General features: G+C 38.9%; 1 long non-coding RNA gene across 1 annotated transcript; it reads left to right on the plus strand.

The window, feature by feature from the left end:
- The first annotated feature begins 40,894 nt into the window (after window positions 1-40,894).
- Window positions 40,895-56,685, plus strand: LOC142166493 (uncharacterized). Its single transcript, XR_012696901.1, has 2 exons — window positions 40,895-41,012; window positions 56,280-56,685. It is a non-coding gene; the product is annotated as an uncharacterized LOC142166493 (long non-coding RNA).
- Window positions 56,686-72,089: the final 15,404 nt, after the last annotated feature.

The following is a 72,089-nucleotide window of genomic DNA, read 5'->3' on the forward strand; positions in this document are numbered from 1 at the left end:
GATCTGGATGGCCGTGCGGACTACCGCCCGCCTACTCTGATCCTGGTGTAAAAAAAGGCACTAGGGTGATCGGCGCAAACATCAACAACCATCCGTTCAGCAATCAATTTAATCTTTTGCTGAACCTTAGCAGATTGTAAAGTATCGAATATATTCAGCTCAATATTTCTAATTGTAATGAATCAACATGGCTTTGTTTCATATTAATCAAGGCGTTTATATCTCTAGTTACGAGATCTGTAACAAAAGAATAACTTATCTCTTTATCTTGATAAGTAGCAGAAAAACCTTGTGCATCTATGTTATTAAAAAGGTAAATAGCATTAATAAAAGGGGTTCCAAGTATAATCGGAGGGTATAACTGGTTTTTTACCAAAGAGAAGAAATGAGGAATACAAACTCTATTTTGGCAAATACGAGTATTCGGTAATTTATACTCTATATCTAAAGCATGACCAGAAGCGGATTTTACCAAATGAGTAGTTTTTTGGAAATATTTGGTAGGAACCAGACCTTTTTGAATACACCTTACATCTGGTCCACTATCAATCATTACTACATCAGTTAGAGAGAAACTATTATCAATCAAAATAGTACACTTAATGTACCATTTAAAAGTTCTATTACATTGTCAGATGTAATAGTTTTTATATTCAAATCTTGAAATTGTGATTGCAATTTATAAAACTCATCATCATCGCAAGTGCAAATATCACATTTACAAGCGGTGCAAGTATTATCCAAATCTTTACTACTTTCAGATAAATCTATCAGATCAATCTCAGCTTCGGACTCAGTCTCAGAACAAGTATAATCAGAATCTGATCCAGAAGTGTATAACAAGTTATAAACTTTGTCACGTAACCCATCGTCTAGTTTTAAGGCCTTTAGCTTTTGAAGCTTGCAATTTGGAGCGATATGCCCAAATTTTCCACACTTATAACACTTAATATCATCGAGATCTCTCTTTGATCTATTCTTTGTAAATCGAGTAGATTTGCGATGCACTTTTCTAGTATCACGCTCTTCCTTAGATCTATATCTAGACCTCTTTTTCTTATACGGGTTATCAGGGTTAGGATACCTATGATATCTGTTTTTCTTCTTCTCCCTACTTTGAGTAGAGGTTCCGGGTAAACCGAACTGGGTACATAAGTCACCTAATTGGAATTTCTCTTTAAGCTTATCAATCTTAAGCTATCTAGAAAGATTCAGCTCATTACACAAGTTTAAACCTTCTTGTGTACACACTCCTATAAGTTTACCATAGGTATAATTTCCATACGGAATTTCACCGTAACTACCTCTTAATGCTTTTCTTACTCTTTCAGCGAATAAGGAGGGAAGGTCGTCTATAAACTTAGCTTTCCAATGTTCATACTTATTTTTGGGTAGCTCCATAACCCTACTCATAAAAGTATCTTTGTACCATCTAAATTCACTAAGGGTCCTACATCTAAGCCCATTTAGTAAAGTACAGACGGTCTCATGCTGATTGGTAAATCTACCGTTAAAATGTTCTAGAATTGTAAGGATAAGGGTATAAACAACATCTTCTCTACCTTTAACTAGAGCCATGCCTATATTATCAACCCCTTCGTCAACGGCGGTAGCATTAATAACCGTTGCCTTTACTTCAACGGATAAATAGTTATCCCACCAGCCACGAAGTTGGCCAGTAAATCCTGCAATAATCATTTTGCAAATAGTTCTATCTATGTTCTTAACACTTTTACAGATAGTTGAGTACATAAGCATTCTATGTACAAGAATAGTTAACTGTCTATCAGTTAAGCCATCAAGACTCCATTCATAAATTTCGGAACCGATGTAAGACGTATTAGTCTGATTCCAATCGCGTTCCTCTATTAACACATCTTGAGGAGTAGGACGAGAATAATAGTAAGTTTGCATCCGGGGTTTGTCGGCTTGAGTTTAATTAAACCCTTGAGCTTATTAAGCTCTGACCACGTTGCAGTTTTATAATCGGAAACAATCTCAATTTTATCAGCAAATTTTTTTGATAAATCAATTGGTCTAATATTTAAACCAGAAAGTTTCTTATCAAGAAGGTCTGCTAAGTCATCAAGAGATTTGAATATAAAATCTTGAACCTCAGGAGGCCTTTGAACATGAGTAAGAACTGCTTGATCAACCGGTTTGATTCCCGAAGTGGAGGCAATATCGGTTGGTCCTTTGTTAGTACTCATCTTCTTTATTAAAGCAGTCAACTCATCCAATTTTTTATCAAGAGAACCGATATGTTCTCCTAAATTTTTTACATATAAGCCCAAATAATTGTTTTGAGAAATCAATTTATTAATTTCTGTGATACTAACAACTGCAACATTATCGTCAACAAATTTTTGAAAAGCAGTGAAGGTAATACCAGTATTATTAGGTAAAATAAAGGGGGCTTGAGGAGGGTAAATGGCTTTAGTAATATTACCACTCCCATCTTTATAAGATCTTTCTAACACCTTTATATAAAGAGGCAAATAAGTTGTTATAAACCAATGAACAAAATATATAATTTGATTATGCAAAGCACAATTTCGTAAAATTCTTGAGAAATACTGTTTAAATCTTCTTTGCTATAAGCATAAAAAAACCAAGTTTTAAACTGACTCCATTTATCACTAAAAAATTCTTTTTGAATATATTTTCTTACCCGTGAACCTGGGCTAAAATCAATTTGGTGTGGAATCATTAAGTATCATTGGGGTCGAAATCCATTTCAGATACAGAAGGAATATCCTTATCAGAAACATTATCATTATCCTGAACAATATTTGTTTGAGGGTTAATTTTTACCCTTTCAACAGGCTTATCACTAACTATAGTGTGTAATGAGGCTGCGCGTTTGCTAGCTGGACCATAGACTGGTTCAATAGGAAAAATATGTTGAATAGTAGGTAAAAGTCTATGACTAGAAAATGAGCGTCTATTATAAATAGTAGACTTATCATCAAATTGAATACAAATCCTACCGTCTGGATTTTGAGTAACATACGAACAATCAGTATTTGACAAGTCATTAGTAATCTGACTTGGGGATATAACCGAATTTAAAGTCCAAGTAGTTGGGAAATTAATTTCTTCCCACCTAATAGGTCTCCTAGTGGTGACCTTGGACCTTGCAAAATTGGTTTCTACTAATATGGTCTGATCCGATGTATCATATAACTTGGACCCGATGACTTCCCCGGCATAACCCGAGGACTCTTTCCCTTTTTCCGGCATAACCCAATGACTTCGCCGGCATAACCCGAGGACTCTTTCCCCTTTCCGGCATAACCCGATGACTTCCCCGGCATAACCCGAGGACTCTCTTCCGGCATAACCCGATGAATCTTCTGGCATAACCCGATGAATCTTCCGGCATAACCCGATGAATCTTTCCGACATAACCCGATGAATCTTTCGGCATAACCCGATAAATCTTCCCGGCATGATCCGATGAATTTTCCGGTATGATCCGATGAATCTTCCGGCATAACCCGATGAATCTTTCTAGCATAACCCGATGAATCCTTCGGCATAACCCGACGAATCTTTCGGCATAACCCGATGAATCTCCCGGCATAACCCGATGAATCTTTCTGGCATAACCCGATGAATCTTTCTGGCATAACATGATAAATCTTCCCGACATAACCCGATGAATCTTTCGGCATAACCCGATAAATCTTCCCGGTATGATCCGATGAATTTTCCGGTATGATCCGATGAATCTTCCGGCATAACCCGATGAATCTTTCCAGCATAACCCGATGAATCCTTCGGCATAACCCGACGAATCTTTCGGCATAACCCGATGAATCTTCCGGCATAACCCGATCAATCTTTCTGGCATAACCCGATGAATCTTTCTGGCATAACCTGATAAATCTTCTCGGCATGATCCGATGAATTTTCTGGCATGATCCGATGAATCTTTCGGCATAACCCGATGAATCTTTCCGGCATAACCCGATGAATCCTTCGGCATAACCCGATAAATCTTCCCGACATGATCCGATGAATTTTCCGGCATGATCCGATGAATCTTCCGACATAACCCGATGAATCTTCCGCATAACCCGATGAATCTTTCCGGCATAACCCGATGAATCTTTCCGGCATAACCCGATGAATCTTTCGGCATAACCCGATAAATCTTCCCGGCATGATCCGATGAATTTTCTGGCATGATCCGATGAATCTTCTGACATAACCCGATGAATCTTCTGGCATAACTCGTTGAATCTTCCTAAACATTTTTCATTTAGCCAGTATTAGGGCTCCAACGCTGAACTGAGCATTGTTCTGTTAGCCAGCATTAGGGCTCCAACCCTGAACTGAGCATCTGTCTATTAGCCAGCATTAGGGCTCCAACTCTGAACTGAGCTTTTTTTTCCATTTAGCCAGCATTAGGGATCCAACCCTGAACTGAGCATCTGTCTATTAGCCAACATTAGGGCTCCAACCCTGAAATGAGCATCTGTCTGTTAGCCAGCATTAGGGCTTCAACCCTGAACTGAGCTTTTTTCCATTTAGCCAGCATTAGGGCTCCAACCCTGAACTGAGCATCTGTCTGTTAGCCAGCATTAGGGCTCCAACCCTGAACTGAGCATTTTCATTTAGCCAGCATTAGGGCTCCAACCCTGAACTGAGCATTGTTCTTTTAGCCAGCATTAGGGCCCCAACCCTGAACTGAGCATTTTCCATTTAGCCAGCATTAGGGCTCCAACCCTGAACTGAGCATTTTTCTGTTAGCCAGCATTAGGGCTCCAACCCTGAACTGAGCACTTTCCTGTTAGCCAGCATTAGGGCTCCAACCCTGAACTGAGCATTGTTCTGTTAGTCAGCATTAGGGCTCCAACCCTGAACTGAGCTTTTTCCATTTAGTCAGCATTAGGGCTCCAACCCTGAACTGAGCATCTGTTTGTTAGCCAGCATTAGGGCTCCAACCCTGAACTGAGTTTTTCCATTTAGCCAGCATTAGGGCTCCAACCCTGAACTGAGCATTGTTCTGTTAGCCAGCATTAGGGCCCCAACCCTGAACTGAGCATTTGTCTGTTAGCCAGCATTAGGGCTCCAACCCTGAACTGAGCTTTTTCCATTTAGCCAGCATTAGGGCTCCAACCCTGAACTGAGCATTGTCTGTTAGCCAGCATTAGGGCTCCAACCCTGAACTGAGCTTTTTCCATTTAGCTAGCATTAGGGCTCCAACCCTGAACTGAGCATTTGTCTGTTAGCCAGCATTAGGGCTCCAACCCTGAACTGAGCTTTTTTCCATTTAGCCAGCATTAGGGCTCCAACCCTGAACTGAGCATCTATCTGTTAGCCAGTATTAGGACTCCAACCCTGAACTGAGCATTTTCCATTTAGCCAGCATTAGGGCTCCAACCCTGAACTGAGCCTTTTCCATTTAGCCAGCATTAGGGCTCCAACCCTGAACTGAGCATTTTCATTTTAGCCAGCATTAGGGCCCCAACCCTGAACTGAGCATTTTTACCTTTGGCGACATTAGGGCCCCAACCCTGAACTGAGCATTTTTACCTTTGGCGACATTAGGGCTCCAGCCTCTGAGTTGCGTTTTGCAGACTAGTTTTTCCAATCCCCTCATCAGTGTTGTAAATTTTTATGACAATTAACTCACGAAATTTTCCTAGTGAAACTGGGGCAGAAAATTTCGTTCGTTTGTTTTGTTGTTTCAGCAGGTCTGACCCTGAGGTACATGGATCGAGACGACCTACAGGATGAGTCTCAATCCAGAATAAAGAAAAGAACAAAAGAAAAAAAAGATGTTCCCACATATTGGAACAAACAAAGGGCAGGTCGTTCAAAAATTGGATCAAATTCCCTAGCTCCGCCAATCCTGTTTCATTCAATACTGCAGAAATAAACAAGCGCCTACAACTTGCAAGCATCAAGATTCAGATCGAAGTCTACAAGCAGAATCAGCTAAGACCCAAGATCAAGTTGCAAAAGAATTATAGATAGGAATCTTGTAACTAGCGGTTGACAGGCATAAGTAGTTAGATCAGTTTCAATTTGCTTTGGTTGTAATAAGGAGGTCAGTAAAGCGGTAGTAGCAACAACAACAACAGTAACAACAAGCATTGCAATTCCATGGTAGTCCCAGCTACCAAAATTTCCCGAACTACATTAACCTGATTCCCCCTTAGCCAGGGATATGTAGGAAACCTTTGAAGCAAAGGTTCGGTTAAATCTTTTTCAAAAAAAATGCTTCACACGGAGTACTCGGATGGGCAAAAATCGCTCACTTTATCTTTGCACGAAAACCCTTCGTGTCTTCGGGCAAAGAGGGGCAACTGTAAGCACGTGATTTTTGCCCTATATGAGAATTACTCCCAAAAAATTCAAAATAAAATGATTTTCCTTGGTGTGCAATTTTGTGAGATTTTTGGATAATTATTTGTATTTGTCTGTGCTTGTTTATTTGTTAAATTAATAAAAAATACAAAATATGTCGCATTTTGCATGTAGGATTTAATTCTACAATTGTTAGTAATTAAATTTGTTTTACAAAAATTAAAAATTACAAAAATAGGCATCTTTTGCATTTTTAGCATTTAATGTCCAGATATACAATTTTATGCTTAATTATAATTGTGCGTTAATTGTTATTGGGAGTTAATTTGTGCTTTTATAACTTAATTTAGTTCTTAATAATAATTTAAGTACTTTTATAATTTAGTTTTAATAAAAGAAGAAAAGAGAACAAAAATACAAAGAAAAATCGGATTGGGCCACTTCTTCAATTTTCAAACCACAGGCCCAAATAATTGCCCAACCTTCCCTGTGACCCGGTCCACTTCAAATCCGGTCGACCCGATCCGCCCCATTAACCCAAATACCCAACACCCTTCTTCATTTTTTTTCAAAACACAAAACAAAAAAAAACAAAAAAAAAGAACACAAAAACCCTAAAAACTAAAAACATCCGCCCCCTTCCCTTTGCTTCTTCTTCTCCAAACCAACCAAACACCAACGTTCATGGCTGCCCTCCGCGTCTTCTTCGTCACCCTCCACCTCCAAGTGACCCCTCCAATCGCCGGAAAACAAGCCTCCTCCTCACATCTGCCATTGACGAGCAACCATCGTTGTTGCGTCAACCCCCACCACTGCGTTCGTCGGCCATGGCTAATGCTTCCAGCGCTGCCAGTGCTGCGTCTTCGTCGAGCTCCAACTAAATGTGGTTGCTTCATCTGCGTCTGCTGATGTTCAAGTCTCGCTACTGTTCCGATGCTGCCCCGACGCTGCTGTTCCAGCTTCATCAAGGCTCATCGCCATGGCTGCCTTCATCCGAGCTGCTGCTTCACTTCATCTTCTTCGAGCTTGAGCTCACCATGGCCAAGTTGTTCCGTCACTGCTTCTTCTGCTTTCAGCTTCAAGCAAACCAAACGCACCCCCCAGCTGCTTCTGTTTCATCACTACTGCTTCGGCGTCGACTTCTTAAATTCGTGTTCGTCGTCGTTTGTTCGAACTTTGGTCGAGGCTCGTCAAAACAGTCCGTACATATTTCGTTTCGATCCGGTTAGTAGATTTTGAGTTTTATGTTTGTCCGTATTTCGTTCTGATATTTCTCGAATCTAAAATCGGTAGATATTTGATTTTTTGTTTTGTTCATGTTCATATGTTTTGTTGAATTAATTTTCAGATTTCAAATGGAAATTTAATTAGTTGTTTTTCATGTTTATTTCATGTTTGTTTTATTGTTTAGGTAAAAATTTGTTAGTTTAATATTTGTTAGAATCAAATTGAAATTTAATTAATTATTTCTTCAATTTGTTTCATGTGTTTTATGTATTTTCAGAAATTGTTAATGTTGTTTGAATCATTTAATCCGTCATGTTTGTTGTTTAAAAATATATTTAGTTCATGTTCATCTTTATTTGAAGTTCATTTTTAATCCGGTAATTTAATGTGAGTTTAAGTTTCTGAGTTGTTGATTTAGTTTGAATCATGTATTTTGTTGTTTGTATTGTTGTCTCTTTGTTCATTCATTTTTGGTCTAAGTTAACCAGGATTGGTTCCCAATATGGTTAACTTATTTCCATTAATTTGAATTTGTTGTTCATCTGTGTTCATATGATTTGTTGTTGAAGATTGTTGAGAAATTGGTCATCTTGGCTATATTTTGGTTAAGTTATGATTAATTGATTGTTTAGAGCAGATGGGGGTAGTTTGGTAAATTGCAGTATCGTTCAAGGGTAAAATGGTAATTGCAATAAGGTCGGAGGGGTAGTTTGGTAATTGAACATTATTTTAATTCTTTATGTTAAGCATGGGGGACAAAATATAATGGGGTGGGGTTTGATATCATTGTTTAACATAATGGGGGACAAGACATGAAATAGTGGGGTGAGAATATTGTATTTGTTTATGTTAGGTATGGGGGACAAATTATAATGGGTTGGGGATGATGTATTTATTTAATGTTAGGCATGATGGACAAGATATAATGGGTTGAGGTTGATGTATTTATTTAATGTAGTGGGGGACAAAGCATGCCATGAGGGAATATTTGGGGTTGGAGATTCAAGACTTGTCTTGCTATATATAGAGTTATTCTTGACATTAAAAGAGGACATTGGAGAGAGAGTTTTAAGACTTGAACATTAAAAGAAAAGTAAGACTTGAGAGAAAGAAAAAAACTTAGACTAAAACTTGAAAGATTTTTGAGGATTATTTTGAGAGAGGAACACATTCTGAAAATCTGAAGAGAGTGTGATAGAGTTTAAAAAGAGAAAACAAAAACAAAGTGAGAAACGAGTTTAGTTTCGGGTTTTAATAAACGCGTGGTTTGTTGCTGTTTAGTTGGATTACAAACTTTGGGTTTGTTCTATTTGAGTTGTTCGATTTTTCTTCAAAGTTTTCTGGGCCTTGAATCTGATTCGAATTGCTGCTGTTGGGTTGCTGTTGTTGTTGTGTATTTACACTACTACTGCTTCTACTGATCTTCATCTTCTTTCCTTGCTTTCCAAATACCAGGTACACAAACTGATACACTGGTTCATCTTATAAGCCACTCGAAGCATGAATGCAAAAATGAGAAAGATTTGAAGTTGTAATTTAATGTAGCCTTTTCTTTCTTTTCTGTCTGTATGTAGAATATTCTATGCATTGCCATGCAAACTCCTTAAACAACTCACTTTTGGAACTTAACCATAATAACTCGAAAGTATGTAAATAAAGTAGGACCTTATCTTCATTTATTTTAGAAAACAAAAAATAGAAAATGTAGTCATGCTAAGATTATCCTTTAAAAAAAATAATGAGACGAGCCTCGCCAAATAAAAATGCAAATTGCGGGGCCCTCAATAATTGATCATAATAAATACTTAGAATTTGGGATGGACTGTTTAGTGAATTTCACTGCCTTCCCCAAAGATAATAACGCGTTAGACTCTTTAGGCGTGACTTAATTAAATTACATTCTTAAATTCGGGTGCGCATTTATGTGACCCAAATTCAAATCTCAACGGAGTCGAAATGTGTTAACAAGTACGGGTGCATTGATTGTGACGTGGTTCGAGATGCATTTTCACGACGTTGCAATTCTATAAAAATAAATGATAATAATAAAAGCGGTTTAAACTTAATAAAAGCACATAAGTCACAACATGTATTTAAATCAGATATTTAGCCATTATAACAATTTAAGCGACCGTGCTAGAACCACGGGATTCGAGGGTGCCTAACACCTTCCCTCGGGTCAACAGAATTCCTTACTTAGAATTTCTGGTTCGCAGACTTCATTTGGAAAAGTCGAATATTTTCCTCGATTCGGGATTCAAGATAAACCGGTGACTTGGGACACCAAAAGCCAAACCTTTCCCAAGTGGAGACTCTAAATTAAATAAATAATCCCATTTCGAATATTGTCACTTAAATTGGAAAAACTCCCTCGCGCATTTAACCCTTCGGGGCGGGCGCGCAAAAAGGAGGTGTGACAATACATAAATTTATATTAATTAAAAACACATATGAATACATTAATGGAATACAGTGAGACAGTGAATACAATGAAATACATGGAATTCATCGAGATACATTGAAATACAATGAAAAAAAAGAAAGTGAATACAATGAAATACATGGAATACATCGAGATACATTGAAATACAATGAAAAAAAGGTAACAGACTCTTCAAGTTCATCATCCCCAAACTCCGTCCCCATTCCACCAATATCTAGGCCGCCGCCATGTGGGGCGTCGCCGCAGATTAAATGAAGACAGTTGTTGAAGAAGCACCAATTTAAAGGATCAAACGGAAACTAGAGACATAACTTCTTCAGATCTCACAAGGAAAACATGAACAATCAATGCAAAATCTAAGAAAAATTTAGAATGTGTAATACAACTGAGTGAAAGATATCGCCGATCGGAGGAGGGGGTTAGGGGTGACACAACAAAGAAGGGGGAAAGTGGTCGTCGGCCTGATCTGTCGTTGGCAGAACACAGCTGTAACGACCCGACCGGTCATTTTGAGCTCTGGCGTGTCATTTAGCAGTTTGAGGCCATGAGTAGCTTCACTTCAGGCATTATGACTTGCACGTATGGTCGGAATTGAATTTTGGGAAGTTCAGAGGTTATTTGGAAAGAAAATTCTCATTTCGGAAGATTTAAGTTGAAAGAATTGACTAAGGTTTGATTCTGAGTAAATGACCTCGGAATCGGGATTTGAAGGTTCCAACAGGTTCGTATGATGATTTTGGACTTGGACGCATGTCCAGATCGAGTTTTGGATGACCCGTGAGCATTTCGGCGTCTATTGTGAAAGTTGACATTTTGGAAGAATTTCATAAATTTGGGTTGTAGTGCATTTCAATGTTATCGATGTCCGTTTGGAATTTCGAGTCTAAGAATAGCTTCGTATGATGATTCGGGTATTGAGAGCGCGTCCGGAAGTGGATTCGGAGGTCCGTAGGTCATTTTGGGGTCATTTGGAGAAAGTTAGAAATTTGAAGTTTTTTGAGAAGTTTGACCGGAAGTAGACCTTTTGATATCCGGGTCGGATTATAATTCCGAAAGTTGGAGTAGGTCTGTAATGTCGAATGTGACTTGTGTGCAAAATTTGAAGTTAATTGGATGTGATTTGATAGGTTTCGACATCGAATGTAGAAGTTTGAAGTTCTAAAGTTAATTAAGCTTGAATTGGGGTGCGGTTCATGATTTCAATGTTGTTTGATGTGATTTGAGGCTTCGAGCAGGTTCGTGTTATGTTATGGGACTAGTTTGTGTGATTGGACGGGGCCCCAGGGGCCTCGGGCGTGTTTCGGGGTAGTTTCAGATTATTTTAGGATGTTTTTGCAATAGCTGATGCTGGTGTCTGGTGTTGTTCTTTGCGTTCGAGAGGATCCTCTCACGTTCGTGAAGAAGGATTTGGCTTCTGGGACTTTGTTCTTCGCGTTCGGAAAGAAATCCTCGCGTTCGCGAAGAAGGAAATCTTTGTTGCACAGGTCTGACTTTGGAGGCTCATATCTCGCAATCTATAGGGAATTTGGAGATGATCTAAAAATTAAAGTTGTAGCCCTTTGTGTCTAGTTTTCGGAAAAGTAAACCATTTAGCATTTGGATTTGCGTATAAAAGGTTATGGCTGGAACACTACAGGCTGTCCGAGAAAATAAAGAAGAAATTTGTGTTGCACAGGGCTGAATTTGGAAGATTATATTTCGAAATATATATGGAACTTCGGAGTGAGGTAAGTCTCTTTTCTAACCTTGTAAGAGGGAATTGTTCCCATAGGTGAAATAATTAAATATGTGCTCCTGGGGGCTACGTATGCACGAGATTACGAGAGTCCGTGCGTTGCTACTATTATGCTTAAGTCCGGGTAGTCTAGGATCCAAAAGAATACTTTACTTGTAATATTTGAAATCTTGTTGTTAATTTAAAATGCTTAAAACATACCGAATGTGTAAATAAATTTCTAAAAGACTAGACATCGTTTTCTGGACTTTTAAAAGAGAAATTGCCTTTTCTTGGATAATTGCTCCTTGATAAATTCTTGATTGACTATTTGAATGTATTTTATCTATTGTGGAACGGGCCGAACGCCTCAGTAGATTTAAACAGATGCATCTATGGTTTGCGCCATTCGACCCTCTGGCAGTGCACAGTTTAAATATTTGTTGGATCGGGTCGTACGACCTCGGCATGGTTTGCGCACGCTTGTATTGATTGACTTGCAAATTTATAAATGATGATAGTGCTTCCCTAGCCTGAGATAAATGTATAAATGATGAAAATAAATTTGGAGATACCTTATTAATAAAAGAATTATTTACTTGCTTCATGCTATTGAGTTACAACCGTTTACATAAAAATCCTCGATTTACTATATTATCGGTATATTATTATTGGACCATTAGTAAGTATCGAACTCGACCCCTCATCTCTACTTCTTCGAGATTAGACGAGATACTTACTGGGTACACATTATTTCGTACTCATACTACACTTGTTGTGCATTTTTGTTGCACAGTCATACGCATATCTAGTGGCCTAGTTTGGCGCAGCAGCATGGTTGGTACTTAGACTTAGGTGAGTTGCACCTCTCAAGATGACCCGCAGTCAGCAGAGTCTCCTTCAGCGTATTGTACCTTCTTTCTGTCCAAATTGTATTCTGGACAGTCATTGTAGGTTATTGTTAAATCCTAATAGATGCTCATGTACTTGTGACACTGGGTTCTGGGATAAGTATGGGGTATGCAGTATTTAAATTGAAAATACATCATTACTTATTCTATAAATTTCATCTTGTATTTATTAAATTGAAGGAAATCTATGTTTTTAAAAATATCAAAATGAGAATTTAATTAAGGATTTATTGTTGGCTTGCCTGACAGTGGTGTCCGGCGCCATCACAATCTTTAATAGATTTTGGGTCATGGCAACGTGGTATTAGAGCACTAGGTTCCCTTAGGTCTCATGAGTCATGGGCGAGTCTAGTAGAATCTTGCGGATCAATACTGAGACATCTGTACTTATCTTCGAGAGGCTACAAGGTTGTTTGGAGCACTTCCCTTCTTGATTCCTTATCGTGCGGTTTGATTCCTTTGAGGCTTATGCCTTCATTTCCTTTCCATTCAATCTTATATGACGTGAAGCGCTTGTTATAAATCGGGAATTGAGGAATTGTAATGGTACTACAGATGTGGTGTGGGATGTTTCTCCCAGCATAGTTGATTGGGCCCTTATCTTCTCCTTGTGGAAGGATATTCTGTCATTTTAGCTCAGTAACTATACTTCTGGGAGCTTTGAAGCTATGCACAGATTGTCATGATTCTCATAATGGTTATCGCTCAGTATTGATGTGACGGTAGGATGCCTGCCCAGGTGTCGGGGCAGTGAATGACTTGAAAGGAGGTCTACTTAGAGCATGATTCAGAGATTCGATATTTTATTTCCGGTGGAGGAAAGGCAATCGAACTATAAATGTTCAGGTTTGGGTTGATAGGGTAACGAGACTTGGTGTTTTCAAATGTGGTAGAATTTTTATCTGCTACGTGGTGTCGTCATCCTCGATTGAATGTGTTAAGTTCGCCGGTGTTATGATCTTTTACAATTCGCCTTTGGGGCAAGATATTGTGAGATAATATTGGATAAGCGGTTGTCAGAGATCGCGAGGTACGGTGGTTCAGGATTGAATAGGTATTTCTAATGCTGACGGCTCGAGAAGGAGGATCTTTGGAAAGGGTTGACGTTAGTAGTGATCTATCGATTCAAGTGCTAAAAAGATAGATATTGATCTAAGGCAACAACTGGGCAGCAAAGGATGAGGAAGGACATAGTGGGAAGTGTCAAGCGGTGGTTAAATTTCTATAAGGCCAAGTGTAAGAAGCGAAAGTCGAGTAGTTGCTTAAATAAGTGAGTTTGACCAAAATGGGAGAGTGGCAGAGTAGCATATGGGTTCAGAGGCAGGATAACTACACACCTTGAGAAAAAGTTTAGAGTGGTTTCGGAATTTTAGTGGACAGTGATTGGGTTCACGGACTTAATTTGAAATATTGGCTATTATGCAACGAGAGATTGGATGCAATAGAAAGGGAGTTTCTTGATACGAAGAAGGATGCAATATAACTTTGAATTGGAAGATATTGTCGCACATTTAGTTGATGTCCATAAGAAGTGAAAGGACTAGTACAGTTGGTGAATAAGCACAAGCTCAGGATAGGTTATTGATGTCGTAGTGATTGTACCCCGTGCAACGATGTTGGAGGATGTTGGCGTATAATTTCCCCATAGGTGGGTTATCTCCTGTGAGCTGGTCAGCGGTCGTGTGGTTGGCAAAGCTTCTGCTAAGGATTTTACTGACTATCCAGTAAGAAGTCAAATATGTGAATATTTCTAGAGATTCAGAGTGTTCATGAAATGCTAACAGAAAGATTTCGAGGAATTTGGCGGGTTGGTTGTGTAAGATCATGTCAATAATGAAGAAAGAATCTTGGTGGGTTCCAAAGTTGTGTAATAGTAGCTTCAAGCTAAGTGGGAGGGTCCCACCGCCTATGATTGGGTTGCATGGTTATCTACTTGTGAGGTTTCGGGTTATCGGCATATTGGTGAGTTATTACAGCTAAGGAAAAAGAACATAGGTGGTAATTTGAGCAAGGGATTTGATAAAGGTGTGCTATAGTTGGCCGTATTGACTCATGTTTAGGATTTGGGAAGGTTTAGGATATATGCTTCGTACTGAGGTGATTTACAAGGGAAGTGATTCAGTCGAGTGCTTCATTGAGAGGCGTGTTCATGTGCCAACGAAGTGTTGGAGTTGATTATATTCGGGACCAAGCTAGAGTGGGTGACTCTCAATAGAGGTCTTCGTGAATTCGAAGGTTAAAAGTGCGGTGTCTAAGGATTTCAAGCCCGCGGTATGGTTAAGAATCGAGCTTTTCCAGTGGATTTTGATAAGAGGCTCGGAATGTTCTATGATATTTTTGGCTTGCAGTGTAGCATTTGGAGGAAAAAGAGAAAATAACTTCGGATTCGTAAAGGAATTATCAGAATGGGCGTATTAGTTGAAGATGCGAATGTGCGTGCAAGGAGGGTATGAAACGATTCATGGGTTTGGAGACAATGTGGTCTCGTGGAATGGGATCACTCAAGATGAGTGCGGATCTAGGTTGGTGATGTGAGGAATTGAGCTATTATTATCTCTAAGGCAAATTAAGGATGAATTAGAAGAGGTTAGATTGGTTAGCCATGGTTGATATGGCATAATAGTGGTGGTGATCAGTTCCTTCAGCGTGATTAAGTTATGCATGCGATTTGTGGCGGTACATGTGAGGTTTGACGACCACAATGATTGATTCTATTTGGAAGTATTCAAGTATTTGGCCTGTTATGTGTAGGCGGATCCCGGAAGGGTTATGGTGGTTTAAACCACTGCTTGAGGATTTGAATGTTCTACAATTATGGGGAGTTACTCGCGTGTTGCTATGGTTCTCTTGGAATGAGTAAGTAAAAAGTTTCCATATAATGAAGTGTTTACCATATTAGTGGTTCAGGAGTTATGATAAAATTCTTGTACTATCGCATGTTGGCTTGTTAGGTGCAGTGAGCGGTATGAAATTTGAAAGAAAGGATCAAGGTTGCGGTTTGGTGTTTGACGAGGATGTCATGAGCTCGGATGAGCAGGAAAGGATTTAGATGACTAAAGTTAGTTGGTATTGTTTTCAGCGTCATCAGAGATCGGTGTCTTGTGTAAAAGGCTTTGCATATCGATTGTGGATTCTTGATTGCAGTCACAGCATTAGTATGGCCGGCGGTATGGGTATGCAAACTTGTTACTCGGTGCGGGAAGTCGTGGAAGCATGTTCCCCAGGAAGATTATATAAGTGTGGCATATAGACACTTGATTGATCGAAGATCGAAACCAAGTATTGAGATTGTGGCGATATTGCTAATTGGAGAATTTATGCCTGGAGGGCACTCAGTTTATCGGGTTGTGGACTGCGGAGGTTACTCTGGTCATGATGGTTGTTCTTGTGAGTTATAGGAAAAAGGGGGTTATTACGGATCCTTGAAAGGTTATTCGCCAAGTACGGTGTGATCAAAACCGGCTTGAGGTTTGTGGATGGATTTAAATGTGAATATAGCTCTATATCAGGCAGGAGGTGTTCATTTCAGCATAACGTTCCTTATGGAGGAGTGTTCGGACGTTGGATGCTATTTCGTCGTCGGTTATTTCATGTAATGCTAAATTGTGCCATGTGAGTTATGAAACGGCTTGATAAATTTCTTATGCATTGAGGTTCCGCGTAGCAATGGTGTTGTGTGAGCAGGATGGATCTTGAGATTCAGATCACATATCGCACCTCAGTTGTGCTTGAGTTTTGTAGCGTATGACGCTGTCTATCTTCCCAGGGATGGTATTATGCACTTAGCGTGCTTGTGACTGATATTCGGTATTTTTGTAGTAATAAGCAATTTAGCTCGACAAATGTCTCCTTATGTGAATTTTATGTGTGGATCGGGTGGCACACCGCCACGGGCATATTGTTTGGATCAGGTTGTACGCTGCAATAGTGTGATGTTGAGCACAGTTTCCTATGTTCTATTTTTGTGTGTTTTGTTTCCCATTTTCTAACGGAAGTCCATATTAGTTGCGTGAGTTGACTAGTCCTTCCAGAGTTTGGTTTCCTCATTTATCATGTTCGAGCTGGTAGCCTATTGGCATATTGTGACATTATATGAGGCTTTTGACCATGTTTGGATGGCTTATTGCCTGAGCAGTTCGTACTGGGTGAGACGAGATTGTTGGATCTAGAATCAGTCGATCGGATTGCATGAAGTATATTAAAGAGCAAATACCATTATTTGGTTCAGAATGAGGTAATGATTCTTGTCGGGAGTATAGGCTCAACGATTTGTTGACTCGGCAGTTGGTTATGGATTTCTACACATCTCTTCCGTCATGGCGGGCATGCAAAAGTTGGGGAAAGATGTATATAGGTCATGAGATGAGTATCAGATTAGTGGAATTTCGACTATTATGATTAGAGAATGTTATTGTGGTCTTGTGAATAAAGTAATGCAAGGTGTGAATTCAGCAAAGGTATGCAGTTATGTTCTGGTACATCGTGTGGTGATTGATACGACATTCACATGTTGGGAGCAGGCCTGGCAGAGAATTTCGGATGTTGGAACTGGGCTCTAAGGCTTATTTTGCCTAAATGAAAGAGGATATCTTCAGATTTGATCGAGCTAATGTGCTCATCTAAGTTGTGGTATCACGGGTAGGTGCACAAGGTGTTAAAAAGTAATTTCAAACTACTCCAGCGCAATTCTCAGCATGTTCGAGGAAGAATATATGTTTAAGTGGGAGAGAATGTAATGACTCGGCCGGTCATTTTGAGCTCTAGTGCGTCGTTCGGCAGTTTGAGGCCATGAGTAGCTTCACTTCAGGCATTATGACTTGCACGCATGGTCAAAATTGAATTTTGGGAAGTTCGGAGGTTATTTGGAAAGAAAATTCTCGTTTTGGAAGATTTAAGTTGAAAGAATTGACTAAGATTTGATTTTGAGTAAACAACCTCAGAATCGGGATTTGAAGGTTCCAACAGGTTCGTATAATGATTTTGGACTTCGGTGTATGTCCGGATCGGGTTTTGGATGACCCGTGAGTGTTTCAGCACCTATTGTGGAAGTTGGCATTTTGGAAGAATTTCATAAATTTGGGTTGCAGTGCATTTCAATGTTATTTCAAGTCTAGGAATAGCTCCGTATGATGATTCTGGTATTGGGAGCGTGTCCAGAAGTGGATTCGGAGGTCCGTAGGTCATTTTGGGGTCATTTGGCGAAAGTTAGAAATTTAAAGGTTTTTGAGAAGTTTGACCGGAAGTGGACTTTTTGATATCAGGGTCGGATTCCAATTTCGGAAGTTGGAGTAGGTCTGTAATGTCAAATGTGACTTGTGTGTAAAATTTGAGGTTAATCGGACGTGATTTGATAGGTTTCGACATCGAATGTAGAAGTTTGAAGTTCTAAAGTTCATTAAGCTTGAATTAGGGTGCGATTCATGATTTCGATGTTGTTTGATGTTATTTGAGGCCTCGAGCAGGTCCGTGTTATGTTATGGGGCTGGTTTGTATGATTGGACAGGGCCCCGAGGGCCTCGGGTGTGTCTTGGGGTAGTTTCAAATTATTTCGGCCTGTTTTGCAATAGCTGAGTTCTTCGCGTTCGCGAGGATCCTCTCGTGTTCGCGAAGAGGGATTTGGCTTCAAGGACTTTGTTCTTTGCGTTCGTGAAGAATGAAATCTCTGTTGCACATGTCTGACTTCGGAGGCTCATATCTCGCAATCTATAAGGAATTTGGAGATGATCCAAAAACAAAAGTTGTAGCTCTTTGTGTCTAGTTTTTAGAAAAGTAAAACATTTAGCATTTGGATTTGTGTAAAAAAGAGTTATGGCTGGTATACTACAGGCTGTCCGGGAAGATGAAGAAGAAATTTGTGTTGCACAGGGCTGATTTTGGAAGCTTATATATCGAAATATATAAGGAATTGAGAGATTACCAAAACATGAAGATGTAGATCTTGGTGTCTATTTTTAAAAATTTTAAACCATTTGTCATTTGGAGTTTGTATAAAAAGTTATGACCATTATACTAGAGACTATCTTAGAAGAGTTTGGGAATGACTTTCGACAATTTTATTCATTGCGAACGCGATGGTTGGCCCGTGAACGCGACGAAGGGTTTCCTGGCAGTGTATAATTTTGCAAAAATGGGTTTGGCTCATTTCATCTCATTTCCTCCATTGGAGACGACCTAGGAGCAATTTTGGAGCTCCATCTTCATCATCTATGTCAAGGTAAGTGATTCCCACCTATTGCAAGTTAATTACGATTATATCTAGATTTTAACATAGAAAATCATGAGAAATTAGTGAAAATTTGGGATTTTGAGGAAAACCTAGGAATTTGGTATTCTTTGATTTTGACCACAATTTTGGGCATGAAATTGAGAGTAAATTATATATTTTTGTGAGGTTATGGGTAAACTTTAAATTTCGGAATCTGGGCACGTGGGTCCGAGGGTGATTTTTATTGACTTTTTGATCGGGGTTAGAAATTGTTATAAGTTAGATTATAATGAGTGTTTGAGCATATATTAATGAGTTTGCATAATTATTGGCTAGTTTGGAGCGTTGTGCATCAATTTGGGTGATCGAAAGGGCTTGGAAGCTGATTATGGAAATTTGGAGCGAGGTAAGTCTCTTTTCTAACATTGAAAGAGGGAATTGTCCCCATAGGTGAAATAATTAAATATGTTCTCTATTTGTGGGGGCTACGTACGCACGATGTGACGAGAGTCCTTGCGTAGCTACTATTATGCTTAAGTCCGGGAAGTCTAGGACCCAAAAGCATACTTTACTTTTAATATTTGAAATCTTGTTGTCAATTTAAAATGCTTAAAACATACCGAACATGTAAATAAATTTCTAAAAGACTAGACATCATTTTCTTGACTTTTAAAAGAGAAATTGCCTTTTCTTGGATAATTGCTCCTTGATAAATTCTTGATTGACTGTTTGAATGTGTTTATCTATTGTGGAATGGGCCAAATGCCTCGGTTGATTTAAATAGATGCATCTATGGTTCGTGCAATTCGATCCTCTGGCAGTGCGCAATTTAAATATTTTTTGGATCGGGCCGTACGATTTCGGCATGGTTTGCACATGCTTGTATTGATTGACTTGAAAATTTATAAATGATGATATTGCTTCCCTGTCCTGAGATAAATGTATAAATGATGAAAATACATTTGGAGATCCCTTATTAATAAAAGAATCATTTACTTGCTTTATGCTATTGAGTTACAGCCGTTTACATAAAAATCCTCGATTTACTATATTATCAGTATATTATTATTGGACCACTAGTAAATGTCGAAGTCGACCTCTCGTCTCTACTTCTTCAAGATTAGACAGGATACTTACTGGGTACACATTGTTTTCGTACTCATACTACACTTGTTGTGCATTTTTGTTGCATAGGCACACGCATATCTAGTAGCCTAGTTTGGTGCAACAACATGGTTGGTACAGAGACTTAGGTGAGCTGCACCTCTCAAGACGACCCGAAGTCAGCAGAGTCTCCTTTAGAGTGTTGTACCTTCTTTTTTTCCAAATTGTATTCTAGACAGTCATTGTAGGTTATTGTTAATTCCTAATAGGTGCTCATGTATTTGTGACACCAGGTTCTGGGATGAGTATGTGGTATTCAGTATTTAAATTGAAAATACATCATTACTTATTCTGTAAATTTCATCTTGTATTTGTTAAATTGAAGGAAATCTATGTTTTCAAAAATATCAAAATGAGAATTTAATTAATGATTTGTTGTTGGCTTGCCTGACAGTGGTGCCTAACACCATCACAATCTTTAGTGGATTTTGGTTCATGACAACAACCCCCGCTAGGGTTTATAAAAGCGTGGGAGGAAAAAACTGGGGAAAAAGAGAATAAAGAGGAAAGAGAAAGGAGGAGAGAGGAAAGATATAATGACCCGACAGATCATTTTGAGCTCTAGCGCGTCATTCGGCAGTTTGAGGCCATGAGCAGCTTCACTTCAGGTATTATGACTTGTACGCAAGGTCGGAATTGAATTTCGTGAAGTTTGGAATTGATTTGGAAAGAAATTTTTTATTTCGGAAGCTTTAAGTTGGAAGAATTGACTAGGATTGGATTTTTGAGTAAACGACCTCGGAATAGGGAATTGAAGGTTCCAGCAGGGTTGTATGATGATTTTATACTTGGACGTATGCCCGGGTCGGGTTTTGGGTGACCCAGGAGTGTTTTGGCGCCTATTGTGGAAGTTAGCATCTTTGGAAGAATTTCATAAATTTGAGTTGAAGTGCATTTCAGTGTTATCGCTATCCGTTTGGGATTTCTAGTCTAGGAATAGTCCTGTATGGCGATTCTTGTGTTGCGAGCGCGATCAGAAGTGAATTCAGAGGTCCGTGGGTCATTTTGGAGTCATTTGGCTAAAGATGGAAATTGAAAGGTTTTTGAGAAGTTTGACCGGAAGTGGACCTTTTGATATCGAGGTTGTATTCCGAATCCGGAAGTTGGAGTAGGTCCGTAATGTTGAATATGACTTGTCTGAAAAATTTGAGGTCAATCGGACGTGATTTGATAGGTTAAACATCGAAAGTAGAAGTTTGAAATTTTAAAGTTTATTAAGCTTGAATTGGAGTGTGATTCATGATTTTAGCATTATTTGACGTGATTTGAGGCTTCAAGCAGGTCCGTGTTATGTTATGGGACTGATTTGTGTGATTGGACGGGGTCCCAGGGACCTCGGGTGTATTTCGGGTTATATTACGCTCTTATTTGATGTTTCAATATTGTTTCATTGGGAATAAAGGGTACCAAATTAAGTAAATCAGCTCCAAATTCAGTTTTTATGGAACCATTAGATCCGTATCATAATTTCGGAGCCATACCAAAAAGAATCATCGAATTTGGATATCATATGAGGAAGTTATGCTCATTTCTGTGTCGGGAAAAACTGTTGCTTCTCGTATGGTCGCAATTAAGATGCCCAGTTTGCAATTGCGAACTTTTTGTCGCAAATGCGACCTTTTCCAGCCCTTCCTTGTTCTCAATTGCGAAGTCTTTCTTCGCTTTTGTGAGGGTTCGTGATCGCAAATGCGACATCTGCAGCTTGTTTTCAGCTGTGTAACTCGAGTTTTTGCATCATTTTATCATATTTTGAACCCTAAGTCTGAGAGTGGGCGATTTTGAGAGAGGATTTTCGTATCAAATCATTGGATAAGTGCCTCTAACCAATTTTAATTATATTTTATGATTATATCTTAGATTTAACATCTAATTCATGAGAATCTAAAGGAAAATTTGGGGTTTTAAAGAAAAACCTAAAAATTAGTATTTGATGATTTTGACCACGAATTTGGGTATGAAATTGGAAATAAATTATATATTTAAGTTCGTGAGGTTATTGATAAACTTTATCTTCAAAAAATTTCAGAATCCGGGCACGTGGACCCAAGGATAATTTTGTCAACTTTTCGATCGGGGTTAGGAATTATTATAAATTGGATTATAATGAGTAATTGAACATATATTAATGGGTTTATATAATTTTTGGCTAGTTTTGGAGCATTGTGCATCAATTTGAGTCTTCGGAAGGGCGTGAAATGCCGGTTATGGAACTTCAAAGCAAGGTGAGTCTCCTTTCTAACCTCGTAAAAGAGAATTGTCCCCATAGGTGAATTAATTGGATATGTGCTCCTATTTGTGGGGGCTACGTACGCACAAGGTGACGAGAGTCCATGCGTAGCTACTATTAAGCATAAGTTCGGGAGTCTAGGACCCAAAAGCATGCTTTACTTGTAATATTTGGAATCTTGTTGTCGATTTAAAATGCTTAGATCACATTGCATTGGTAAATGAATTTCTAAAGTAATTAAACATCATTTTCTTGACTGTTAAAGAGAATTGCCATTTCTTTGGGTAATTGTTTTTCCCAGATGAAGTCTTGATTGATTGTTCGAATGCGTGTTTCTATGTGTACTTGGGTTGCATGTATGATTCGCGAGAGGGGTGAGTGTTTATTTATATTTGGCTACGTCGCATGTATGATTCACGAGCAGGGTAATAGATGCATCTATGGTTCGCACCATTCGACCTTCTGGTAGTGCACAATTTAAATATTGTTGGATCAAGCCGTACGACCTCGGCATGATTTGCGCATGCTTGTATTGCTTGCCTTGAGATTCATAGATGTTGATATTTGTTCACCTTGACCTGAGATAAATGTATAAATAATGAAAATAAATTTGAAAATTTCCTATAAATGAAAGAATTGGTTACTTGCCTCATGCTATTGAGTTTAAAATCATTTTTATGAAAATCCCCGATTTTATATATTATTGGTATTATTAATATTAGATCCCTAATAAGTGTCAAAGTCGACCTCTCGTCTCTACTTCTTCGAGATTAGGCGGGATACCTACTGAGTACACATTGTTTTCGTACTCATGCTACACTTGTTGTGCATTATTATTGCATAAGCACATGTATATCTAGTGGCCTAGTGGGCATAACAACATGGTTTATATTGAGACTTAGGTGAGCTGCACTTCTCGAGACGACCCGCAGCCAGCAGAGTCTCTTTCAGATTACTGTAGTTACTTTCTATCCAATTCATATTCCGGACGGTTGTTGTATTATATTGCTTCCTAGAGATGCTCATGCACTTGTGCACTCTACTCAGGTTTCAATTACACTAATCAAACAAACCGAACGACCTGTGCCGCATTAGAATAGAAACACCTATGGAAGTAACCCTACCTTAATGCAACCAAATAAATTCCTACTCTATGCGCCGTACATCCTTCACCATTAATAACTCAAGTTATTTCGTGATTCTCATTCACCCATAAAGCATGACATAACCTTTATTAAAATTTCCTTTACTCGAGCCATCCTCGATCTCAACCCCTGCAAGCCACAACTGATTCACTAATATACCTCAAACTGAAACCAATACAATACATAACTGTGCAATCAACTAATCAATAGCGGACTCCCCACTTGGCTCAAAGCCATAGGTCAAAACACATAGAACTCACAATGCCCATACTATACTACTGCCATAATACCATGGTGAGGTTAAACTAAATCCTTCATAAGCTCGTGTAACACTAACCATCTAGTACTTCAAATCATCTGCGAATCTCACATTCATCCTTGTAACAGTCAAGACAACTCTCGTAAGCGACCTAAGCTCAAATTGCAACACCACACATGTATTTCACTAGTAAAGAGGACTTTCAACAAACAACATAGGGATCATACAACTTCAGAACACTCCGCAAGAGATAACCCATATGCTCCGTCTCAAACGAACTTCTCTTTATACCCTTCCACCGCCATAAACATCATGCAATCAACAAATGTTCCTGCGTCTGAAGTCAAATCACAACGTAAAATCCACCTCATCCCCTAACTAACAACATGAAAAGATTCTTCATTACACCCTAACTCGGGCTATACATCAAATCATGATGGAAATCAAGCACCAAATAGTTCTTTCTACCCTCAAGCAGACCCTTCTCGTCACATTCAAATCATATAGACACATCTCGCAGTCACATCATGCTCATCACATAGCCATCTGGTTATCACTTCCACTAATAGGGACACTACAGAACATATAAATCCAGAAGCACGTGCCCACACAATCAACACCTCAGCGCTCAAGCTATAGACAAAACTCGGCCACAAGTCCACTAGACTGGCCCAACATCAACACACAGAAATCACATCTCGCCCTTCGATCAGGGAATCATAAGCCGGTGATACACAACTAATATCGAGCGCTCATGCGTGCACACGAATGAGTGGAAGGAATTCAAGGAGTTAAGCTTCAAGCTGAATCAATGTCATATGATATGAATTCAAAAATGTGAAGTTTATTTACTAAAGGTTCTTTATCCTCTCGAAGATAAGTACAGACGTCTCCGTACCGATCTGCGAGACTCTACTAAACCCGCTCATGACTCACGAGACCTATGTAACCTAGGCTCTTATACCAACTTGTCATGACCTAAAACCCGACCCGTCGTAATGACGCCTATCGTGAAACTAGGCCAGCCTCAACTCAACAATCAACACGATAATAATAAGTTTGAAAACATTTACGAAAGCTTTTAACAGTTAAAGAATTATTTGAAAAATAAAAAATTCCAAGAATAGATACAATCTAGCCCAAAATCGGGGTGTCACTGAGTGCATGAATGTCTAAGGAAAATACACAGTCTAATATAATGTTTAAGGGAACAACTGAAATACAATTGGAAAGTAAGGTGGAGAGCCAAGGCCTGCAAACGCTGTGCAGGTACCTCAATAATCTCCTAAGCTAGAAGCTTCGATCAACAACCACCACTAGATCCAAAGTGCCTGAATCTGCAAACGAGATGCAGGGGGTAACGTGAGTACACCAACTCAGTAAGTAACAACTCAAACCTTTGGATTTATAGGTAGTGACGAACTCAACCTCCTCCAGGATAACAAAAATAATATGCAGAAACGTAGGCATGCTTTCAGTTAAATAAATAGCTCGAACAGTAAAACATAGCAAGTATGAACAAGGTAAAGAAGTTTAACACTGCTACATCTACATGTCAATGCACATGCTGTATGAAATGCACCATGCTGAGTGCCTCATGTGCTCACAATCTCAAATGCTCTTCCATTCAGTGCTATATATGGCTTGTACGGTCCAGGGAAGATCTATCCCGGAATATATACATCTCTGACAACAGTCACTCAGTACTGAGGAAGGTCATTCCAGCCCGTGGAGAAGATCCATCTCCAGATAACAACAATGATAACAACCTCACAGCCACTCAGTACTGTATATGGCTCATAAGGCCCAGGGAAGATCCATCCCAGAATATATGCACATTATAGACCATCGGTCTCCAACCGAGGAACATGCCAACCAACCTCATGGAGAAGATTCATATCCATACCAAGGGAAGATCCATCCCTGAATATAATCAACTGCGCTCACTGGGGGTGTGTTATGGACTCAGGAGGGGCTCCTACAGCCCAAGCACTATCACAAGCCAACGAAGGCATATATCAATAATCTGTTGTGGCGTGCAACCCGATCCCATAACTGTCACTCACAATCAGGCTCTCGGTCTCACTTAGTCATCACTCTCCAGTCTCACACACACGGGCTCACAATATCATGAAACTAGCCCGAAACAATGATATGATGTGCCAAACAATAATAACTAAGACTGAGACACGATATGATATGCAAGAGCAAGACTGAGTACAGAATATCAATGAATGTAATGAGATGACAGTGAGAAACGACCACTCGGGTCTCAACAATATAGGCGTGAAGCTCTAACAGGATATCTAGCATGTTTTTACAGCACAATTACTTAATCACATGATAGAAACACGGATATCAACATGAAAGAGTTACTAGGCGGTGCCATGGAATGACCTAGGCCGCAAATTCTCATGGTGCATGCCCACACGCTCGTCACTTGGCATTTGCATCACCTCAATAGTAATCATGGAACATATATTTTGGGGTTTCGAACTTTCAGCACCAAGTTTGAAAGCGTTACTTACCTCAAGTCAAGCCAAACTCTAGCCCGCGATGCCCTTGCCTCTCAATTCGGCCTCCAAATGCCCCGAATCTAACCAAAATCAGAACCATAACATCAAAATATGCTAAGGAACAAAGCCCACACGAAAATAATCAAATTACATCACAAATCCCGAAATTGGTCAAACGTGACCCCCGGGCCCACATATCGAAATCCGACAAAAATTATATCAATAGAATCCTTATCCTTCCACGAGTCCGTACATACCAAGAACATCAAAATCGTACCTCAAATGGCCCCTCAAATCCCCAATTTACACTCTCCAATTCCAAGCCCTCATTCCCCAATTTTTGCCTTTAAATCCTACTAATTTCATGTCTAATTAATTAGAAATTACCATAGAATCGAGTACTGAGTTCAAAATTCTTACCTCCAAGTGTTTCCCTTCGAATCCATCTTCAATCCCTCTCAAAAAGCTTCAAACCCGGCCAACAATGGTGAGATATGGCCTAAAAATCGCGAAAATGGTTATTTAAACATTCTGCCCAAGTATTATTTCTTTTTTCACGAACGCGGTCAAAGCCTCGCATTCGCGAAGCACAAAAATTCCCACTACTCAAAATCCTCTTTCGCGAACGTGAGCTCCATCTCGCGAACACGAAGCTTTAGCTGCCCAGGCCTTCGCGAATGCGTCACCTCCATATGAACACGATGAACAACTACCAAGGCCCCCAGCTGCTCCAACTTCCCTACGCGAACGCGAGACCTACATCGCGTTCGCGATGCACACTCTGCCAAACCCTTAGAGAACGCGAAGAGTAACTCACCTACCTCACTCCATATCCCTTCGCAAACACGAGTGCCCTCTCGCGAACGCGAAGGGCAAATCTCTGCAACAGAAACAACAAAAATCTACAACTCTCCAAAATCACGAATTGGTCCGCTAACCTCCCGAAACTCACCCGAGGCCCTCGGAACCTAAACCAAACATGCCAACACATCCCATAACCTCATTCAAATTTAGTTGAGCCTTCGAATCACTCAAAACAACACTAAAACACCAAATCAACCTCGAATTCAAGTCTAAGAACTTAGAAACTTTTAAAATCCACAAATAACACCGAAACCTATCAAATCAACTCCGAATGACCTGAAATTTTGCACATACATCACAAATGACACTACGGACCTACTACAATTTTCGGAATCCCATTCTGACCCTGATTTCAAAATTTTCACTACCAACCGGAAAACACCAAAATTCCAATTTTGTCAATTCAAGCCTAAATCTACCCCGGACCTCCAAAATACATTCCGATCACGCTCCTAAGTCCAATATCTCCTAACGGAGCTAACCAACTCATAAAAATCCAAATCCGAGATCGAGTACTAAAAATTCAAAACTTGGTCAAATCTCTCAAATTTAAAGCTTCAAACTGAGAATTGTTCTTCCAAATTTGTTCTGATTATCCTGAAAACCAAAACCAACGATTTACATAAGTCATAACACATCATACGGGGCTAGTCACGCCCGAGAACTGGCGAGAAAAGTGCAAATGCTCAAAATGACCGATCGGGTCATTACATCCTCCCCCACTTAAACATACATTCGTCCTCGAACGTGCCCAGAGATGTTCCCAAAACCATCAAATCGCTGTGTAACCTTACCATGCACATACTCGGGGGTGATCCCACGTCACCCTATCTCATATAGGTTCGATAGCACCACGTACCTAAAATTTCACAATCCAACCTAGCCTATAAACCTTAGAACCAAATTTCCACTTCTGAAATTATCTTTAAGATCATAATCTCATCTCTACACACCGAATAAATACAAACATGTTGTATCAAGCCATAACCACAATTCAAGATGGAAATCACAGGATATACCATACCACTCGAACACTCATAGAGAAAACTTCAAATCACAGCAACTGCTCAAAATAACCGAATACTAATAATAAACTTCTTATCAAATAAAGCCTCATTCCAACACTTTCGCACTGACAACGATGAATGAAACACACAGAAAACCATAACCATTCCTCAGATCAACTAGTCGTGGGGCTCCCTCTCCTTCGACAAGGACTATAGTAAATTCTAAGCCGAATCTCGATATTATCTTTCCAACATGCTGAAATCGAATCTGATGGTATTAATTCTAGATCCCAATGACCTCACCTCATCCAACACGACTACTCTAGTGACATGATACATCGGTACAATCTAAATCCACAACTCGTGCGACCCATGCACCAATATGCAACAGTCCAAACATACTCAAATCATGGAAAAATGGCTAAAATGAGAGAGCTGTACCGCAAGCTCACCAGTACCACCACAACACAAAGCTGAGAACCCATCGCACATTGTAGACCCAGAACACACGAATCTAACTCGAAGGATCATACCTCCACATAACTTCTCTACAATGCGCGACCTTATCCAAACACTGGTCCATATGAAACACCTCAAGTTACTATGCTCAAAATCAACAACCACGCGCAATTTGATGTCTAGAACCAAAGCAAATCGTCATAGCCACGGCAAAGCAAGTGACATAATACCACACAAGCCTGAAAGGACACAACTAATACGCCATCTGCCGAGCAATACCCAACATTTTTCCCGCTCGAATTCCACTATGAGACCCCAATAGAACCGCACCATATGTGCCTATAACTAATAAATCATAATGCCTCGCAACACGGAGAGATAACTCATAGATCACTCCAGAATACTAATAAGCTCAATAACAATCGAATCTACACATCCCTCAACAATAGCAACTCGGAGTCAACAAAGCCGACTCGATGCTGAACACACATCCCTATTGGCCTGCCAATGAACCCCTTATCAAGGAGTTCTTAAGGCTGCTCCTCCAACTCTTTTAACTCCGCCGGTGCCATACGATACGGTGCCCGGTGACCAAATCAATATCGAAATCAATAACTCTGTCCGACGGCATGCCTGGCAGCAGGAAACACATCTGGAAAATCCCTCACCGCCGGAACTAAATCAATGGTAGGAGTCTTTGCACTGACATCCCTTACAAAGACCAAATAAGAAAGACAACCCTTCTCAACTATTTGCTAGGTCTTTAAAAATGAAAAATCACCCTACTGGAAACATAATTCATCGAATCTCGTCACTCAATCAGTGGCATCCCCGGCATAGCCAATGTCGTCGTCTTAGCGCAACATCCCATAATAACACGACATAGAGACAACTAGTCCATACCCAATATCACATCAAATCTAACATACTAAGCAACATAGGATCCACTCGGATCTCCAAACCCCCGATAGTCACCATACAAGACCGATACACGCGACCCACAACCACAACATAACCTGTTTGTGAGAACTCTCAATCTCCTAATCCATATAGCACACGAATCACCATATCCGATCCCAATATCCACTGCCCGAACATCTACCACATATCTGATACCCAATCATTCCACGGGGGATACTCCTAAATTTTTCTGTGCCACTAAGCAAACTTGAATATCAGTTGTCGATCCAACAAGAGAGTGCCGCAATACTGATGAAGTATCCATAACTCAAACACATCGCCTTTTCTGAAATACACACCCTCATCAAGTCATACCAATCAGTGATCTCATTTATCTAGTCATCTGAAACTGTCCATGCTGCCTAAGAATTTATGATCTTCCTTTCCAAACTGATCTGTGACCTTACACATGCAAATCTTAATTCTACACAACATACCGCATATACCATATCATCCTAGGATAAACATGAGAACTTCATATCTATTCCGATCCACAAGCAACTACGTACTCAACTAGCCAAGAACTTTCCATTTAATCCAATCTAAAAGAAAATCACTATACCTCACATGCTCCTCATGCCAGTAGAAATTGTACACCTCCGACCGTAGTAGAAACCATCAAGATCTCTCTGAATCCCATTTGCACAAAACCAAACTATCAGGATTGAATTCCTCTAACTCAACCAAGTTACGCATGCCCTCAAAACCTAAGAGCATTGCCACTAAACACCTGTAGAAACCCACTGCATCATAAGCACCCAAGAACCGATCATATCCATTACCATGCTGATCCAACCTACTACCAAGCTGTCCTAATTCTCCGAGTTCCTTCCGAATTACCTTCAAATTACGTTTCCTTGCTAGTACATCACTATACTTAACTAAAACTTGCCCCATGAACTTTAGCATAAAACCACACCGTACTAAGGCTCATAAACCATTGTATTCTTTTAAAGCACCCCCAAAAGTACCACAACTGAGATACCCGCTCCGAAGAAACCTTCTGCGAATCTAAAGTCATTACCTTCACCATCCTGATGTTGATGTGTAGAATCCATAATGATATAGAAATGCCACAAGTCTTAATACCCTCCAATGTAAACCTCAGTTTCTTGTCAAATGCACCTCCTGAAGATCTCCAATTATTACATATAAGTCTTGAACGCATTAAAACCATTCTTGGGAGTCATCCACTCTACTTAGGTTTCAATTACACTAATCAAACAAATTGAACGACCTGTGCCCCATTAGAATAGCAACACCTATGGAAGTAATTCCACCTTAACGCAACCAAATAAATTCCTACTCTATGCGTCGTACATCCTTCACCATTAACAACTCAAGTCATTTTGTGATTCTCATTCACCCATAAAGCATGACATAACCTTTATTAAAATTTCCTTTACTTGAGTCATCCTCAATCTAAACCCCTGCAAGCCACAACTGATTCACTAATATACCTCAAACTGAAACCAATACAACAAATAACTGTGCAATCAACTAATCAAAAGCGGACTCCCCACTTGGCTCAAAGCCAAAGTCAAAACACATAGAACTCACAATGCCCATACTCTACTACTGCCATAATACCATGGTGAGGTTAAACTAAATCCTTCATAAGCTCGTGCAACACTAACCATCTAGTACTTCAAATCATCTGCAAATCTCACATTCATCCTCGTAATAGTCAAGACAAATCTCGTAAGCGACCCGAGCTCAAATTGCAACAACACACATATATTTCAGTAAAGTTGACTTTCAACAAACAACATAAGGATCACACAACTTCAGAACACTCCGCAGGAGATAACCCACATGCTCTGTCCCAAACAAACTTCTCTTTATACCCTTCCATCGCCATAAACATCAGGCAATCACCAAATCTTCCTGAGTCTAAAGTCAAATCGCAACGTAAAATCCACCTCATCCCCTAACTAACAACATGAAAAGATTCTTCATTACACCCTAACTCGTGCTATACATCAAATCACGATGGAAATCAAGCACCAAATAGTTTTTTCTACCCTCAAACATACCCTTCTCATCACATTCAAATCATATGGACACATCTCGCAGTCACATCATGCTCATCACATAGCCATCCGGTCATCACTTCTACTAATAGAGACACTACCGAACATATAAATCCAGAAGCACGTGCCCACACAATCAACGCCTCAGCGCTCAAGCTATAGATAAAACCCGGCCTCAGGTCCTCCAAACTAGCCCAACATCAACACACAGAAATCACATCTCGCCCTTCGATCAGAGAATCACAAGCTGTTGATGCACAACTGATACCGAGCGCTCATGCGCGCACAGGAATGTGTGGAAGGAATTCAAGGAGTTAAGCTTCAAGCTGAATCAATGTCGTACGATAGAAATTCAAAAATGTGAAGTTTATTTACTAAAGGTTCTGCAGCCTCTCGAAGATAAGTACAGATATCTCTGTACCGATCTGTGAGACTCTACTAAACCCGCTCATGACTCATGAGACCTATGTAACCTAGGCTCTGATACCAACTTGTCACTACCTAAAACCCGACCCATCGTGATGGCGCCTATCGTGAAACTAGGCCAGCCTCAACTCAACAATCAACACGATAATAATAAGTTTGAAAACATTTACGGAAGCTTTTAACAGTTGAAGAATTATTTGAAACATAAGAAATTCCAAGAATAGATAGAATCTTGCCCAAAACTGGGGTGTTACTGAGTGCATGAGCGTCTAAGGAAAATACACAGTCTAATATAATATTTAAGGGAACAACTGGAAAGTAAGGTGGAGAGGCAAGGCCTGCGAACGTCGTGCAGGTACCTCAATAATCTCCTAAGCCAGAAGCCTCGATCAACAACCACCACTGGATCCAAAGTGCCTGAATCTGCAAACGAGGTGTAGGGGGTAACGTGAGTACACCAACTCAGTAAGTAACAAGTCCAACCTTTGGACTGATAGGTAGTGACGAACTCAACCTCCTCAAGGATAACAGAAATAATATACAGAAATGAAGGCATGCTTTCAGTTAAATAAACAGCTCGAACAGTAATACAAAGCAAGTATGAACAAGGTAAAGAAGTGTAACTCTACTACATCTACATGTCAATGCACATGCTGTATGAAATGCACCATGCTAAGTGCCTCATGTGCCCATAATCTCAAATGCTCGTCCACTCAGTACTGTATATGGCTCGTACGGCCCAGGGAAGATCCATACCGGAATATATACATCTTTGACAACAGTCACTCAATACTGAGGAAGGTCATTCCAGCCTGTGGAGAAGATCCATCTATAGATAACAACAATGATGACAACCTTACAGCCACTCAGTAATGTATATAGCTCATAAGGGTTAGGGAAGATCCATCCCGGAATATATGCACATCACAGATCATCGGTCTCCAGTACCGAGGAACAGGCCAACCAGCCTCATGGAGAATATCCATCTCCATACCAAGGGAAGATCCATCCCTGAATATAATCAACTGCGCTCACTGGGGGTGTGTTACATACTCAAGAGGGGCTCCTACAGCCCAAACACTATCACAAGCCAACAAAGGCATATATCAATAATCCGATGTGGCGTGCAGTCTGATCCCATAACTGTCACTCACAATCAAGCTCTGCCTCACTCAGTCATCACTCTCCAGTCTTACACACACAGGCTCACAATATCATGAAACTAGCCCGAAATAATGATATGATGTGCCAAATAATAATAACTGAGAGTGAGACACGATATGATATGCATGAGCAAGACTGAGTACAAAATATCAATGAATGTAATGAGATGACAGTAAGAAACGACCACTCGGGTCTCAACAATATAGGCGTGAAGCCCTAACAGGATATCTAGCATGTTTTTACAGAACAATTACTTAATCACATATTAAAAATACGGATATCAACAAGAAAGAGTTACTAGGCGGTGCCATGGAATGACCCAGGCTGCAAATTCTCATGGTGCACGCCCACACGCTCGTCACTTAGCATTTGCATCACCTCAATAGTAATCATAGAACACATAGTTCGGGGTTTCGAACCTTCAGAACCTCTAGCCCGTGACACCCTTGCCTCTCGATTCGGCCTCTAAATGCCCCGAATCTAACCAAAATCAGAACCATAACATCAAAATATGCTAAGGGAACAAAGCCCACACGAAATAATCAAATTACATCACAAATTCCGAAATTGGTCAAACCCGAACCCCTGGCCCACTTCTCGAAATCCGACAAAAATCATAGCAGTAGAATCCTTATCCTCCCACGTGTCCGTACATACCAATAACATCAAAATGGGACCTCAAATGACCCCTCAAATCCCCAATTTACATTCTCCAATTCCAAGCCCTAATTCCCCAATTTTTGCCTTTAAATCCCACTAATTTTATGTCTAATTAATTAGAAATTACCATAGAATCGAGTATTGAGTTCAAAATTCTTACCTCCAAGTGTTTCCCTTCAAATCCCTCATCAATCCCTCTCAAAAAGCTTCAAATACGGCTAACAATGGTGAGGTACGACCTAAAAATTGCGAAGATGACTATTTAAACATTCTGCCCAGGTATTATTTCCTTTTTCGCGAACGCGGGCAAAGCCTCGCATTCGCGAAACACAAAAATTCCACTACTCAAAATCCCCTTTTGCGAACGCGAAGCTGTAGCTTCCCAGGCCTTCGTGAACGCGACACCTCCACATGAACGCGATGAACAACTACCAGGGCCCCCAGCCGCTCCAACTTCCCTACGCGAATACGGGACCTACATCGCATTCGCGATGCACACTCTGCCACACCTTTTGCGAACGCGGAACCCACATTGCGAACACAAAGAGTAACTCACCTGCCTCACTCCACATGCCTTCGCGAATGTGAGTGCCCTCTCGCGAACGCGAAGGGCAAATCTCAACAGAAACAACATAAATCTGCAACTCTCCAAAACCACGAATTGGTCCGCTAACCTCCCGAAACTCACCCGAGGCCCTCGGAACCTAAACCAAACATGCCAACACATCCCATAACCTCATTCAAATTTAGTTGAGCCTTCGAATCACTCGAAACAACACTAAAACACCAAATCAACCTCGAATTCAAGCCTAAGAACTTAGAAACTTTTAAAATCCACAAATAACACCGAAACCTATCAAATCAATTCCGAATGACTTAAAAATTTTCACACACATCACAAATGACACTACGGACCTACTACAATTTTCGGAATCCCATTCCGACCCTGATTTCAAAATTTTCACTACCAACCGGAAAAAGCCAAAATTCTAATTTCGCCAATTCAAGCCTAAATCTACCCCGGACCTCCAAAATTCATTCCGATCACGCTCCTAAGTCCAAAATCACCTAACGGAGCTAACCAACTCATAAAAATCCAAATCTGAGATCGAATACTAAAAATTGAAAACTTGATCAAATCTTTCAAATTTAAAGCTTCAAGCTGAGAATTGTTCTTCCAAATCTATTTCGATTATCCTGAAAACCAAAACCAACAATTTATATAAGTCATAACACATCATACGGGGCTAGTCATGCCCGAAAACTGGCAAGTGGAGTGTAAATTCTTAAAACGATCGATCGGATCATTACCGGAAATGATGAACTAAAAAGTTACATGCTAAGCATGGGCAAAAAGAGTACCAGAAAAAGCTCTTTGTCTATTTAACATGACATCAGATACTTTTAGAACATTATAAAAGTTGTCAAAGTTTACCAAAATTATAAAATACTAATGGCATCTAATGTAATAAACAGATAACTCGGGGGTATAAATATCTTTCAAAAATAGTGTTAGTTGAAAAGTTACACGATAAGTATGGGCAAAAGTGTCGGCGGATTAAAAAAAACTGATATGCATGCACAAAAAATTGCTTAGTTGGAGCAATCAAAACACTTAACAACACTTAAAAAATCAAAGACTCACAAATGTTGGTCGTGATGGATGAGGAGTTTGGGCTCAAGGATGGTATTGGTCTGAAGATGCAAGAATTTGGCCAATTAAGAAAAACAGAAGAGCTAAAGTAAAAATTACACGGACGTCTTATTTGGTCGCCCTCATTTAACCTATACTTATTTTTTAAAAAACTTTTAACTTGTACCAACTTTTTAAATAACTTCAATCCCCTTTCTCCTCCTCCTTCTCCTCCTTCGTTTTCTTCTTATTTCTTCTGCTGCTGTTGGTGCAGATTATTTTTCAGGTAAAATTTCTTTTAAACTGTTGGTGCATAGAAGTTAAAACTTTCTTTTGTACCTTTATATGATTAAAAAAGAAATCATTTTTCATAGTTCCTTTTGTGAGTGGAAACTATCAAGATACCATTGTTAAGATTTTAACAAACTAATACATAGATCACTTCCCTCATCCTCAGGAAGCTGTTCACTGGTTCCCAAACCTTCCTCCATCTGAAGCCTTCCAGTAGAGCAAGATGAATGGGAAAAGGTCAGTAGTGATTAGATACATGTATCAAGAACTCTAGCCAACTTTTCACGTGGAACAGATCTCTTCCTTCATTGATGACTTGAAAGATAGAATTTTTCACTTGCTGAGATTTTACCCCAAAGATTTTAACAAACTAGCAAGTTGTTTGATGGATGGATCCTCAGCTTATTTGAGCAGATCCTATTCTAAATCTAGCATCCAAATAACTTCAGCTTTAGAGCTGAAGTTCGACAGTTACAAAACAAAAACTTCAGCTATAGAACTGAAGTTCGACAGTTATAAAAACAAAAACTTCAGCTCTAGAGCTGAAGTTCGCCAGTTACAAAAACAAAAACTTCGCCAGTTACAAATAAGAACTTCAGCTCTAGAGCTGAAGTTCGCCAGTTACAAAACAAAAGCTTCAGCTCTAGAGTTGAAGTTCGCCAATTACAAAACAAAAACTTTAGCTCTAGAGCTGAACTTCAGGCCCGACTACTAGAATGCTGAAGTTTTATGTGATTGTCTTTGCTACTTCAGCCTCGTATGCTGAAGTTATGTGAAAAAGTGGGTACACTTACAATTTTCTTTGTAAAGTATGCACAAGTTAAAACGTGACACAAAAATCGGGTATAAATGCAAATGCTCCAGAACTAAAAGACCATCACAATGGCTTTCGGGCTTTATCTGAGATCCGGGTTGATGAATTAGGTACATTGAAATGGAAACACTAGCTAGGACACATGAATAGTTAAATAGCCAAACAGTAGCACTGATGTAGTAGGTTGAATATTGTTTGAAACTTCCCTTTCTCTCTGGTCTCTCTCCCTTGTTTATTTCTTCTGTGACTCTGTCTCTTCCTATACTTTTTTTTTCTGTTACTATTTTTGTTATGATAATGTCTATCTTCTTATTTTCTAATTCCATCTACTGATTAATTCGCAATTTCTATTTGCAATTCTAATGTTTGAGTCTTTGAGAAGTTCATAACTGTAATATCCCAGGTCATAAAAGAAGAGTAAGTAAGTAAGTAACTAACTAAAACAATAAATAAATAATAAAAGAAGAAATAAAGAAAGAAAGTTAGTGGGCCTAGCCCATATGAAGACTAGTGGCGTAAGCTTGATATATAAAGGACAAAAAAAGAAGAAGCTCTAATTAGAGAGGGTTTGGGATTTAAGAACCTAAAAATTATAAGAAGGCATATACGAGTAAAACGAAAAGAAAGCAGAGAAGGTATTGGCAGAAATCCTTCGATCAATAAGAACCAGAAGAGGTTGCTAGTGCATTCTTGGTACCGAAAATGCATACCCAACTGGATAATTTTTATATATCCTTGCGTCTCAGTGATAAGCTCTAGGAAATTACATGTATTTCTTTCTTATTTAGAGACAATTATTATTTTATACACACGATTTTATGGGACTAAGTAAATATGAGGTAAAGATTGAATTAAGAGTTTAAAAGATAAAGTTAAGGAACTTGGGAGAAATCCATGAGATTTTTTCCATGAATTAACTAGGTATATTATATGAATATGTTGTACTTAACAAATTTTGAATTGGTTTAAATCACCATTAGCGCGAGTAAGTATAAATTGACGAATTAAGAGTCAAACATGAAACCTGAGTAAGTATAAATTGACGAATTAAGAGTAAAACATGAAACCCAAGGGTTGGGTATTCTAAATTAGCTATAAATTAGCTTAAACAAGGAAAACTAACACAAGATCAATGTTGATGCGGTTATAGATTGATTGAAGAAGTCGTATAGATTGCTCGTAGTGACGAGTTTGATATTTCGATACGAGTACTGTGAGTAGTAACCTTACCGTAATTTGTGTTTCTACAACTAGCATGATTTACATATGATTTTAATATGGACATGTTACCGACTGTTTTGAATTTGCATGTGGGACAAGTCCTTTACTTGATATGATATCACTATATTTATTTGAGATGATTACAGTTATTTTGAATATTCTCATTGTTACTGAATATGTTTTACCGTTACTTGAGATAAGATTTATCATTATCGAAACAAAATTACATGATTTGATAAGAACTGAAATGCCTTATATTGTTTTAAAATATTTTCCTACGAGGATTTACTGATTACCAAGACAAGTATAAATGGGAGGAGACTTTGAAGGATCCCGTAGCTAACGGCAGGTTCGTTAGACCTGATGCACCTTGTATTTACAGATTATCAATTACAGTTATAGCCCTCGCTAGTGGGAAGGTAGAACTAGCATACAGTTACAGTTTTCCCTCGAGTAGGGACCTACAAGTTATATTTGACTCCTTTTACGATGGGGTCCATACAGTGATACAGATTACATGATTCTTTCTTGAAAACCTCCCAAACATAAAGATTTGCTATGAGACAGTGTCTACCCTGTTTATTAACGATTTGTTAAATTGATTTCTATCACAGGAAGTACATGAATAGACTGATTATATTTACCATTTTTTAGAGGGCATTTTATTTTTATGATAAATTCTGATTATTAATTAATAGGCATGCTTTCTGACTTATCCCCAATTAAAAACGGTTGTGGTGAAGTGTTATTACTTACTGAGCTAGCGACTCACTCACCACTATTTTTTTTACAGAGACAACAGTTGACGCGAGCAATAATTTTATTAATTAGAGTACACGATTTGATAGTTCCTGGTGAGCCCCGCACTTGTTCGCATGGACAAAGAGTTTATTTATTTGTTATCATCTTTTCTTATGAACTCTTAGAGTTGCTCCATAGTCATTTTTGTTATTTTCATGAGCATTCATTCGTTATATTGGACTAGTTACTAGTATTATACTTCTTTTCGTATTTTTGAGATGAGTTTAGTATTATTATGTTGATAAGGTTGGTAATGTTGGTGAAGACTTGTTTTGGTTAGTTGGTGAAGATTGTGATTAATTTAGGTGAATATGGGTTGGTTGTTATTTGTTTGTGAGACAAAAAAAACTTTTGGATAGTCCTAATAAGGGGAAACTCTATCCGATTTTTTGTAAAATATTGATGAAGCTTACTTGAGGGCACTTGCTCCCAAGCGCCGGTCATGATCCTAAATTGGGTCGTGACAAGGTTGGTATCAGAGCCAGGTTATTCTTGTGATAAATGGAGCACACGTCGGTAGTAGAATCTCAGTTATGGTTATATAGCCGGCCATTCCCATAATCGTGATTCTGCGAGGACGTTATAGGATGTGTCTTGTTTTTCTTTCCTATTCCTCCATACGTGTGTGGAGATTAGGGGGAAAAACTTGAATTTGTCATTATTTAACCTATTCATGTATGGCTCACACCAATTACTCGATAATAGAATTTAGCTAGAGGTTCAAAGATATTAAATTTCGCTAATGGTCATGCAACCATCTCCCAGCAAAGAAATACTACATAAGTAGTATACAAGACCAGTGAAAGTTTCATTGTGCCACTATGAGGGTCTTCCATACCGGTAAGATGCGCAATAGAGTCCATTTTGGAAATTTGTACTAGTCTCCTACTATAGTGATAGAGGAGTGCTATCACAGGGGTACTTACCTCCATGAAAAAAAATGAATTTTTTTTGAGATCTTGATAGATATAATGGATAGACATGAGAAGAATAGACATACAAAATGGGGTTAAAGTCCTTATGCACTAGAAGATGGTGGGGAACAGAGAAGTATCCTTAATAAAGTTCCTAAAGATGAAACTACCAAGTTTACTATGTTTAATAGTTCATAGGATCCTTAAGGGTTTTTGGTAAAATACTTACCACATTACGAGCTGTAGGATATTTCCTGAAGAAGTCCATAGAACAAGCAATTTTTTTGGCTGGGGAATAGTGCGAATACATGAAATGATACCGTACTCTTAGGGATACCAACAAGAGCAACACAACTAATTTGGGAATGATTTCACTAAAATATTTATGAATCACTTCCTTCTTGACTATGTAACATGAACTTTCTTGCTAGGTCGTTTAAGAAATTGAGTTAGACGGTGGATGTACTTACATATAGTACCAAACTTTCTCAGCTGGATACGTAAGCAACATCTTTAGTTTAGAGGCTTGTCAAAAGGTTGGTTAACCATTTAAACAAGGTAGTGACTCCATATATGAAGACTTAAACTTATTCTGTAGCAGTTGCACTTACCAAAAAGATTAAAAACATGGATATGATAGGCGTGCAAGAACTCACATAAGAAGATCGAGATTAGGATATCTTTTAGTATGGATTTTAATGTGGGTTGAAAATTTAAAAATCAAGGACATTTTGAGATATTGAGCGATCTTTTCCAGGATGCCACTTCTGTGAAAAATATATAATAGTTAGACATGTGTTTAAAGCTTTTTAGATTCAAGTTAAGAGAATGAAATCCTAGATAATCAAGTTGTACTTGATATGATTGACTCTAACGTACTTATGGGTATGGATTGATTATCTTCTTACCATGCTACCCTCGATTATTATGTAAAGACTATTAAGTTTGTGAACTTTATACGCTAGTTTTGTCCAAAAAGGGGATTATAGGTGTTAGAGACGAAAAATTATACATTTTGAAGGCTTAAATGTTATAGAAGAAAGGTTGTTCAGGTCTCATAGATACGGTAAGGGGCACAAGAGAAGAAACACTTAGTATGGATATGTATCATAATGAGAGATTCTCTGATGTATTTCTGAGGATTTACTAGGACTACCCCCAATATGAGAAACAAACTTCGATATTGAGTTGACACCTGACACGCAAACCATATCATGTGGACCAACAGAATTGAGAGAGCTAAATAGACAATTGTGGGACCTACTGGATAAGGTTTTATCATACCGAGAGTTTCACCATGAGATGCGCCAATATTGTTAAAAAAAGTAGGTCCCTAAGAATGTACATCAACTACAAATAATTGAATAAGGTAACAATATATGATAAGTACCCATTGTCTCGTATAGATGAATTATTTGATCAGTTACAGTGACACCATTAATTTTCAATCTGGTTATTATCAGCTTAGAATAAGAAAGGAAGATATTTCGATATCCGCCTCTAGAACTCGGTACATATCTTAGGAGTTACTTGTGATACCTTTTGGACTGGTCAATGCTCCAGCTACATTGATGTATATAATGAATATGGAGGAAAACTATGGATTGGCGAATCTGGAAATGAGAATGATAAGGTAGTGTTCTAAACTATTTTGTTTTCACGTTATGTTATTCTTTGGTATTTACTCTTTCTTTTCTTCGGGAGCAAAGACAGTCTGTTACACAGTAAAGAACTGGAAGAATAGAAGGAGGATGGTCGAGAAAATTTTCTCATACTGTGCAAATTTGCTTTTGTTTCTCGTTGTACTAGGCTGCTAGCATTGTTTTAAGATCTTCGATCTCTAGTCTTTTTATAGTGATAGAAATGTTATTAATTAACTTCTCATGCTTATGTCCTACCACCGTTTAACATTCTCCAAATACAGAAATCACAACTCTGAGAATTCAGTTTCAAGATTCAAAGTAAATATAATTGTTCCTCGACTTATTCTTGCTAGAAATTTTTTTATTTGAAAATCCTTAGACATTCAGTTATTTTTTTATGGGAATTATGTAGGTTGTTTCTGGAGAAAAAAAATTCATATTTTTTACTAACAATATTCTAGTATATTCTCGAAGCCAGGAAGAACACGAGGATCACTTGAAAAATGTATTAAAGACACAGGAGGAAAATTAACTTTTTACCAAATTCTCGAAGCATGAATTTTGGCCAGCTCAGTAGCATTCCTCGGGCATACTGTAACTAAGGATGAGATTACAGTAGATTCTAATAGTAAAAAAAACAGTTCAAAAGTGGCAATGATCAACTACTTCTATAGAGGTTCACAACTCATTGGGCTAAAGAGGCTACTACAAGCTATTTCTGCAAAATTTCTCCATAGTAGCAGCGTCATTTACCAAGTTAACCAAAAATAAAAAATAAAAATAAAAAAATCAAAGTTTAATGTAAGAAGAAATATGAGTAGAACTTTAGAAGCTCAAGACTTATTTGTCCGCTATCGGTATTATCTTTACCATCAAGTACTAGTGAATTCGCGATATTATGTAATGCTTCAAAGGTTGGATTATGATGTGTTATCATGTAGAATGAGCGTGTGATAGCTTATGCTTTAACAGCAAAAAAAAGGGCACAACTATCCTACTTAAGATTTGGAGATGGTCTCAATGGTATTTTCCCTAAAGATCTAAATACACTACTCATATGACAAAACTTGCGAGATTTATACTGACCATAAGAGCTTGAAGTACATTTTTCAGCAAAGAGATTTGAATCTTCGACAGAGTTGATGGATTGAACTACTCAAGGACAAAGACTATTCTATTTTGTATTATCCTGGAAAAGCCAATGATGTGGTTGATGCATTGAAAAGAAAATCTATAGATAGTTTGGCCCATGTATTTGGAGACTTTTGGGCTGAAGATATGCATAAACTAGAGGGTACCGTTATCAAATGTTGTAAGGGGAATTCAGAGACATTGCTGGCTTGTGTTAAAGCCAGGTCTTCACTAGTAGAGTACATAAAGACCACTCAATATAAAGATGAGCGATTATATAACGTGATAAGGTCATAGCTAGTGAAAGCAAGGATATGATTATTGATAGTGATGGTATTCTTTGACTAGGTGACGGGTCACGTGTACCAGGCATAGATGGGTTAAGACGAGTTATCCGTGATGAGCTCACAATTCTTGATATACTATACATTCGAGGTCCAATAAGATGTATCATGACTAGAAAAAAATTATATTTGTGAGAAAGAAATAATAAATTTCAAAGTTTCTTAACTTGTTTCTAACTATTTGACTTGTTAGCATGTCAAGGCAAGCATTTTGAATTGTAGGACCATTACAACAACTTGAGATTCCAAAGTGAAAATGGAATACAATTATAGTGAATTTCATGACAAAAATACCACAAACAATAAGAAGTTATGATTATATGTGAGAAATTTTAAATTGTGTTTCATAGTAGGCATACTTCTTACTATTCAATACTTTTATGTGAGGTGATATATACGTAGATAAACATGAACTGAAAATTGTCCGACTCCATAGGATTTCATTTTCTACCATTTTTTAAAGAGGATCACACTTTACTTCAGGCTTTTAAAAGCCTCTCTAGGAACCATTGGGTACAATGAAGTAGACCCTTGTAATGCATTTCATGTGCGAACAACTGGGTAATCCGACCATACTGTATAGATCTTGGAGAATACGTTGAGAGCTTGCATTATTCATTTTTGAGATAGTTGAGATGCTTACCTAACAGTATCTTGTAGTCAAGCATCTGTATAAAGTCGTGTATGGTAGGCGGTGTCTTTACTTATGGGATTGTTTGAAGCTGGTGATGTTAAGTTATTGGGACTAGACCTAGTACATAAAGCTATTAATGAGGTCCGGTTTATCAGGCAGAGATTACTCACAGCTCAAAGCACACAAAAGCCTTATGCAGATAAGACAAGAAAAGACTTAGTGTCACAATTGGGATTAGAATGTTTCTACCAGTCTCCGCTATGAAAAATGTGATGCAATTAGAAAAATAAGGTAAGTTGAGCCCGATGTTTATAGGATCGTACGAGATACTTGACTAGTGGATCATATGTGATGACCCAAAAGGTCATCACTTGATTTACAAGTTAATTCTGTATTCTAAGGCCTTAAAAGCCTCCTTTTATCTCACCTTAATTTGCGTGCGCGGTCCGGGCGTATATCCGGAACGCTTTTATGAGAAAATTTGATAAAAATGCTACTTTAGCCTTTACAATTGAATTTAAGTTGACTTCAATAAATATTTTGGATAAATGGACCCGGATCCATGATTTGACGGTCCCGAAGGGTCCGTAAAAAATATGGGACTTGGGCGTATGCCCGGAATTAAATTCCGAGGTCCCAAGCCCGAGAAATGAATTTTTGAAGAAAATTATTTAACTGAAATTATAAGAGTTTTTGAAAATTTGAATGTGAATGAGTTTGATGGTATTAGGCCCGTATTTTGGTTCCGGAGCCCGGTACAGGTCTTATATGGTATTTAAGTTGTGCCTGTAAAATTTGATAAGAAACGGAATTCATATGACGCGAATCGGACCCTCGGTTGTGAAGTTTGAAACGTAAGAGTTCTTGAGATTTTTCTTTGATTTTGGTGCTAAACTTGGAGTTCTAGGTGTTATTTTAGCGATTTGAGTCTGTATGATGTTTTTAGGGTTGTGTGCATGTTTGGTTTGGAGCCTCGAGGGATCGGGTGTGTTTTGGATAGGCCACGAGATGTTTTTACACTTAGAAAAGTTGTAGGTTTTGCTGTTTCAGGTGCACAACCATTTTGTGCTTCGCGGTCGCGAAGCTATTCTCGCGATCGCGAAAAGGGAACTGGGCTGGGGGTGGAATTTGTTCTATGCGAACGCGAAGACAGGGACACGAATGCAGAGCACTAGGGGGCTACTCTACGCGAATGCGACCCATGTCCCGCGAACGTGTATAGTAAACTGGAGGTGGGTTGGGAAGTTGTCATTTCTTCTACGCGAACGCATACGCCGGTCTGCGAACGCGAAGGTCAGGGGGATTAACCTTCACGAACGCTTAGGAGAACTCGTGATCGCGTAAGTCCTCAACGGGCAGCTCTTTGCGAATGCGGCAGGCACATTGCGAACGCGATGAAGACCTGCCTAGTCTTTTAAAATAGTAGCAAAAACGGGCAGAACTCATTTTTATCATATATTCGAACTACCAAGCCTAGAGGCGATTTTCTTCACACAAATTTATCCCTAAAGTATTGGTAATCAATTCTAAGCTTCACTCTTTCAATTACCCAACGTTCTTCATCATTTTTTAATCAAAAAACAAGAATTTTCATGGTAGAAATTTGAAATTTGGGTAGAGTTAGGGCTTTTTGAATAATTGGAATTTAGACCTCGTTTTGGGGTCGGATTTCGAAACTAATTGCATATTCGGGCTCGTGGGTGAATGGGTGATCGGGTTATGGTCCGAACCTCGAGTTTTGACAAAGCGGGCTTGGGGTCAATTTTTGACTTTTTGGGAAAAATGATAGAAAACCTATAATTATGCATTGGATATGAATTCTTTAGCATTTATTGATGTTGTTAAATTAATTTGAGCTAGATACAAGTAAACTGAAGGTGAATTCTAAAGGAAAAAGCGGTGTTTGAGGCTTGAGTTAGCCGTGGAAGTTCGAGGTAAGTGTTTGACCTAACATTAGCTTGAGGGAATAGATGTTGTGTCTTATTTGCTATGTGTTGGTGTCAAGTACGACGTATGAGTGAGGTGAAGAGTATCTATATGTTGGTGTCAAGCATGTCCGTGTGTCACAACCCTAAACCCGAACCCGATCGTAATGGCGTCTCTCGTGAAGACAAGGCCAGCCGACACTTACCCATCTCAGTTTTTTAACCAGTTAACAATGAGAATTAAGGCTAAAAATACGATAAATAATCCAACATTTTAAGCAGTCAACAGTACAAATATGCGAAAGAATAGCCCAACACAGCCCTATACCGGGGTGTCACTAGTCATGAGCATCTAAAAATTCGGAATAATCAAGAAAAGTCTACAGAGTTTAATACAAAACTAAAACAAAGAGAAATAAGATAGGAAAGAAGCTCTGGGCTGCGAACGCCGGCAGCTACCTAGAGAAATTTTTGGATCTGCCTGAGATAGAAGGATCAACACTCTGGAGTGGGACCAGATGCGCCTGAATCTGCACATGGGGTGCAGGGAGTAAAGTGAGTACTCCAACTCAGTGAGTAATAATCATAAATAAACGACTGAGAGCATGAAATCACGTAAGACACATTATAGGCTATAATGAAGCAGTAAAACAAGTAAGAACAGTGATTCTAAGTTCAGTTTAAACTTCAAGAAATGCCTATTCAACAATTAAACAGGTAAATGACAGACAGATAAGCACATAAAGGATTGCCCCTCGAGCACAATGTCAACAATACCAGCCCCTCGGGCTATATCTCATATCACAATGGGTACCCGCGCTCACTGGGGGTGTACAGACTCCTGGATGGGCCCCTTTCGGCCCAAGTGCAATATCAAGCCATCTCGTGGCATCATCACTAGGCCATAGACCTCATATCAACAAGCCACCTCGTGGCGTACATATCTCAGGTCCTCGACCTCATAGTCATAATCAGTGTTCCCTCACAACATAGCCCCTCGGCCTTACTTAGTCAGAACCCACAGCCACTCGGGCAACAATAAAACATAGTGCTCAGCCCAAAATATCATTTAAAATATCATTTAAGTGTTAGAGCAAAGTAAACATGGCTGGGTTATGAAAACAGTAGAATATAGCATGACTGAGTTCAAGTATAAAGTCAAAACAATAAGGAAATATCAATAAAAATCCCCTAAGGGTTCAGATAGTTGGCACGAAGCCCAAAAATGACATTCAGCCCAAAACATGATGATAGCAAATAGTTCTCAGTCAAATACGCGGTAAAACAGTCATTCGGTATGGACTAAGTCACAATCCCCAATAGTGCACGACCCCACGCTCGTCATCTAGCATGTGCGCCACCTCAATATAGTACTACGATGTGCAATCCGGGGTTTCATACCCTCAGAACATCATTTACAATCATTACTCACCTTAATCCGGTCCAAACTCTAGACAGCGATGCCTTTGCCCCTCGAATCGGCCTCCACTCGCGTCAAATCTATCCAAAATCAGAATCACGACGTCAAAATATGCTAAGGGAACGAAGCCCAAGCAAAAATATTTAATTTACAACATAAATCCCAAAATTACCAAAACTCGACCCCCGGACTCACGTCTCGAAATTCGATAATTTTTACATTAATAGATTCCGTATCTCCCCACGAGTTCATACATATCAAAAGTTTTGAAATCCGACCTCAAATGATCCTTCAAATCCTCAATCAAAGGTCTAAGTTTCCAAGCTCTAGTTTCCCCAAACTTTGATCCTTTTTTTTGGCAATCCGCTAGGCAAGCGCCTAGGGCTAAGTTTTTTATTAATAAAAGAACAGAAAAATACAACAAATAGGAAAAGTACAAATAAGGGGGACAATAGCACCGGTATTGTTACCCATATGCCTTGGCTATATAATCACTCCTCTGCGCCTCACATTGCCTTATGATGACAGCATCATGTAGAGGATTCATGGTGTAGCTGTCGGCAACGTCTCACGAGTGAATATAATCTCATAACCGTGTGGATATTTTCCAAAGGCATAGGACCAAGGCAACACAAACCAGGCTAAACCTTACTTTACTAATCCTATTGAGGCAAATAAAAAGCCTCGCTTACTAACAAGCATGTAAAAAGAAAGAACTCAAAAGAACCAAATGTTTAATGATCATCACAGAGTTTATAACATACTCTGTGATGATATTACAAATGAGTATACTAACATAATGGTAGAATAAAATGATGAAGGAATTAAAATGTTGTCCCTTCTTGTCCGAACTTGTAATTTCTTCAATTTGTAACTCTTTTTTTTATCCTTAAATTCCATTAATTACAAGCCTAATCCATGAAATAATACCATAGAAACGAATTTTAGGTCCAAAATCCTTACCTCAATGAAGTTTCCTTGAAATACTTCTTCAAAATCGTCCAAAAAGCTCCAAAGCTGACTTAAAAATGGTGGAATAGCTCAAAAATCGCGTAGGAAACAATTTATATGTTCTGACCCAGGCAATTTCGCATCTGCGATACCGCCTTTGCGGGACAAGAGCCGCTTCTGTGATTTTCGCTTATCCTCCAGCTATCCGAATCTGCGATGCACCAGCCGCACCTGCGCCTTCGCAGGTGCGGTTTACCAATCGCTTCTGCGGTTTCTCCCTCCTCACCTTCTTCTGCTTCTGCGGCTTTCCCCCTCGCTTCTGTGGTATCGCACATGCGGTCCCCAATCCGCAGGTGCGGAAATATCAGAAGCAGAAAATTTACAACTTCTACAAAAATTCCAAACTCTCCGTCAACCATCTGAAATCACCCTGAGGCCCCCGGGACTTCAACCAAAAACACAAACATATCCCATAACCTTATTCAAACTTGTATCAATTTTCAAAACATCTCAAACAACATCAGATCAACCAAAACACATTGGATTCAAGCCTAAGTTTCCAAAATCTTCCGAATTTCACTTTTGATCAAAAACCCAACCACCGAATGACCTGAAATTTTGCACACACATCCCAAAAGACACAACAGAACTACTGCAACTCTCGGAATTCTATTCCGACCCCAATATCAAAATCTCACCCATCAACCGGAAATCGCCAAAATACCAACTTTGCCAATTCAAGCCTAAATCTATTTCGGACCTCCAAATACATTCCGATCACGCTCCTAAGTCTCAAATCACATCCCGAAGCTATCTGAATCATAGGAACTCACATCCGAGCCCTTTAACACATAAGTTAATATCTGGTTGACTTTTCTAACTTAAGCTTTCTCAAAAGAGACCAAGTGTCTCAAACCTCACCGAAATCCTTTCCGAACCCGAGCCAACCAACCCGATCACATATAGAACCGATAGACAACATAATAAGAAGCAGAAATAGGGGAAACGGAGAGGTAACTCATGAGACGACTGGCCAGGTCGTCACATCCTTCCCAACTTAAACAAATGTTCGTCCTCGAACGAGTCAAAAAATATACCTGAAGCCTCAAACAGGTGAGGATATCTTCTCCGCATATCTCGCTCGGTCTCCCAGGTAGCCTCCTCTACGGGCCGACCTCTCCACTGCACCTTCACCGAAGCTATATCTTTTGACCTCAACTTTCGAACCTGACACTCCAAAATAGCTGCTGGCTCCACATCATAAGTCAAATCACCATCTAACTGAACCGTGCTGAAATCCAGAACATGAGACAGATCTCCAATATCCTTCCGGAGCATAGAAACATGAAATACTGGATGCACACTCGACAAGCTGGGTGGCAAAGCAAGCTCATAAGCCACCTCCTCAATCCTCCGAAGCACCTCAAAAGTCCCAATGAACCGAGGACTCAATTTCCCTTTATTCCCAAATCTCATAACACCATTCATGGGTGAAACCTTCAACAAAACCTTCTCGCCAACCATGTAGGACACATCCCGAACCTTCCTGTCAGCATCACTCTTTTGCCTCGACTGCGCTGTATGAAGCCTCTCCTGAATCACCTTCACCTTTTCTAAATAATCCTATACCAAGTCTGTCCCCAATAGCGTAGCCTCACCCGGCTCGAACCAACCAACTGGATATTTACACCGCCTCCCATACAAAGCTTCATATGGAGCAATCTGAATACTCGACTGGTAGCTATTGTTATAAGCAAACTCTTCAAGCCGTAAAATTGATCCCATGACCCTCCGAAATCAATAACACAAGCACGCAGCATGTCCTCCAATATCTGAATAGTTCGTTCGGACTACCCGTCCGTCTGAGGGTGAAAAGTTGTGCTCAACTCAACCCGAGTACCCAACTCTCACTGTACAGACCTCCAAAACTGCAAAGTAAACTGAGTGCCCTATCTGAAATGATGGAAACTGGGATTAAATTCAATCGAACAATCTCCCGGATATAGATCACTGCCAACTGCTCTGAAGAATAGGTAGTACACATAGGAATGAAGTGTGCGGACTTGGTCAGTCGATCAACAATCACCCAAATAGCATCGAACTTCTTCAAAGTCCGTGGAAGTCCAACTACAAAGTCCATAGTGATCCTCTCCCACTTCCACTCTAGAATATCCATCCACTGAAGCAAGCCACCCGGTCTCTGATACTCATATTTCACCTGCTGACAATTGAGACACCGAGCTACAAATCCTACATTGTCTTTCTTCATTCTTCTCCACCAATAATGCTGCCTCAAATCCTAATACATTTTCGTGGCACCCAGATGAATGGAATACCGTGAGCTATGGGCCTCCTCCAGAATCAAAACTCGAAGCCTATCCATATTGGGCCCACAAATCCGTCCCTGCATCCTCAACACCCTATCATCACCAATGGTCACATCTCTGGCATCATCATGCTGAACTCTGCCCTTAAGGACGAGCAAATGCGAATCATCATACTGGCGCTCTCTGATGCGATCATATAAGGAAGACCGAGAAACCACACGAGCCAATATCCGACTAGGCTCTGAAATATCTAACCTCACTAACTGATTGTCCAAGTCCCGAACATCAACTGCAAGATATCTCTCCCAAACTAGAATATATGCCAAACTCCCCATACTCACTACCTTTCGGCTTAAGGCATCGGCCACCAATTGGCCTTCCTCGGATGGTACAATATAGTGATAGTATAATCCTTTAACAACTCCAACCATCTCCGCTGCCTCAAATTAAGATCCTTCTTCTTAAACAAGTGCTAGAGGCTACGATGATCAGTAAACACCTCACAAGACACAACATACAAGTAGTGCCTCCAAATCTTCAACGAGTGAACTATGGCAGCCAACTCCAAATCATGAACGGGGTAGTTCTTCTCATAGGGCTACAACTGACGAGAAGCATAAGCAATAACTCTACCCTCTTACATCAATACACAACCAATACCAACTCTCAAAGCATCACAATACACAATATATGAACCTGAAGCTGATGGAAAAACTAATATTAGAGCTGTGGTCAAGGCTGTCTTGAGCTTCTGAAAGCTCTCCTCACACTCATCCGACCATACAAATGAAGCACCCTTCTAAATCAACTTGGTCAAGGGTGATGCGATAGACGAGAATCCTTGAACAAACCGGCGATAATAGCCTACCAACCCAAGAAAACTGTGAATCTCTATGGCTAATGACGGTCTAGGCCAACTCTGAACCGCCTCTATCTTCTTAGGATCAACCTGAATACCCTCACTGGACACCACGTGTCCCAAGAAAGCCACTGAACTAAGCCAAAACTCACACTTGGAGAATTTTGCATAAAGCTTCTCCTCCTTCAATCTCTGCAACACAACTCTCAAATGCTCCGCGTGCTCCTCCTGACTATACGAATACACTAGAATATCATCAATGAAGACTATGACAAACGAGTCGAGATAAGGCCGGAACACGTTGTTCAGCAAATGAATGAACACTGCTAGGGCATTGGTCAGCCCAAAAGACATCACCAAGAACTCATAATGACCATATCGGGTCCTGAAAGCCATCTTAACAATATCTGAGTCCCTGATCTTCAACTGGTGATAACCTGAACGGAGATCAATCTTGGAGAACACCCTCGCTCCCTGAAGCTGGTCGATAAATCATCAATATGAGGCAAAGGATACTTGTTCTTAACTGTTACTTTGTTCAATTGTCTATAATCAATGCACATCCTCATATTGTCATCCTTTTTCTTCACAAATAGAACCGGCGCACCCCAATGTGACACACTAGGCTGAATGAACCCCTTTTCAAGGAGTTCCTAAAGCTACTCCTTTAACTCCTTCAACTCAGCCGGTGCCATACAATACGGCGAAATAGAAATGGGCTGAGTGTCCGGCACCAGGTCAATACCAAAATCAATATCCCTGTCCGGTGGCATGCCCGATAGGTCTGCAAGAAACACATCGGGAAAATCCCTCGCAACTGGAACCGAATCAATACTGGGAGTCTCTGCACTGACATCCCTCACAAAGGCTAGATATGAAAGGAAACCCTTCCCAACCATATGTTGGGCCTTCAAGAATGAGATTACTCTATTGGGAACATAATCAGTCAAACCTCGCCACTCAATCTGTGGCACACCCGGTATAGCCGATGTGACTGTCTTAGCATGACAGTCCAGAATAGCACGATACGGAGATAGCCAATCCATGCCCAAAATAACATCGAAATCCACCATACACAATAATAAAGATCCACTCGGGTCTTTAGACCCCTTATAGTCACCACACACGACCGGTACACACGGTCTACAATAACAGTATCGCCCACCGGGGTAGATACATGAACAGGTGAAGCAAGAGACTCACGGGGCGTACCCAAATAATGAGCAAAGTATGATGACACATAAGAAAAGGTGGAAACGAGATCAAATAATACAGAGGCATCTCTGTGGTAGACTGAAACAATACCTGTAATGACAGCATCCGAAGCAATAACATTGGGTCTATCTAGAAGTGCATAGAAATAGGCCTGACTGCCACCTAATCGATCTCCCCCTCTAGGACGGCCTCTAGCTGACTGACCTTCACCCCTAGTTGGCTGGGTGGGTGATGATGAAGTAACTGGCGATGAAGCCGATGGTTGACCCTTCTGCTGAGACGAACTCGCAAGACGACGAGGGCACTGCCTCCATATATGACCCATCTCTCCACACTCATAACAACTCCCAGGTGCTGGAGAAGGGGACTGAAGGTAATCCCTCGCACTGGAGTGACTAGCAGATGCACCTGGCATAGAAGAGCCCTGAACTGATGGAGCACGGGACGAACTCTAAGCTGGAAGGGAACTAAGTGATGACTGGCCTTGATGAGAACTGTGAGAACCAAGACCCGATGACGCCTCACGATAACCTGGGCGAGTTGGCTAAGCATGCCTGAACGGACGGCCTCTGCCATGCTGAAACTAACCTCTCAAAGGAGCACCACTATAACTACCAGATCTTCGAGGCCTCTTGGCCTCTTTCTCCTCTCGCTCCTGGCGACGAACCGACTCAATCTCACGGGCAATATCCATAACCTCCTCGAAAGTAGCACCAATCACTCTCTCCCTAGTCATGAGAATACGAAGCTGATAAGTGAGGCCATCAACAAACCTCCTAATCCTCTCTCTATCTGTCGGAACCAACCAAATCGCATGATGAGCTAACTCAGAGAACCTTATCTCATACTGCGTCATAGTCATCTCTCCCTAACGCAACCACTCAAACTCCCTACGCAGCTCCTCTCTGCGAGACTGCGGCACATACTTCTCTAAAAAGAGAACGAAGAATTGCTTCCAGGTAAGGGGTGTTGCACCAACAGGCCTATGCCTCTCAAAAGTCTCCCACCAAGTGAAGGCAGCTCCAAAAAACTGATAAGTAGTGAAAGTGACTCCGCTGGTCTCTAGAATACCCGTTGTACGAAGCATCCTCTAACATTTATCCAAAAAAACCCTGGACATCCTCGCCCTCTGCACCACTGAAAGTCGGAGGTTGAAGTCTACCAAACCTGTCCAACCTAAGTTGCTCGTCTTCTAGCATGGAAGGAACTACATAGTCCTGAGTAGCTGCAACCGGTTGGGCTGGATGTGCCCCCGGCGTCTGAAGTCCCTGCACGACCTTCTCAAGTGTGCGAGCGGCGGAAGTCTGATTGTCTCCCCCGGCTTGAGAAGTAGCTGCGACTGTAGTGACTAAAACTTCCTGAGCTAGGCCAGTGCAAACTGATAGAATCTAAGCCAAGGCCTCCTGAAGACCCATAATCACAATGGGCATAGCTGGTGCCTGAGCTGGTGCTGCTGGAGCATCCATAACTGGAACCTGATCTTGAATTGGGGCAGCTGGTGGATCTACAGGTGCTGCCCTAGCTGCTATGCGGGCCACACCTCTGCCCCTACCACGACCACGACCGAGTCCTCAGCCTCTAGTGGCCATAGCTGGTGGTACTGGTGGTCTTCCATCCTGACCGGTAGCGCGTGTCCTCACCATCTGTGAGAGAATAGAATGATAGAAGTTTAGTACATGGACCAACAAATTCGCATGACAAGAATTTCAAAATATGAAGTTTTTCCTAAAGGTTCTGCAGCCTCTCGAGGATAAATACAAACGTCTTCGTACCTATCTGTGAGACTCTACTAAACCTGCTCATGACTCATGAGACCTATGTAACCTAGGCTCTGATACCAACTTGTCACGACCCTAAATCCAAACGCGGTCGTTATGGTGCCTCTCGTGAAGACCATGCCAGCTGACACTTACCCATTTCAGTTTTTAAGCAGTTAACAATGAGAATTAAGTCTAAAAACACGATAAATAATCCAACATTTTAAGTTGTCAACAGTACAAATATGCGGAAGAACAGCCCAACACAGCCTGATACCGGGGTGTCACTAGTCATGAGCATCTAAAAATTCGAAATAATCAAGAAAAGTCTATAGAGTTTAATACAAAACTAAAACAAGGAGAAATAAGATAGGGAAGAGGCTCTGGGCTGCGAACGCCGGCAACTACCTAGAGAAATCTTCGGATCCGCCTGAGCTGGAAGGATCAACACTCGGGAGCGAGACCAGATGCGCCTGAATCTGCACACGGGGTAAAGTGAGTACTCCAACTCAGTGAGTAATAATCATAAATAAATGACTGAGAGCATGAAATCACGTAAGGTACATTATAGGCTATAATGAAGCAGTAAAACATGTAAGAACAGTGATTCAGTAAAGATATGTAAAATCATATAAGTTCAATTTAAACTTCAAGAAATGCCTATTCAACAATTAAAAAGGTAAATGACAAACAAATAAAACAGATAAGCAAATAAAGGATTGCCCCTCGGGCGCAATGTCAACAATACAAGCCCCTCAGGCTATATCTCAGATCACAATGGGTACCCGCACTTACTAGGGGTGTGCAGACTCCTGGAGGGTTATATTATTCCACTAATCCTTAAAAGAGTTTTAGGGTTATATGGAATTGATCCTTAAATTCCATTAATTACAAGCCTAATCCGTGAAATAATACCATGTAAACGAGTTTTAGGTCCAAAATCCTTACCTCAATGAAGTTTCCTTGAAATCCTTCTTCAAAATCATCCAAAAGGCTCCAAAGCTGACTTAAAAATGGTGGAATAGCTATAAAATCACGAAGGAAACAATTTATATTTTCTGACCCAGGCAATTTTGCATCTACAGTACCGCCTTTGCGGTCCAAGAGCCGCTTCTGCGGTTTTCACTTATCCTCCAGCTTTCCGCAACTGCGATGCACCAGCCGCACCTGCGCCTTCGCAGGTGCGGTTTACCAACCGCTTCTGTGGTTTCTTCCTCCTCACCTTCTTCTGCTTCTGCGGCCTTCCCCCCTCATTTCTGGAGTATCGCCCCTACGGTCCCCAATCCGCAGGTGCAGAAATATCATAAGCAAAAAATCTGCAGCTTCTACAAAAATTCCAAACTCTCCGTCAACCATCCAAAATCACCCCGAGGCCCCCGGGACCTCAATCAAAAACACAAACATATCCCATAACCTTATTCAAACTTGTATCAATCTTCAGAACACCTCAAACAACATTGGATCAACCAAAACATATCGGATTCAAGCCTAAGTTTTCAAAATCTTCTGAATTCTGCTTTTGATCAAAAACCCAACCAAACCACGTCCGAATGACCTGAAATTTTGCACACACATCCCAAAAGATACAATGGAACTACTGCAACTCTCGGAATTCTATTTCGAACCCTATATCAAAATCTCACCCATCAACCGAAAATCGCCAAAATACCAACTTCGCCAATTCAAGCCTAAATCTACTCCGGACCTCCAAAATACATTTCGATCACGCTCCTAAGTCCCAAATCACCTCCTAAAGCTATCCAAATCATCGGAACTCACATCTGAGCCCTCTAACACACAAGTCAACATCCAGTTGACTTTTCCAACTTAAGTTTCCTTAAAAGAGACTAAGTGTCTCAAACCTCACCAAATCCTTTCCAAACCCGAGCCAACCAACCCGATCATATATAGAACCGATAGACAACGCAATAAGAAGCAGAAATGGGGGAAACGGTGCGATAACTCATGATATGACTGGCCGGATCATCACACCGTGAGTCTTATATTCGGATTTGTTGTGATTTTATTATATATTGATCATGCTTAACTTGATGGTTAGCAACCGTGGTACAAGAATTATGATGAGTTCTTAGTAATTGGAAATGGTCAAGTATTGGCTCAGGCTGAGGTTTATTTTGTGAATTAACTGTTGAAACTGGATTTGGTTGTAGTTGGTTCCCTTGCCGGGATGTTATTGTTATGATATTGTTTCCCTTGTCGGGATGTTGTTGTTTTATTATTGTTTCCTTGCTGGGATATTGTTGTTTCATTATTGTTCCCTTGCCGAAATTCTTTTCTGATTGGTGTTGATTTGTATATTGGGATCGGGTTGCATGCCGCAATAATATTATATGGGATCGGGTTGCACGCCGCAAAAAGAAGTAATAAGGGAGGACAAGTGAGGTTGGGTTCCACGTCGCAACAGTATTATATGATCTGGATCGGGTTGCACGTCGCAACAGTATTATATGATTTGGATCGGGTTGTGCGCCGCAACAATAAAGAATAAAAGTGGATATTGTTTCGTTACTGTTTTCCTTATTCTTACTTATGTGAAATTTGAGATGTTCTTTATGATTTTCTCCTGAAATTCTGTTGGTACTTGATATTCCCCGCAGCATGTTTTCCCTTCTCATCTTTAAATACTAGTCCCCGTTATTATTATTATTTATCATATATGCTTTGACTGCACAGGTTTATTTGGTAGTCTTATCCTAGCCTCGTCACTACTTTGCCGAGGTTAGGCTCGATACTTACTAGCACATGGGGTCGGTTTTGCTAATACTACACTCTGCACTGTGTGCAAATCTCAGTATCCGAGCTTTTGGACCATAGCGAGGTTGTTACCTTCAGTCCAGCGGAGACCCGAGGTAGTCCTATAGATGTCCGCAGGCCTTGGCGTCCCCTTCTATCTTTTATATTCTATTTTCATTTACTTCAGAGATAGACTTGTATCTTTATTTTCATACCACTGTTTGTAGTAATCGTAGATGGTCCGTGATATTGTGACACCAGTTCTGGGTAGAGTTGTATTTTGTATTTTTCGCACTAGTATTTGTTAAGTTATCAGATTTCTTCTTCCGCAATTCTTTTATTATTATTATTATTCCGTGGTTGATCGCGTGTAACTTGAAATTTGTAAAAAGGTTAAGAAAAAAGGGTAATAAGATCTATAACACTCGGCTTACCTAGCTTTCACGAGTAGGCGCCATCACGACTCCTGAGGGTGGGAAGTCCGGGTCGTGACATCATATCGTTTGGAACTTCCTCCTGAGTTGTTTCTTATTTACCCAATGTTTCATGTCTCCATGCTTAGAAAATTTATATCAGACTCATCTCAAGTGCTTGAAGCATCAACTATACCGCTTGATGAAAAGTTCTCTTACGAGGAGAAGTTAGTGGCTATTGTTGATAGATAAGTAAGAAAGCTACGATTGAAAGAAATTGAGTTCGTGAAAGTCTTATGGAGAAATCATACAGCCGAAGAAGCTACGTGGGAAGTGAAAGGTGCTATGGGAGTCAAGTATCCTCATTTATTTCAGTCCATATGTATGTACCTGAGCTAAATTCGGGGACCGAATTTCCCAAGGAGGGAAGAATATAATATCCCAGGTCATTAAAAAAGAGTAAGTAACTAACTAAAACAATAAATAAATAAATAAAAGAAGAAAGAAAGAAAGAAAGTTAGTGGACCTAGCCCATCTGAAGACTAGTGGCGTAAGCTTGATATATAAAGGACAAAAAAAAAAACTCTAATTAGAGAGATTTTGGGATTTAAGAACTTAAAAATTAGAAGAAGGCTTATACGGGTAAAACAAAAAGAAAGCAGAGAAGGTATTGGCAGAAATCCTTCGATCAATAAGAATCAAAAGAGGTTGCTGGTGCAGTCTTGGTACCGAAAACTCATACCCAACTGGATAATTTTTATATATTCTTGTCTCTACGATAAGCTCTAGGTAATTACATGTATTCTTTCTTATTTAGAAACTATATTATTTTATACACACGATTTTATGGGACTAAGTAAATATGAGGTGGAGATTGAATTAAGAGTTTAAAAGATAAAGCTAAGGAAATTTGAAGAAATTCATGACACTTTTTTTCCATGAGTTAACTAGGTATATTATATGAATATGTTGTACTTAATAAATTTTGAATTGGTTTAAATCACCAGTAGCACGAGTAAGTATAAATTGACTAATTAAGAGTCAAACATGAAACCTGAGTAAGTATAAATTGACGAATTAAGAGTCAAACATGAAACCCAAGGGTTGGTATTCTAAATTAGCTTAAACAAGGAAAACTAACACAAGATCGATGTTTATGCGGTTATAGATTAATTGAAGAAGTCATATGGATCGCTCGCGGTGGCGAGTTTGATATTTCGACACGAGTACTATGAGTAGTAACCTTACCGCAATTTGTATTTCTACAACTAGCATGATATGAACATGTTACCGACTATTTTGAATTCTCATGTGGGACAAGTCCTTTACTTGATATGATACCACTATATTTATTTGAGATGATTACAGTTATTTCGAATATTCTCATTGTTACTGAATATGTTTTACCGTTACTTGAGATAAGATTTACCGTTATCGAAATGAAATTACATGATTTGATAAGAACTGAAATGCCCTATATTGTTTTAAAATATTTTCCTACGAGAATTTACTGATTATAAAGACAAGTATAAATGAGAGGAGATTTTGAAGGATCTCGTAGCTAATGCCGGGTTCGTTAGACTTGGTGCACCTTGTATTTACAGATTATCGATTACAGTTAATAACCCTCGCTAGTGGGAAGGTAGAACTAGCATACAGTTACAGTTTTCCCTCGAGTAGAGACCTACAGGTTATATTTGACTTGTCACGACCTGAATTTCCCACCTTCGGGGCCGTGATGGCGCCTAACATTGAGTTCGCTCGGCAAGCCAACGTCACAGTTTATTACACCATTTTTCCTTTATCTTTCACATATAAATGACTTAGCAAGATAAATTAACAGAATTAAATGCGGAAGAAAACAATTTAAAAGCTGAACTTGAACATTAACAAAATCCGAAATAACATCTACCCCGAACTGGAGTCACAATTCACGAACTGGCTACGATTACTACAAATAATGGTCTGAAAGAAAAATGTACATCTGTTCCGAAGGAAAAGTAAAAACAGAATACAGTAAAGATAGAAGGGGACGCCAGACCTGCGGACGCTTGCAGGACTACCTTGGGTCTCCTAAACTAAAGGTAGCACCCTCGAACTCGAACCAGCCACTAGCTCCGAATCTACATAGTAAGTGCAGAGTGCAGTATCAGTACAACCGACCCCATGTACTGGTAAGTGCCGAGCCTAACCTCGATGAAGTAGTGACGAGTCTACGGCGGGGCATACAACATATATAACCTGCAACAGTTTATACTAAACGGCAAGGAAATACAGAATGTACATAAATAATAACTGACAATAATTAAATCCGGAATCCAACTGTACCACTACTACTTTTCAGTTATAACCAATCCTTAGGAGTTTTTCAATATCTCAGTAATAGACTTTCAACCGAAACACATGCCCTGAAACATAACTGATGCGGCGCGCATCCCGATCCCATCATATAAACAACATCAGTATCAAAAATCCAACAATAACAGTATCAGTGTTCAACAACAACAATATCAACATTCTCCCTTATTCCTCCTTGTTGCGGCGCGCAACCCGATCCCACATGTCCTCCCTTATTACTCCTTGTTGCGGCGTGCAACCCGATCCCACCAGACAATCATTTTTCACCCTTATTCCTCCTGTTGCGGCGTGCAACCCGATCCTAACATATAAATATATCAACACCATCACAAAGAGAAAATACCAATAATTTCACATGTTAACTCAATTTCCACATTTCTACGCTTCAACTCGTATAAAAGGATTATCACTACGATTACGAACTTCACCCATGAAGGCTAAACAACAAGACCAACCAAAGTGCACCAACAACTCAACACAAGCTAACAATATAACTAAACAGAACCCTAAAACAATTAGACATTCCAAGTACGAGGACAATAATTAATATAAAGTAATTAGGCATGGAGACATTTATGGAAAATAGCAATTAAGGCATAGAACAGTTAAGCAGGTAGCAATTAAGACAAGGAATGATATAATAGAAAACGGGGAAGGGAAACAGCTAAACATGGGTGAATGGAATCCGATACATAAATCAGTTACCACACCTATACGCCACACACATGAAATTTCACGTACCAAATAAGTCGGGGATTCCTATTTCCTCAAGTCAATGTTAGATCAAACACTTACCTCAAGCCAACGGGTAATTCAACACTCAACCACCGCTTTACCTCTCGATTCCACCACCAATTCACTCGTATCTAGCCATAATTAATTCAATAATATCAATAAATGCTAAATAAACCAATTCTAATACATGAATATGAATTCTCAAATATTTTCCCTAAAAAGTCAAAAATCTACCCCGGACTCGCTTGGTTAAACCTCGAAGTTCGAACCAAAACCCGATCATCCATTCATGCGCGAACTCAAATATATAATTAATTTTGAAATCGAACCTCAAATCGAGGGTGAGATCAGAGGCCAGCACCAGACCTGCAACCTGCAACAATTTTCCTAAGTTCAAATTCACTTTGTAGCCTATCCAAAACTCATCCGAGCCCTCGGGGCTCCAAACCAAACATGCATGCAAGTCTAAAAATATCATATGAACTTGCTCGTGTGATCAAATCATCAAAATAACATCAACAACTATGAATTAAACCTCAAATTCATGAAATTACCCAAGAACATTGAAATTTCTATTTTCTCAACTATAGGTCAATTTTATACCAAACTAATTTTGATTCTTATCAAATTTCACATATTCAACTTAATTATTTTTAAACTTGTACCGGGCTCCAAAACCAAGATACGGGCCTGATACATCAAGAAAAGGCATCATTTCACTTCTAAAAACCTTTATATTTTCCAGTAAATAATTTTCTTTAAAAATTTATTTCTCGAGCTTGGGACCTCGGAATTCGATTTCGGGCATACGCCCAGGTCCCATATTTTACTACGGACCCTACGGGATCGTCCGATCACGGTTCCGGGTTCGTTTACCAAGAATGTTGACCAAAGTCAACTTTAACTAATTTTAAAGACAAAGTTAATTATTTTTCTAAAATTTCACATAAAAGCTTTCCGGAAATGTGCCCGGACTGCGCACACAAACCGAGGTGAGACAAAAAGAGGTTTTCAAGGTCTCGGAACGCAGATTTGACTTCTAAAATAAAAGATGACCTTTAGGGTCATCACATGACTCCTTTTACGACGGGGTCCACACAGTGATACAGATTACATGATCCTTTCTTGAAAACTTCCCAAACATAAAGATTTGCTATGAGACAATATCTACCGTGTTTATTATCAATTTGTTAAATTGATTTCTGTCTCAGTAAGTACATGAATAGACTAATTATATTTACCGTTTTTTAGAGGGCATTTTATTTTTATGATAGTTTCTGATTATTATTAAATAGGCATACTTTCTGACTTGTCCCCAATTAAAAATGGTTGTGGTTAAGTGTTATTACTCACTGAGCTAGCGACTCACTCACCGCTATTTTTTTTACAGAGACAACACTTGACGCGAGCGAGAATTTTATTAATTAGAGTACACGATTTAATAGTTCCTGGTGAGCCCCTCCCTTGTTCGCGTGGGCAAAGAGTTTATTTATTTGTTATCGTATTTTCTTATGAACTCTTAAAGTCGCTCCATAGTCATTTTTATTAGTGTCATGAGTATTCACTCGTTATATTGGACTAGTTTCTAGTATTGTACTATTTTTTAGATGAGTTTAGAATTATTATGTTGATAAGGTTGGTAATGTCGGTGAAGACTCGTTTTGGTTAGTTGGTGAAGATTGTGATTGATTTAGGTGAATATGAGTTGGTTGTTATTTGTTTATGAGACAGGAAAACTTTTGGATAGTCCTAAATAAGAGGAAGCTCTGTCTGATTTTTTTGTAAAATACCGATGAAACTTACTTGGGGGCACTTGCTCCCAAGCGCCGGTCATGATCCTAAATTGGATCGTGACATTAACAGAATATAATATTTTATTAAATTGCATAATTGAATAGGTGCAGCTTGAGAGGAATGCCAGTAAATTCTTTGCTTGAGTCTCAGTAGTGGATTTTACGATTTTATCTTTTCTTAGATAATATTGAATTTTCTAGGGAAAAAGTACAAAAAAATTAAAAGGGAAAGAAAGAAACATTAATTGCCTATTTTTTAACATTAGAAATATCTTAGAACTTTGAAAGAAACTACTCAAATCTTCATATTAGTAAATAAAGTATTTTACGATAAGATTTAAGGTAATATATTACAAATACATGGCTAAATTTTATTAGTTTAATTAAACCTTGCCAGTATAAATAAAAATATTACCATATGAAGTTAAGCTTTAAAAAACGGTTAAATCTCGTGGGTTTAGTAGTTGTATTGCACTCTACCCCATTCCCATATTTTTTTAATCATTTTTTATAAAAGAGCATTTCATTCACATCCTTGAAAGTGAATCCCAAATTTCTTGTCACCTTTTTTTAAATGTAACAAAATTTGAGTATTGCGCCCTTAGTGCATCACTTAGTGCTTTGAGAGCAGTGAATGATCCTTAGAGGATTATACTTGATCTCTCCAAGCGCAAGATTACTAATTACTTTCCAATCCAAGCAGAAGATTATATCAATAAAATATTAGAGAAAATATTAACTTGAATAACAAAATCATTATTTAAGGTAATTGAAGTATTTAAAGATATAGATGAATATTTTATGTTTGATACAATTATTGAACTTTTGAACTATAAATAAAAATTATATATTGACCACATAATTGTTGTAATAAAATGTAATCACAAAGATCAGTGAATTGAAAATATAGGCTCCTTCGAGATCCAAAAGAGAAAAAGACCTGGCCATTCCAGAAGAAAAAAGTTGGTAGCTCATCAAATCAGCTAAAAGAGATGACACATATAGGATTCAATCTTTTAACTAAATTAGATTTGTGTGTTTGATCTAATAATGGATGTATATCATATCATTTGTGCATGAAAGTCTTGATTTATTATGTGTTTTTCTGATTGAAAGGTGGTTGCTGATGAAATGGGCATCTTATGCCAGTTTTAATATTATTTTTTTTATTTTTTATTTTTGCAGCAGAATCAAGGCAGAATGGATTATATGGAGATAGATGGTATACATACGGACACAATGATAAATTGGGAGTAGAGGACTATGGAGTGCTTATCTCTAATGGGGTAAGACTTTTTGAAATTGCAAATTTAAGTTTAAATGTTTAATTTTATATTTTTTGTTCCCGTAAATTCCTTGGCAATTCTGGAACTACTACACTACCTTCTTCTCATGTCTTCTTTTATTAATTTTCATAAAAAGAATATCAAGTATCTTATGACTTTCATATAATCTGAAAATTGATTATAAATGAAAATTCATTGTACACTTTTCTATGCTTAACCAGTCAGTAATGTTCAGAAATTTTGTATGGATTAAAAAACATGTATTTTGGGATATTTATTTTTAAAATGAAGACTTATTCAAGTTTAGTATATTTTCTCAAAAACCTGTTCAGTTTAATCTACTTTTGTTTCAGGGTGTTTATTTCCCTAGGCAGAATGAAGATGTACTTCGTTATCCAAATGGAGTACCATGGCGTCATGCCATTCTTGTCATAGGTTATGGTTACAATCAGAATGATGAGCTATATTTTATTATCAAGAATTGCCCAGGACTTTCGTGGGGCGTCAACGGGTATGCTTGCGTTCGAGGGGATCTACTAGACTCGTTCGGATACCCAAGTAACGATATGATGGAATTGCGACTTTGAGGCTAAGTCGAGTTGAACTTAGCTACACAATTTGTTGTAAGTGCTTAATTTCTTCTCCTCGTGCTGGATAACTCTTCTCAAGTATTAAATTGTCTTGATTATATTTATATTTTTTGGTTAGGTTACATTATATTTTAGCTGAATTGAAATTGACTAGATGTGATTTCATTTCATATGGAGATCTGAAAAGCCAAAGGCTTGAATTTTATATTTTCCTTTAGGTTTGACACTTTGAGTGAAAATTGACTCATTTATGCGTAAGTTTACAGCTTTGCTAGATTTCTGATGTCCTTGTCAGAAACTAAATGTGTAGTTTTCTCCCTATGACTTGGGCTATTAATGGAACTAGTACAGTACCTGCGCGATGCACGGAAAGTGTTAGAGAAACAAAGTATTAAATATTATTGCGTTATTCTAAAAGATAAATATAATATTAAGGATAATAGAGGCAATTGGCACAATGACAAATGTAAAGTTATTTCTTTTATATAATGAGAATTAATAAAAAGAGTCGCTTACCTAATCTCTTAATCGAAAAATAGTCAGTGAAGGTATAATATATATACATATATATATATGTGTGTGTGTGTGTTTTGTGTGTGTGGGGGGGGTGAGTTTGTTTGTGTGTGAGTTTGGTTGTGTAGAATTAATGTATAAATTATGCATTTGACTGAAAATAGATAAACAGTAAATATTGGCAGCTATTTGTATAAAAATCCGTTTATATATACTATATAAGTACTTGCATAATTTGTGGATTTTGTTAAGTATTGGAAAAAAAATTAAATGTAAAACATTTTTCATAGTATAATTTATGTGTTCATCACAATAAACCATAATTAGCTTTAAAAAATCGTGATTGTACAAATTTATTTAAAAACACAATGGTTCTAATAGGAATGCATTAATTTATATATTGCTACAAAGTTTTGATAATTGCTCGATTTCTACTTGCAACAATTAAAGTATTGCTATGACTTGGGCTATTAATGGAATTACTTTGATTTTGCAAAACTTTTACATACTCCGAATTATAATCACTCAAAGCATTTGACTGTGGACCATCCGTCTTGAATCTTAATATATCGTTGTCCCTTAGGAAGTCTTTAATTTTCACACATTTAAGCACTAAAAGTGACAGATACGTAATATTAAAAAGACCATTTAAAAGTTGTCTAGCATTTTAATCGGGGACCATTTTTTTCAGTTGTCAAAAAATTTCTGAATTCCCAGTTATTTTAGTGCATGCTACTCTTGTTTGTGTTGCAGAGCTTCCTAACCTGATTATGCGACTTTTGTTCTATATTTGATCTTTCTTTCTCCTTTGTAATCAGTGAAAAAATAAGCAAGCGATTTAATTTTCACTGAAACCTTTTTAAATACGTGGATTATTTGTAGTAAATTGCTTCGTTAAAAATACAATACATCAAAATGTTCCACTTAGATTGATACTTATATGCATTTATGATTGTACAGTTTGCTTTTTTCAATATGTATTTTCTTTGTAATTTGAGTGTCTTACGCATTAGTTTCTCTCTGGACAAACCAAGTCGTTTATGTTCCCTCTTGTTTCTTGCTTTGGCCGCGAGATTATTTGATTAACCTTTGAATTCCTTTGCGGAAGCAAGAGTACTGCTAGCTCACTAATGATATATAACATTGACAATTAGTTGCGAATGGATTCAAACAACATTATTGCGTCTTTCTCTTGTAACAAAATTCTAGTTCTACATAAGTATTCAATCCGTCGACAACCTTTGTTATCTGTAATTCTTTTCCTAGTTAGACATATGTTCTTTTTTTTATGCAAGATAGTATTCATTTTTTTATAAGAGTCACAATAACTTTATTAGTAATCAGCATCTTCTTTGACTAATTTGAGAGTCTTTGTTTGCAAAACATTACAAACCATACTTAAGGAGGCAAGTAATAAGATAAACAATGATGCTATAATTTCAGTTGCCAAAAAATTCACTGAAATATAATTTTGTAAATTTTGTAGACTCTTTGATGTCAACACATCCATCATTGATCCATGATTCTAGTATTTTGGCTGACCTTCTTCGTTAATAGTATCTGTTCTATTTTCTATTTTCTGTTTCTGTTGTTGCAAATTCATCGTCATTATTATTTTATACAAGATTGTGTGCAGAGTGAAGCAGAAAGAATGAAGAGCTAAAGATCAACATTAAAGATCAGACAGTTCTGTCATGAGACCTAATGTCAAGTTGTTATTTTTTTTGGTAAAAAGAATTATGTTTTGCGATTTCAATGAAATAAGTTTTGGGGATGAACTTTAGCATGGAATCATTTGTCATGAACCATTACCATTCTCATTTCTAAATTATTTAGTAGCAGTAGAAATTAGCTAAATAGAAGCGACGACCAAGATTACATAGGAATTAATGAGCATCAAGGGTTCTGATCGAGCCACGTCAACAGGCTTCCAATTCAGCTGATACCACTGATAAAGGCTAACAACCGGGAGAGAGAAGGCATAACTGAATTCGGTATTTCCTCTCCCAAAAATTTCTTTTCTCTTGTTTTTTTTCTCTTCTTCTTCTAATTCATTCTTATCTTCCTCTTTGTAGCTATGGCCTATCGATGAAGTCGCAGTAGAATTAGTTTCAATTTCTATATTGTAATTTTGTCATTTCCTTTACAGTAATCATAGACCCAAAAAATTATTCCAAAAAATTCGTGTCAATTCACTTTAATTTGTTAGATATTGGTTCATTGATAGTCAGGTTCTGACATTTGGTATCAGAGCTTTGATTCGTGCAATTTTTGTGGTCAAAATGGCAGACGAAACTCGTTCTAAGGTAGTGGATGATAGGCTCACTCAATATGACGAAGTGTTGTAAAAAGTGATAAATAATCAGCAGGCATGTCACACTACGCAAACAGGGATTCAAGGAACTCTTGAACATATTCTAGAGAGGTTGACGGCTCTAGAAAGGGTACCAAACAGAGCCGCTGGTGACCAACCACAAGGAGATGTACTGTTGCCCATTCCAGCTCAGGACATAAGGCTAAACAGGCTTCAAATGGTTCCAATACCCCCTCCTAATTAGGAGTTGCCCAGTTTCGAAGGTTATGAACCTAAGGTATGGATCCGCAGATGTGAAAGTTATTTTAACTTGTATAGAACTCCTGATAATCAAAAGGTGAAAGCAGTTGCGCTTTACTTGAATGGTTTAGCTGAAAATAGGTATAACTCCTTAGTATTGAGCAGATGAATAATAGGTTGAGTGGAGTTGAAGGAAGAACTGTATAGCGGATTTGGTGGAGAATTGCTGTAAGATACATTGGAGGAGTTTAATAAGTTGACGCAAACAGGTATTGTGGATGAGTTTCTGGGAAGATTTGAGGATCTAAAAGCCCAAATGCTTGTGAAAAACCCTGTACTGAATGAGTCACACTTCTTATCCAACTTTATGGGAGCCTTGAAGGTGGAAATCAGGTTTGGTATAAAACTATTAAAGCCTACAACTCTGAAGTTTGTGATCAAACAAGCAAGATTACAAGAGAAGACCATTGAGGCACAAAAACAAACCTAGTTACAAATCTCCTCCTATTTTGGGTAACCCTTCCACTTCCAGCAGTAAACCAACTCCAACAACAGTAAGGAAAAATGCTTTCAGGCTTAGCCCTGAAGTTTATGAGTACCAAAAAAATAATCACCTATGTTTCAAGTGTGGCGAGAAATATGTACCAGGCCATCAGTGTCAGAAGAAGCAACTTAATTGCTTGGTAGGAGAAATTGAAACTAGTATCGATACTACTGAAGCACTAACTGAGATAGTCATAGAAGGGGAAATTGAGCAGGAAGTTCAGGAAGTTGTATGTATGAGTGCTCTGTCTGGTAGTAATCCAGGAGTCAGCTCTATACTGGTCAAGGGAAATGTGAAGAATAGGAACCTCAGTATGTTGATAGATTCAGGTAGCACGCATAGTTTCATTGATGAAAACATTGTCAAAGAGACATGTTATCAATCCAGCTATTGCCCTCCAATAAGACTTACTGTAGCTGATGGTAACCGTATTATGTGCACTCCCATCTGCAATAGGATTCTTATGGAAGATGCCAGGCAGGTCCTTCCAAGAAGATTTGCTTATCATTCTACTTGGTGGTTGCAATATTGTCTTAGGGAATGATTAGATGAAGAAGCATAACCCAACCAAATTTGATCATGAAAAGAAATGTGTCACCATTGGGAGAAAGGGTAACAAACTAGCACTTCATGGCATTCCCAAGGAAGGAATGCTGAGCATGATTTCGAGTGGTTCATTAGGAAGAATGATCAAGAAAGGTCATGCTATGATTGCTCACTTGTTCATGATGAGCACAAGTTCAGTGAGCAATCAAAAACCAGTAGCAGAAGCTGTCAAAAGGGTGTTCGATCAGTATAAAGATGTTTTTGCCGAGCCTAAATCATTGCCTCCTATCAGGTCTTTAGACCACGCAATTCCACTCAAACCTGGATCAATGCTTGTTAGTTTGAGGCCTTACAGATACAACTATTACCAGAAAGAGGAGTTAGAGAAGCAAGTCAAGGAAATGCTTACTAATGGCACAATTTAGCAAAGTCAATCTCCTTTTTCATCACTCGCTTTGCTTGTTAAAAAAAATGGCATTTGGAGGTTTTCTGTGGATTACAGAGGGCTAAATGACATCACTATTAAAGACAAGTACCCAATTCCCATTGTGGATGACTTTTTGGATGAAACTTATGGCTCTGTGGTATTTACGAAAGTGGATCTAAGGACCGGATATCATCGAATCAGAATTAGGGTTGAGGATGTGCACAAGACTGCTTTTAGAACTCACTTGGGTCATTATGAGTTCAAGGTGATGCCATTTGGGCTAGCCAATGTATCTGCAACATTCCAAGCATTGATGAATCAGGTTTTTCAACCCTTCATTAGGAAATTTGTCCTAGTTTTCTTTGATGACATACTCATTTATAGCTTATCATTAGATGAGCACATTCAGCATCTCACTATTGTGTTTGACACACTAAGGGAACATTCTTTATTTGTAAAAAGGTCAAAGTACTCTTTTGTACATCCTAAGGTGGAATACCCAGGGCATATTATCACTAAGGATGGGGTTTCCACTGACCCTGCCAAAATTCAAGCTATGATGAATTGTCTTAGGCCTAATTCAGTTAAGGCTCTTATAGGGTTCTTAGGTTTAATAGGCTACTATGGAAAATATGTGGCAAATTATTGCACTATATGTAGGCCTCTCATTGATATGCTAAAAAAAGATTCCTTCAAGTGGAATACTGAAGTTGATTTGGCATTTTTAGCCCTCAAAATAGCCATGACCTCTACTTCAGTATTAGCACTACCTAACTATTCTAAGGAATTCATAGTTGAGACTGATGCTAGTCACAGTGGTATTGGGGTTGTCCTAATGCAAGAAGGCAGGCTTATTGCTTATTTCAGCAAGGTATTAGCAAAGAAATACATGGGCAAATCCATATATAAGAAGGAATACATGGCCTTATTGAATGCAGTTGACAAATCGAGACACTATTTACAATTCAAGCATTTTGTGGTAAGAATAGATCACCATAGTTTAAAATACATCTTGGAGCAAAAGGTAACTTCAGCTATTCAACAAAAAAGACTGACTAAATTTCTAGGGTTAGATTATGAGGTCCAATACAAGAGGGGCGCTGAGAACAGAGTGGATGATGCACTCTCTAGGCAGCATGAGAAGCCAGATGATTACACAGATCATGGCACTGGACAATTGCTAACTATCAGTGTCTTAGTTCCTATGTGGATGCAAAAAATATGAGCTAGCTATGTAGATGATGCACAAGCTCAAGGGCTCATTGTTCAACTCATAGTGCACTTGAATGTTCTTAACATATGGCACTACTCATCTAGGGTTCTACATAGAAAGGGCAAGATCTATGTGGGAGCTACTAGAAGACTAAGACAACAACCAGTATCCACTTTTCATGACTCCTCTATTGGAGGACACTCTGGACAATTGGGAACCTTTAAGATGTTGGCTTTACTGTTCTACTGGCCAGGAATGAAACGAATGGTGGTGCAGCATGTGACTAGTTGTGATGTGTGTCTCAGACTTTTACAACCTCTGCCTATTCCTAACCAAGTTTGCAACAGTGTCAGCATGGATTTTATTGAGGGCTTACACAAATCCCAGAACAAGGATGCTATACTTGTGGTGGTGGACAGGATGTCAAAGTATGCCCACTTCATAGCCCTCAACCGTCCCTTTATTGCCGCAACAGTAGCTGACAAATCTTGGAAGAGGATCCACAGTCTGTATGGCACCCCAGAACCCAATGTCACTGACAGAGATAGGATCTTTCTGAGTAAATTTTGGCAATCATTGTTTAAATTTATGGGCACTTAGTTGACTTATAATACTGCCTTATCATCCTTAGAGTGATGGGTAGACTGAGCGGGTGAATAGATGCATTGAGAATTACCTCAGATGCATGTCTGCTAGCAGGCCTACTCCGAGGAAACAATGGCTTTTCTCCGCAAAGTGGTGGTACAACACAAAATTATAGTGTACGCGCTTTGAATCACTCTATGGTTATTCTCCTCTACAGTTATCTATTGGCCCTTTACTTGAGACTATAGTGCCAGCTGCTGAAGATGCAGTCATGAAGAGGCAACAGTTGCTTAAGGATAATTTATGCAAAGCTCAGGAAAGGATGAAACTATATGCTTACAGAGAATTTTAGGTTGGCGACATGGTCTATTTGAAACTACAGCCTTACAGGCAAACATCTATTACTCTTAGAAAAAATTGAAGCTATGATAGAAATAGGCAAAATACATAAAGACACTTATAGTTGGCCTCATATGTCTATCTCACATTCCAATTTACTCAATGATCAAGTAGACACTTCAACTTGGTACAAATGTGTCTTGTGGACACCCCCTCTGGTAAGCTTAGAGCGTGATTTACAATTGCATATGACATGGAAAAGTGACAAATAAAAAATTGACATGTGTAATTTTTGAAAAAGAAAAAGAAAAAGACATCTCATTTAAAAAGAAAAAGAAAAACGTTAGAAAATCCTATTTACCATCTCCTTCACCGTCCACCCTCTTTCTTCTTCTCCATAAATTTCCATCAAATCCTATAACCCTCATTTTCTATTCAATTTCACTTTTTTATTTTTTTAGAAAATTCATCATCTCTATTCAATTTTATTAGTCACCGGTTGAATCCCGAATCGAGGAAAAGAATGACTCTGTTTAAAAGTCTGCGCACCAGAAATCCGGATAAGGAATTCTGTTAACCCGGGAGAAGGTGTTAGGCATTCCCTAGTTCTGTGGTTCTAGCACGGTCGCTCAACTGTCATATTCGGCTTATTTATCTGCTTTTTAATAAATGTTGAATCTATGTGCAAATTTTAACTGTGTACCGCTTTTATTATTATTATTATTACCGAGAATTGCAACATCGTGAAAATACATCTCGAACTACGTCACATCAATGCACCCGTGGTTATTGACACATTTCAACTCTATTGAGATTTGAATTTGGGTCACATAAATGTGCACCAGAGTTTAAGAAGATAACATTATTAAATACGCGCCTAAAGCGATTAGCGTATCATTATTTTGGGTAGGGCCGTGAAATTTTGCTAAACGGTCCATCCCGAAGTCTAAGTAATTTTACCAACACGTATAGAGGGCCCCGCAACTTGTGTATTTTTGTTTGTCGAGGCTTGTCTCATTCATTATTTTTTAAAAGGAATTTGCAACGTCGTGGAAATGCATCTTGAACCACGTCACAATCAATGTACCCGTGATTAGCGACACATTTCGACTTCGTTGAGATTGGATTTGGGTCACATAAATGTGCATCCGAGTTTAAGAGAGTAAATTATTTAAAGCGCGCCGAAAGTGATTTGCGCGTTGTTATCTTTTGGGGAAGGCCGTGAAATTGGCTAAACGGCATGTCCCTAAGTCTAAGTATTTTAAAACAAATATTTATTGAGGGCCCCGCAATTTTGTATTTTTTATTCGGCGAGGCTCATCTCATTTTTTATTCAAGGATATCCTAAAGCGACTATGATTTCCTATTTATTGGTCTCTAAGAATAAAGAAAAATCCTAATCAATTAGCATTAATAGTTCGGGCTTCAAATTCAAATCCGGGTCCAAACAAAAAGGAAACACCTTCTAGTTTGAACCCGCTACCTAACTTAAGATCCGCCGCCTGCCGTTATAAATATTAACAAACCAGCTACTATTTCTATCCAGTTCAACTTTAGCTTTATTATATGAATTGGATTATTGGAGTTAATCTATGTGGAATACAAAGCCATTTTTTTTCTTTTACGGTTTTGTTGAAAAATGCATCAATGCTTAAAACTGACATCAAGCTAACATTAATCGCTAACATTCGAGAACTAACATTAGTTACTAACATTATTTACATTGCTATTTAAAATGATGTTATTTACTCAAGTGAACTCGCGATTTCAGAATTAGACCTATTTAACCAACATGCTGATTTCCATAAACTATTTTAACCTATTTTACGACATAAACTTTTTGAAACTGTTTCA

The sequence above is a fragment of the Nicotiana tabacum genome, chromosome 11, assembly GCF_000715075.1.
Source record: "Nicotiana tabacum cultivar K326 chromosome 11, ASM71507v2, whole genome shotgun sequence".
Lineage (NCBI taxonomy): Eukaryota > Viridiplantae > Streptophyta > Magnoliopsida > Solanales > Solanaceae > Nicotiana > Nicotiana tabacum.